General features: G+C 40.8%; 1 protein-coding gene across 1 annotated transcript; it reads right to left on the bottom strand.

Moving 5' to 3' along the window:
- Positions 1-18,660: 18,660 nt before the first annotated feature.
- Positions 18,661-50,139, bottom strand: LOC137648916 (bax inhibitor 1-like). The gene is made up of 5 exons (XM_068382108.1): positions 49,981-50,139; positions 36,140-36,422; positions 33,709-33,882; positions 27,714-27,884; positions 18,661-20,458 (listed from the first exon to the last, which is right to left on the bottom strand). Exons 1-5 carry the CDS (start codon positions 50,028-50,030, stop codon positions 20,405-20,407), a joined length of 732 nt encoding a protein of 243 aa, XP_068238209.1. The 5' UTR covers positions 50,031-50,139; the 3' UTR covers positions 18,661-20,404.
- Between the last annotated feature and the right edge of the window lie 21,950 nt (positions 50,140-72,089).

Below are 72,089 nucleotides of genomic sequence, written 5' to 3'. Positions count from 1 at the left end.
GTTCCCTTGAGGCAGAATGCAGCAACCAGTCGTCCAGGTACCCGAGTAGTCGAATGCCTTTCTCGTGTGCCCACGCCGAGATCGCGGCGAACACTCTCGTGAACACTTGCGGGGCCGTCAAGAGGCCGAAGCACAGGGTTTTGAACTGCAGGACACTGGACTCCCACTTGATCCTGAGCAACTTCCTGTTGGAGGGGTGCACGGGGATTTGAAAATAGGCATCCTTGAGGTCGAGAGACATGAGGAAATCCCCCTCCCTCAAGGCTGCGATCACCGTCTTGGGGGTATCCATCTTGAAATCCGTCTTTGAGACGAACTTGTTGAGGGCTGAGAGATCTATGACTGGCCTCCACCTTCCTCTTGTAGCGCCGACCACTTCAAGGGGTCCTTTAGAACCAGCCAATCGGCCCTCTGGGCTGGGATGAGAGGGGGAGGCTCTTCTAGGAACGGGAGTCTGTAGCCCTCCTTCAGGACCGTCACCGTCCAGGGATCCGCACAGAGATCCCGCCATGCTTGCCAAAAATGTCTGAGGCATCCCCCTACTAGGGGCTCCTGCGGAGTAGGGGGCCTCTCTTCCTACCTCTCCTAGCGTTACCATAGGAGGGTCTGTAGGCTGACTTGAGGGCCTGCCGTGGTACTACAGGTGGGCTGCTGCGAGGCTTGAAGCCAAGGGGCTGAAGGAGGTTCTCTTCGGGGCAGCAAGGGTGTGGCCTGTGAGGAGTGAGGGATGTCCGTTGGGGCTCTCCTAAACGTGGCCTTCCTCATAGGCGGGGGCCTAGGATCCGCTTCTCTCACTTTCCTCACCTTCTCCATAGTATCTTCCACCAAATTGATGGGGAAAATGTCATTCCCCCACATGGAGGAATTTCTCAAGTCTCCTTGCTTCCCTATCCGGCAACTTCCGCACTAGCTTGCTCAGTACTGTATCCCTTTTTCTCAGGACCCAGTTCGAAGCTACCGACAGAGACTGGGACAATAAGAATTTAAAAGCCTTACCCCCAGAGCTAACAAGATCCCTCAGCATGGCCTGATTTTCTGGGAGGGAGAGGTCGTGTGATGCCTGAGACCCCACCAAAGCGCTCGACCATCAATCCAACCAGGAGGACACATAGACCAGGTCCTGAGCCATGTCCTCCATCATAGATGCTTCCGACGGGGAAAAGCACACGTGGGCCGTGGATGCCCTGTCTTCCGAGGTTCCCTGGTTCAGCGCGGTCACCGCTGCTTCCACCGCACGGGGACCACCGCGATGCCCTTCGGGAACGTAAAAACGTTTCTGGGATTTCAGGCCCGGAAGAAGTTTGGAGGAACTCTGGCTTCTGGGGGCCTCTGCTAGTCCTGCCAAGTATCCATCAATCTGCTCCATCCCCAACTTCACGTCTTGAGCGAGAGGGAGAGACAGAGATGGCTTTTGTTATACCGGACTGTCGATCATCCTGGACAGTCCGGAAAGTACGGCCTTTGCAGCTGAGGGCTTAGGCTCATCCAACCGGTGGTGTCTTCGAATAAGGGCAAGAACCTTACGGTAGGAGGAGATGTCGTCCGTCGAGCACTCCCCTCCTTCCACCAGGTCTTCCGTCACCAGTTCCTCCGTATAGGCCCTCTTAATGAGAGAATGCCTTGATGAAGTCACTGATCTTCAGCACGGCATTCTATTCCCGTGCTGAAACTTGGTGACGGGCAAGAGGGCTCTCGAACTTGGGGAAATTGCTCCCCCAGTTCGAATCTAAATTTCTCTCTTAATTATCTTTTTCTTCCTCTTTATATTGCTTCAACCTTCTCCTAATATTATAAACTTTCCTCCATGTTGCTGTCCCAACCCTATGAGTAAAATTTCCCATATGTATGTGTATATATTTACATATAAGTGTGTTTATTATTTTTTTTTTCTCACTCTTTTTATGGCATGGATGTTTCTACATCTGTTATTGCCACTTGGGCGGATGTTTATACATCCGGTATTGCTGCCTGCTTTGATGAATGGGAAAGGTGTCGCGGTTGGGAGGTGTTTGTGCTCAAAGCTATATGTGAGAGTATTGGATGATCTCAGCCATCCCGAAGATGGTTTGGACCTTTTTGGCGGAACTATTCTCAAGTGTTGGGTCTTCGGAATCCAGGGGGATCCAACGCTTGGGGTAGGACTCTCGGCTTTTGGCCGGAAGCCCGTCATTACAGATATGGGGAGGATGATTCCATAGTTTCTTGGTCTCAGTCCTAACAGGCGGGTTCAGCTTACACCTGTGCCTCTATATCTGTTTTGATGCTATCCTTCGGGTAGGGTATGGAGTGGACCATCTGGGAAGTATACTCTCACTGTGCCGGTAGTGGAGAGTGTAAATTTCCTTCCCAACATGTGATGCCTTAATGTTCTCAAGCAGGTAAATCAAACTTCAAAAAATCACTCTTCTCTCTTCTTTTTTATGATGGATTCTTGTGAAAATGACCCCACCTCCCCTGGATATGCTGACTCGCCCCCGGCACTGTTGACGACCTCTGGCAATTCATTTAAAGAAAACTCCGTTGACGACGTAGGAACTAAAAAGGACTATTCTTTAAACACTCGGAAAAAGGGTAATTTGGGCAACACAGGAAAATTGAATGTCCTGCACATTACCCAAATCCCATTAGAAACTAATTATGATATGCTACTTAAAATATTTGAGTGTTATGGATTAATAAAAGAAATTAGAATGAAACTTCAAGATGATAATTGGGAATCTTGGTTATCATTTAATTGTCATGAGGAAGCATTTAATGCAACCCGTAATATTGTTGATATTAAAGTAGGTAATACGAGTGTTAAGGGTGCTCTGTGTGATGGGGCACCTAAAGATCTGGATGTCTACAGACCAGCAGACTGGGCTGATAAAGATATAGAGGCAGATATGCCATCCCAAAGAAAGCCAAAACCACCAATGTGGCTTCTTGCTCAATCTGTAGGAGGTACGGAAAATTATTTCAAGGTCTGCAAATTTCTTCAGAGGAAGGTAGGTACGATCGCACCTGGAGATATATCTCGATTCGGTAAGAAAAGTTACCTGATAAAGGCCAAGTCATATACACAGTCTGTTATACTGTCCAATTTGACGACAGTAAATGATGATATAAAATTGGACATCAAACCCCATCTAAACTTCAGCTATGGAAGGGGAGTGGTTTTTAATAGGGATCTGTATGAATTTACTGAAGAAGAGATATTGACTATGTGTCCTCTATCAGTGTGGAAAGTACATAAAGTACCTGGAACATCAATGATTGTTCTTACTTTCCAGGATGCCGATGTACCTTCCCACATAGACATAGAAAATGAAAGGATCAGAGTTCAACCTTTCAAGCAAAAGCCACTGCAATGTTATAATTGCTTTAAATTTGGACATCCTTCCAAAGTTTGCAATAGTGAAAGAATTTGTAATACTTGCTCCAATATTTACCATGGGGAATGTACATTTGAGGCAAGGTGCTTAAACTGCAACTCTAATCATAAATCTAATGATAGGAGCTGCCAGTTTTATAAGTTAGAAGAGGCTGCCCTCAATAAATCAATTATTGAACATGTAAGCGTGGGGCATGCCAAGAGATTATTAAATAAATCTAACACTTATGCAAAGACATTAAAAACAGGAGAAAAAGTTCCTCGGGAATCATCTCGCCCACCTACTACTGTAGGTAGTTCTCGAAAAAGGAATTCACCATCTATTGATAAAGTGCTGCATAAGACAAGAATATCTCCTCCTAAAGATTTATCATTGAGTATCAACCAAAAGACATTGCCCACCACTATCAAACCTTTGTCCCCCATTACAAAGGATAGTACTAACCTCTCCCAGGCCATATCCTTGCCTGATTTAATGGAGATTCCACCTGACACCAAGTTATCAGGTGTACCTGTAGTGGGGAAGGTACAAAAACCTGGTAACTCACAACCTACTAATCGTAAAAGAGAGAGACCTCCATCTCTCTCACCCCCTTCCATAAGAAATACTAGAATTATGACATCAAATAAATATGATGTTTTGTCTGTTGATGTTGCCGATCAACCAGAAGATAATTTGAATAAATCAGAAATTCAAGTTGAGGTCCACCATCCCCCTCAACAAATAGATAAAAAAGATACAAAGAAAAACACCAACGTAAAACCCAACATAACAAGACCACCTCTGAAGAAACCTACAGGTAATAATGTTAGATTAAAAACTGCTAATGGGAAGACCTCATCCAAGATGTCTTCCAGAAATAATCCATAGTTTTCTCCTCCATTTTGCAATGGAACTGTCAGGGTTTGAGGGCGAAATATGAAGAACTTAAGCTCCTAATTCATGAGCATTCCCCCATAATTGTATGTCTACAGGAAAGTATGCTTGATTCTAACACTCCTAGTCCTCGAGAGTATGTTAGCTATAGAACACCATATAATCAACAAGCAGGGAGCCATGGCGGAAGTCTCATGTACATTCGTCGAGATGTTCCCCAAATACCCATGTCTATACGTACAACCCTGCAGGCAGTTGTTGTACAAATTGATATAGGGAGAAAATATACAATATGCTCTCTGTACTTACCTCCAAATGATAATATTTTATATGATGATTTAGCAGAGGTCATTCAACAACTCCCTCAACCTTTTCTCTTACTGGGAGATATGAATGGTAGACATCCTTTATGGGGTGATGTTTTGGCCAACACAAGGGGCAATATTATCTCATCAATTGTGGAGAATGAGGATGTGGGACTCCTTAATACAGGAGAGCCCACACACTTCCATGTTCAGACAGGTACTTTGTCATGCATTGACCTTTCAATTGCAAGCTCTAACTGCCTTCTTGATTTTGATTGGAGGACATTAGATGATTGGCATACTAGTGATCATGCACCAATCATTATAAACACCAACAAGGGTCCGCCTTTGCAAAGATCGCCACGTTGGAATCTAGACAAGGCAGACTGGGTTAAATTTTCCGAGCTAAGTGAAATCGAAGGGAGAGCAGAACAGTTTGAAAGTGTTGATGATGCCATAGACCTACTGAATGGAACTCTTCATACAGCAGGAGTCAATTCAATTCCCAAAACAACAGGGTTATTCAAACGACGACCAGTCCCGTGGTGGTCTTCAGAACTAACTGCACTCCACAGAGCCACAAGAAGATCTCTAACACGATTGCGTAGACGCAGAACTGATGAGAATTTAACTATGTACAAGAAATGTAGAGCACAGTTCCGTCGTGCCATGAAAGAAGCAAGACGCCAGTCATGGATGTATTTTGTTTCCTCCATTAACAGTAGAACACCACCATCTTCTGTGTGGAGGAAAGTAAAAAAGATAGCTGGCAAATTCAACCCCAACCCACCACCAGTGTTGAAGGTGAATGGCCAGTATGTAACTGAAGCAAATGAAGTTAGCAATGCCCTGGCTAATCATTTTTCAAATGTATCCAGCAAGTGTGAAGGAGCCCCTGGTCACCAGTATAGGAGCACTGAAGAAAAGAAAATTTTAAATTTTGCAACAAGAAGGGAAGAGTCGTATAATTCTCCTTTCACTGAAAGAGAATTTGATTCCGCACTTGCTCATTGCAACGATACAGCCCCTGGACCCGATGGAATTCCATATGCAATGATTAAACATGTACATTTTAATACAAAGCTATTTATTTTAAGCATTATTAATAGAATATGGCATGATCATAGTTACCCAAGTGTTTGGGAACTAGCCATTATTTTAGCCTTTTTAAAACCCGGTAAAGACAAGTTTTTAGCAGCAAACTATCGTCCTATTGCATTGACATCTTGTTTATGTAAAATCATGGAGAAGATGGTCAATGCAAGGCTGATATGGTACCTTGAAAAGAAAGGTATTTTATCACCGATTCAATGTGGATTCCGAAAAATGCACTCAACGACTGATGTGTTGATACGACTTGTCTTCTATTTGTGAAGCCTTTGCTTCCAAACAGCACCATGTTACAGTATTTTTTGACCTTGAAAAGGCATATGATACCACATGGAGATATGGTATTCTTAAAACCATTCATGAATTGGGATTGAGAGGAGAGCTGCCACTATTTATTCAGGCATTTCTTTCACGTAGAGTTTTTCAAGTGAGAGTGGGGGAAACTCTATCAGAGAGTAAGTGCCAGGAAGAAGGAGTTCCTCAGGGTAGTGTGCTGAGTGTAACCCTTTTTGCACTAGCAATTAATGGGATATCCTCAGCCATTTCCCAGGATGTTCTCTCAACATTATTTGTGGATGATCTCTCAATATCATTTGCTGGCACTAGAATGGCAATGGTTGAGAAAAAAATCCAACTCTCTATTGATAAAATTATCCAGTGGGCTGACATGAATGGATTTAAGTTCTCGACAAGTAAAACTACCATTGTCCATTTTTGTCGTATCCGGGGAGTACATCCAGACCCGGATATATGCATTAAAGGTCAGATATACTGGGGGAAAACTGTAATACCCTGAACTTGAGAAAATTTATACAAAGTATTGGGTTATATTACGAGCTATAATTGATTTTATTAATTTATTTATTTATTTTACCCTTTTAATCCCTATTTATTTCACATCTAGATTTTATTGTATGAAAGTGTTACGTTTTGTATTAAAGGTTAAAATGATACTAAATGGTGTGAGTGTACAGATATGATTGAATGATTTTCGTTGTATAGCGCTGAATGGCCTTTGATGCCCCAGTGCTTGGCTTAATGCCTAAATCCCATATTCAATTCAATTCAACGGATACCATGTGTATCGGAAACCAAATTTTTAGGTTTGATATTTGACTGTAAACTTACATGGGTTTCTCACCTAAAAGCGCTAAAAGCTAAATGTGTTGAAGCTCTGAATATCTTAAAAGTATTGTCCCATACATCATGGGGGCAGACCGCAATACTATTTTAAAATTATACAAGGCCTTGATTTTTTCCAAAATTAGTTATGGTTGTGAGGTATATTCTTCAGCCACCCCAAGCCGGTTAAAAATATTAGATTCGATACATCATGCAGGTATTAGATTGTCTACTGGAGCTTTTAAAACCTCGCCTATCCCAAGTCTCCTTGTTGATGCTGGAGAGTTACCTCTAGACCTTTACCGAATGTCTTCCATTCTTCGGTATTGGTTTAGATTGCAAAGACTCCCTAACTCTCTAGCCTTTCAGACTGCAAGCCTTGTAAGACAAGCATCATACTTTGAGTTGCACCCAAAATCTCCTCAACCTTATGGCTTTCGGGTGAAACGATTATTAAATAGTCTGGATATAATTAGAAATAAGGTACTTCCATTCAAGGTATCATCAACGCCTCCATGGAAGTTACCAGAGATATCTTTTTGTAAATATTTTATTGGAGATAAGAAGAATATGTCAGACATAGAAGCCAGGTCTCTTTTTAATGAACATGTTAAAGAACATAGAGGATCAACTTTTATCTATACTGATGGCTCCAAATCCGATGCTGGCGTTGGATTTGGAGTACATAGTAATGGTTTTAATTGTAGAGGTGCACTTCCTCTGACCGCTTCCATATTTACTGCCGAACTGTATGGCATATTAACCGCTATTGAGAAAATAGCGTTGGAGAAGGAGGGTAATTTTACAATTTTTAGTGATGCAAGGAGTGTCCTTCAAGCTATGGAAGTTTTTAATTCTAATGACCCTCTAGTTTTAAAGATTTTTAGAATGGCTTTTCATTATTGGACGGAGAGGTATAACAGTTCAATTTTGTTGGGTTCCAGCACATGTAGGTGTGTCCGGGAATGAGAAGGCAGATTCACTGGCTAAGGAGGCTGCATCCGAGTTGCTGCCAAGAAGGTATCCCATTCCCTGTAATGATTTCTTACCTGACATCAAGAAATTGGTTTGCAATAAATGGCAACAGCAATGGGATAGTCAAGGAGGCAATAAAATGAGGGAAGTAACAAATGACATATCTCCTTGGAGGTATAATATGATGCCCCGAAAATGGGAGACGTCTCTTTGTCGTCTCCGTATTGGTCACACACGGTTGACCCATGAGTTTCTGTTGAAGGGCCAACACCAACCGTATTGTGACAACTGTTTAGTACCTCTAACAGTAAGGCATTTGTTGACCGAATGCCCCAATTACAACATCTTGCGGAATAGATATTTGTTTGAGGCTCGAGGTGAGGGTGGCAGGTTCATCCTTGCCAAGATTCTTGGAAATGATGTGTCCTACCATGCAAGTGGCATTTTTAGATTTCTTTCAGAGGCAGGTCTTCTGAAAAATATTTAACTTTTATGACATTCAATATTTATGATTTTAATTGAATACTCTTTAATTTTTTATTTTATTTAATTTTTTACTTTTGTATACATAAATTAAATGTTACCGGCGTCAATGACCTTAGATGTCAGGATGCCTGAAAACTTTAAATCATTCATTCATTCCTCCGTATAGGGGTACGCCGTGACGGTGGGAAAAACAATGCCCGACGGGCCTGCCAGTGGTATGGGCTGCCCCGTGGATACGAAGGCATCCGTCATGGGAGTACCTTGTTCCACGGGGGGCTCCGTGGATGGGGGATCCATGCAGACCGATGGGCGCCCTTGGTGCTTAAGGAAGGCCTCCAAGGTGCCCGTGGTCGACGCTAAGCCTTCCTTCATACTCCTTATATCTTTCCTAAGGGAAGAAGGGGCGGAGGCTACCGTCGGGTTAAACATTACACAGGGGTCCCGGTTCGAGCCCTCATGCCGGGCGGCTAGTCCGAAGGAGGAGCTAGGAGGGTGACACAACGAAGGCGAGGCTCTAGGGAGCCACACGGAAGCAGCCGCGGCAAACCTAAACAGCTCGCTCCGGGGCACTGTGACATTCACCCAGTCCTTTGACTTACTCCTCTTCGCTTTTTCTTAGAGGACTTCGACCGTTTCCTACCATGCCTCGAGCGGGAACGAGACTTTTTCTTCTTGCGGGATTTTTCCCTCTTCCTTTTGCTAAGGTTCCTGTCTTCGTCCTCTGATGACGAAGAAGACGAAGAGTCCGATGACGACGACGACAATGACGAGGATGGAGCTCTCCAACCGGCCGACATGTCCAAGACCGTGGGGGAAAATCACGTCGTTTCTCAGGTGTGGGCGGTTGCAGAAACACGGGGTAGCGTAGCAGAGGGAGCCGGAGGGGACCTCGCGAGCCCTTTACAGAGCCATTGATCTACATCCTCTCTAACGGGAGACCTGAAGGGAGTCTTAGGATTCACCCACGTGGCGAGGTCCGAAGACGACGAACTACCTTTCTCCGTGTCTTGAAGCACCCGCGGTTGAAGCACCCGAAACACGCCACGAGGCAGGGGAAGTATCGGCACTCGGCTTACCCCACATTGGATCTTCCGAGGCGACGGGACCTGCGGGCACCAGGCCCTCGCCTCCTACCCACACTTCCGCACTACACTCAGGCCCCACGCATGCCTGCCCCACACTGGACACATCCTCCACGGGAATATCAGACTCTTGGGGAAGGGCAATGGGCCTCTTCCCCGCAACGGACTTACATCGTCCCCTACGCTGGGTAGGGGAAGAAGGACGGGCGCTACGGTCTGCCGAGTCGTCTGGCAAACCTACAGGCGAAGAAATGCTGGAATCTTTAGGCATCTTCTTAGCTGCCTTCTTCTTCTTCGTCCCGAAGAGCACCCACTGGATCTCAGTCCAATTAGCACACTCCGGGCACGTAGAGGTAGGGGAACACGCTTTCCCCCTACACGTGGAGCACAGGGAGTGGGGATCAACCTCAAGCTTGGAGAGGAAAGCCCCGCAAGACTTCCCAGCCACAGGCCCAGGGCAACGACGAGGATGCTCCATAACACAAAGCTAACACACCAAGAGACACAAGGATGAAACGGGTAAGTGAAATTGAAAACACGTGGGCAACACGCGGTAAGCACAAGGGATCGGGGGACACAAGGGTCGCACAAGGTAAGAGAGAGCGCGGCGAGATGTTTATCGCGTCGCGACCAGAAACTTACTGGCGATTCGACCTGAGCTAGCACGCTGCCTGACCCCGGGGTCGCCTCGGGGCACGTACCACACTGCCAGAGGTTGACCCCGTAGAAAACGGGAAGAGGGAGATAAACTATACAAAAAGTTGGTCGGTTAGGTAGAGTTAACCAGTAACTCCTAAGAAGGTAGTTCTAGGTAAGTAACCGTGTTGGAACAAAGAAGGTTTGTATGGTTAGGAAAAACACAAATTATCTCCGAATTTGTCAATTGTTCCGTAACCGAAATACAAACCACGCTATTTACATAGGGTGACTTGCCCCTTAGGAAGGGTGGAAAGTCCCCAGCCATACTGGCTTTGGCTTTACCCGGGGACTCAGAATCCGAGTGAGCAGCACTTCAAGAAAGAGTCCCTGCACCTCGCAAGTTCCTTGCTCCGCAAGGAGTGTGCGGCCTACATAAGCTTGTGTGTGGAGGGAAGAAGCGTGACTTGTCCTAGGCAGTCGACCTGAAGACCTTTAGATGGAATTCTGGACTAGGACTTTCCCAATACCACCTCGTCAGGGTATGGGGGACGCGACAGTATCATTTTAATACTAGGAACACAAGGAAGCATGGTTTACCTGCAGAGGTTGGAGGTCAGCTATGCAGAGAACCTAGGATGCTGCTTTCCCCAAGAGAGGGGAGGATGAAGAAAGAAGTAAGGGCTAGACATAGCACCGGGTAACAATGCCCCAACCTTCTGTTACCTGTCCATTAAGGAGCCTGAGGTTAGACCAGCTGTTGTGTAGCCACCACAGGCCGATAGAAAACCGTATCGAGGCTCCTGTGGGTTACGTCCTGCAGGTAGTGAGCTGTGAAGGTCGTCCGACGCTTCCAGACTCCAGTTAGTAGCACCTGCGTCACAGAGTAGTCTTCTTAGAGACGTTTCGATGCCTCTGACATCGTGTGCTCTAAGGCTACATGACGGAGGAGGGTCTGGATTCAGGGCGAGATGGATGGTCCTAGAATCCAGGCTGCAAAGGTATTCTTGGTGACCCCCCTCTTCGTCCTTCCTGTGCTCCCAAACAGGGCTGCACGTGAGGACGAACTGCAGCTGTTCTTTAAGATAACACCTCCGACTCCTTGCTGGGCATAGTAGGAGAAGGCCTGGGTCATCTGTTACAGAACGGAGACTCGAAATCCTGGAGGACTCGAACCGAAGGTTTGGGACTCCCAAGATCCCGAGTCTAGAAACCGACTCGGGGACGAACCCGAACGTTACCTCTCCCTATCCTCTTGAATGGGCGAAGTCGTACGAGAGACCATGAAGTACGCTGATACGCTTGGCCGAAGCCAGAGCGAGCCGGAGCACCGTCTTCTAAGTCAGATGACTAGCGTAATGGTTCACAGGGAGAAGCCTTAAGATCCCTAAGAACCCGAGCCATGTACCATGGAGGAGGTCTCACTTCCGACTGGGTGCAGGTAAGTTCGTAGCTTTGTATGAGCGAAGAAGGATCCAGCGAGGAGGAATTGTCTAACCTTAGAGCCTGAAGGCCAGGCTTGAGGCTGAGCGATAGGCTTTACCGCCGAGAGCAAAAGGTGCAATTCCTCCCGCAGACGGACAATAACCCCGCTAACGCTGGAATAGTGGCATCGAGGGGAGAGATACAGTACCTCTCCCACGACACCAACCACAGAAGACTCTACACCTCGCCTGGTGGACCCTTGCGGATGACTTCGCAGGTGTCAAGACCTCCGTTCCGCGACCTGTCGCGGAACGCCTCTCTCAGTGAGGAGATGCTGGATGGACTCCAGGCATGGAGCCGAAGCGGAACTACGGCTTGTGGTAGATGTAGTGGTGTGGTTGCTATAGCTCTTGTCGTGGGGAAAACACTCGGGAGTTCCATCAAGGGATGCAGAAGGTTGGGAAACCACTCTGCCTGATGCCGTAGCGGAGCTATCAGGGTCATCGACAGGTTGACCGAAAGTCTGGTCTTGTTGAGCCCCCTTTCCCCACAGACCCAACGGTGGCAAGGCGTAGACGTTGATGTTGTCCCACCGATGTGGGAAGACATCTTGGCAGGGTGCCTTGGGGTCCGGGGCTGGGGAGAAGTACGGCGACAGCTTGAAATTCCAGGTCGTCGCGAACAGGACCACAAGGTCCGAGCTTGCTGGCTACTGGGGGTTCCAAAGACCACTCGGTACTCTCTATCTGCGATGCCCTGTTCCGACTGTCGGAGAGCACATTCCTTGTCCGGAATGAAGCGAGCCGATAGTGGTATTGAGTGGACTTCAGCTCATCTCAGTATCTCTACTGTAGGATGGGAAGACTTCTGAAAAAGTACCTCCCCGCTTGAAGAAAAGCAACTACCGTGGTGTTGTCGCTCACGGAGTGACTCGGCGGGGCCTGTTGGGACTGTTGACGGCCAGAATATGGCCTACATCCCCAGCCAATTGATGTGGAGGTACCCTTCTAGCTCTGGCCATAGGCTTGAGATCCTTTGGTTCAGAACGTGCCACCACCCCTTTTTTTGACACGTCCGAGGACAGCATCAAATGCGGAGGAGGGACGAGAAGATCCACTCTCTAGCAAAGGCTTCGTAGGTCAACCACCACTGCAGGATCCCTCGTTCGGCAGGTCCCATAGGACCAGAATGTCTGGGGAATCGTGGTTTTGATTCCACCGGGACTTGTCACCAAAGCAGGAGACTCATTCCGAGGCGAGTGTTAGGGACTAGAGGGGTCAAGGAGGAAGGTGACCTAGGAGGCGTAACCAGAAAAGGGCTGGAGAGACTCCTCGCCTGAGGAAAGGTTCTCCTACTCTCCTCCGCCTTGCTATCCTGTCATCTGAAGGGAAGGCTTAACGGAGATTGGAGACTAAAATTAAGCCTAGATATACCAGTTGTTGCGATGGAAACAGAGAAAACTTCTCGAGATTTACCATGTTCCTTAGATCTTGGCAAAGTCCCTGAGGCTTGTCTCGGCGTCGAAGAAGGGTCAATACCGAAACCGCCCGGGTAGCCAGTCATCCAGAAAGCGAAAGAGGCGGATGCCGCTCTTGTGTGGACATGAGGGTTCGGGATGAACTTCCTGGTGAATGCCTGCGGAGCTGAGGAAAGATCGAAGCACCGCACCTTGAACTGGTATACTGTATCTGTTGCCTTGGCTGAATTCAAAGTACTTCCTGTAAAGACGGATGGATTGGGATCTGGAAGTACCTGTCTCTCGGATCCAGTATGCACGTGAAGTCTTGTGGTTTCCCTACAAGTCCGATCAAAACTGTTGAATCATACTGACCGAAGTTTGTACGACAAACTTGTTCAGGGCTAAGAGGACGATGGCGGGTCGCCAGCCTTCAGGCGCTTCTTACAAGAAAGAGTCGTTTGAAGAACCTTATGGGGAGCCGCCGACAACCTTAGAGAGCATCCTTCTAGAGCATGGTCTCGCCCTCTGCCCGAGGGGCTAGCCCCTTTGCCGATCCCATGACATAGGGACTCAGCGACACCGGATTCGCTGACAGGGGAGGAAGAGATGCTACGAAACGGGACACGAAACCCCTGGCTGATCATGGAGATCGTTCAAGAATCGGCCCAGAGTTGCTGCCACTTTAAGGCGCAAATCCAGGCATACCCCCCCACTAGGGGATGCAGGTAGGGGTTGCCAATCCTAGCGTTTGCAGCCTAGGCCGCCCCCTCTAAGATTATTGCCCTCCCAGGAGGCCTCCTCGCCCTTCGTCCCCGACAGGAGGGGGGAAGCTGCATAGACACCTTGTCTAGCTGCCCGTGCCGGTTCTGATGTCCTAGGCTGAACGAGGCTGTAGAAGTTGAGGCGCTGGAGGCTTGTAGGGACTGGATTTAATCCCTGGAGGAGCGAATAGTGATACGTTCTCCCCACCTCTCAGTTGCTTGTTCCTTGTCTTTGGGCTGAAACAAGCCCCTTCCAAGGATGGAAGAGAGTCTGGGTTGCCGAAATCCACGGTAGGGACCAACGAGAGAAAACTTCTTGGTCACTGCATCTCAATGCTTCAACATCGAGTTTGTCCCCAAGTTCGACACTTGGTGTCGGGAAACGAAAGGTGCACGTGTCCGAGAGGAGGAAAGTTCCATAACCCACTGCATCTCAATGCTTCAACATCGAGTTTGTCCCCAAGTTCGACACTTGGTGTCAGGAAACGAAAGGTGCACGTGTCCGAGAGGAGGAAAGTTCCATAACCTTCCCGGAGCTTCCTTGTATAAAACCTCGGGTCGCGACCGGATGGCCAGACTCTCAAGCTCGACGATCAGCCACGAGGTGGCCTGCCTGGCACCCTTCGCGGCTTCCTCGGTTCAAGATTCCCGAAGATGAAAATGTCACCTGCCCGGCGGAGAGTTTCTCGAGGGGAAAAAACCCCGGAAGGTCCGTTGCACGGAATGGTGGAGAGGAAGAGCTAAATCAGGCTACCCCATGATCTCGAAGTATTCCCGCTGTTGACGACTGACAGAGGCAGTGTCAGCAGCCACCGTTGGAGGGAAGGGAATCGGGCGATCCTGAGGAGAGGGATGATGGGGCCTGCCTGAAGAGGGAGAAGAATGTTACCCAGACTCTTCTGAAGATTCTTCATGGTTTGTACATGTCATGTTCTGTGCTTACGAGGGAAAGATCGTGACTATGATGATCTGAAAGTACACGCTCCAGATGTACAAGACATTTCATATTTTCACATGGTGACAGGAAAGACTAGTAATTATTAAGAATTTGGTATTTCAATTGCCTACTCTTAGTACCATCAAACTGTCTTTCCTGCCGTCCAGTCTTTAAAGATGGGTAGTTTGCTAACTCCTCCTCCTTCCATATGCTTTACTCGAGCGAAAACGGCGACGAGGAGGGAGGCAGCCCGGCCATCCGACAGTGTCAGAGAGAGAGACACAGAGACCTCACTCACCTGGGAAGGTTTCCACAATTTTGACTTGTCCGACATGCCTGTCTTAGGCTAAAGGCTTTTATTGGGATCCCTGGTCTACGTCACCCTCTTGTGAACATCTGCCAAAATCCATCTGCAACGCCTTTGTGCATGGTTCGACAATGGTGAGTACCAAGAATATATAGGGCTTATTTTTAATGTTATCATTGCGAACTCTCATTACCTTGTGTTGCCTATTCAAGTTTTCCTGTCTGTCATTTTTATTCTTATGAAGATTCGTAATAGTTTTTTGTGGTCAATATGTTTTATACATCGTATTCTCTTGCCCTTTCAGGTGATTTAGCTCTCGGACTAGTAACTCTAGCTTATTCATAAATTCACGTTGTTAACACTTGGGTAAAAGAATCGTCTAATATATTAAATGTTTCGAGTGGTTATATTTATGACGGATTGTCTCCCATATTACGACCGAGCAAATTTATATAAGTTTACCGTTCATTTCAGGATGGTGTTTGGTTTCGGTGTAATGGCCCTTTTATTTCCTTCTTGATACTAATGTAAACCTCAGTTGCTCAATTGTAAGGTAATTTTAAGTGGGTTATTATTCCTATGGGTATATTCTTCTACATAAATGACCATGACTTTTAGATACTAATCTTCCTGAATATATCTTTACAGACAGCGAGCGAAGCAGAACGAAGGAAACGCCCTACGATCTACGTGAATTGCCTTGTTCTCCAACCAATTGTTTGTAACTACGTTACTACGTAATTTTAAAGGCTTATTTATGTAATAAATATCATATTTAATTACATTTTTCCTTCCAACCTTTATTTCAAATCACAGATTTTTATGGTGTTCTGCTTACCAGAAATACTTGCCAGGTTGCCCGTGTTGTGAAAACCCAACGGGAATTGCGGTCGAAATCGCCCTTGGCGCTCGTGCGATGGTACAATCGTTGGTTAGGCGGAGGCAAACACTTGTGCGCGTGAGGGCGCGTGGGCGCGGTCGGAAGACCGAAAAACGCGTAAGTGAGCGATGGCGCGATTGGCGAGCGATGGTTCATTGCGAGCGATGGTTCATTGCGAGCGATGGCGCGTCGGCGAGTGATGGCGCGTCGGCGAGCGATGGCGCGTAGCGACCGATCGCGTACAGGAGAGCCAACGCGTGGCCGCGTACGGCGATCTGAAGCGTGGGCGCATTGAAAACGCTAGCGGGCAGGCGAAGAATCACGCGCGATCGCTAGGAGATCGATGGAGCGCGGTTGCGCGGCCAGAAGATATCAGAGAAGGGCAGAATCAGATGGTGAGGTTGCGCATAATAGCGAACGCTCGTGGGCGAGTACAGAAGACTTCTCGTGGGCGCGCGGGCGCTCAGACTCGGTCAAATCTAGAGCACAGAAGATCGTCGGCGAGGAGGTGAAGGAATCAAGACTTTCGCCTCCACCCACATCTGGAAGCTCGTGGAGAACGCTGGTGCACCTTGCACACATCAGGAAAAGGGTGAGCAGATGTGCGCTGGCGAGAAGGTGAACGAGTGTAAAAAGAAGGAACAATCTCCTTGCCTGTGCCTAGATCCAAAGATCGTGGGCGCGAGGGCGAACGTTGGCGCGTATTGCGCACATTAAAAAAAGGAGCGCAGATGTGTGCTGGCGCGCAGGTGATCGTGGGCGTACAGGAGACCGTTGGCGCCCAAGGCGGGTAGCAGGAAAGGGCGTCAAGAAGTGCGCTGGCGAGCTGAAGAGGGCTGGCGCACAGAAGGACTCCAAGGCGCAAGTGAGCGCTGGCAATCAGGAGATCTACGGCGAGACTCGGTTACAGGAGATCGCAGGAGAGAAGTCTGAAACACAGCAGAAGAGCGCTACTGCGCGCAGGAAAACGTGGGCGCGCAGGTAAAATCTGGCACTTAAGGGACTTACCCACAATGTGGAGTAAGCCCCTAGCCCCGAAGGGACCGGTGCTCATAGGAGACTAGGTACGTTGGCGCCCACAGCACATCTGCGTCCAGGAGAAGGTCTGGCAGGAGGATCCTCTGCGGGGAGGGTGAAGATGAAGACAACCACAGGCAGGAGCACCATCATCAGACCTCCGAAGAGGAGTCTCTGTAGTGAACTCCCCCAAGGGGGAGAAGCACTCGCAGGAGAGACCGTGGCATCAGCTGCCCCCGAAGGGGACTGAGCCCTCAGCAACAACAGCAGGAGGAGACCTCCGAAGAGGAGTGTCTGTGGTGAACTTCCCCCCCAGGGGAGAAACACTCTGATTGACCGTAGGGCTCAATTGTCCCCCGAAGCTGAAGGGGACTGAGCTGGGACTGAGCCTTCAGCAACAACAGCAGTATGAGTCCTCCGAAGAGGAGTCTCTATGAGTGTCCTCTCTCGCAAACGAGAGAGGAAAACTTCGTAGAAGAGACTGAAGATGGAGCCGAAGGGTCAGCCAGTGACCTAAGAGCCAACCTCCGAAGAGGTGCTCCTGCAGCTGCTCAGCCCCTTGAGCATAGCTGCAGGTGAGACTGCTCAGCACTAAGAGCATAGTCGCACAAAAACTATGGTCCGAGAAGTAACCGCTCAGCCCCTTGAGCAAGGTTACAAAAGCGGTCGCTCAGCACCAAGAGCAAAACCGCCGGAGGACCAGGAACATATTATAATTATTAAAGGTTAGAGAAGTTTCCCCCGAAAGGGAAAGAAACTCAAACCTGGGCAGGTAACCTCCCTCGGAAGGGAAGTTGCCCACCCAAGGAGGCGAACTTCCTGAGAGTTCTAACATGAACTGAAGAGCTGTCGGGTGCCTCGGGAGAACTACCAGGAGGAGGAGACACGCCCTTGACGAAGTCCTATAGAGGAGGCAGCAACAGCCAACTTCCCGAGTCCCAACAAGATAGCTCTGCTTCGTTGTCACATTAGGCAAACGGAAAACAGATCGTTAACTGTGAAAATAAAAAGTTATTAGTTAACATTCATTCCCCCGGGAAGACTCCGAAGAGGAAACCCGAGGGAAAAGAACACAAGAATTACATATCAGGCAAGAGCCCCAACCCAACCTACACTCACGGGAAGGGGGAAGGGCGAGAACTGTAACCAAAACTGAATTATAAGTTATAAAAATGCAATTCATAAAGGAATGTTCACTAAAAGTAAGAACGAAACACCCCGAAGGGAAACGTTCTAAAAAGCTGAAAAGTTAACAAATACAATTAGCTTTAATAAAAAAATAATTCAGATTGACGACTCCCCACGGCGCCCGTGGAAGGAGGCGACCGAAGGACCAAGAGATTGCGGCCCATGAAAATACATCGTAGTGGCCTGACTGCCGGCGGCCACACGGTGATATCGTACACACACACACAGCACGAACACTGAAAAGGAAACTAACTATTTTCTTTACTCAAATATATAAACAAAAATATGTTTACATAATTACTTACTTTCTTTACTCATGTATATAAGTAAAGACAAAACAATAAATGGCTGCCATGCGAGGACGGGAACAGACATATCCGTTCATCGTCCAAGCCATAAGCGAAGTGAATCAGTTCACCAGTGTGAGGGGGGGGAGGGGTAGCTAGCTACCCCTCCCCTACCCCTGCTAACTAGCGCAGGGGTAGGTAACCCTCGTTAAAAATCTAATGGCTCGCCATTTCAGCTACGCTGAAAGTAATACCGTATGTAAATAGCGTGGTTTGTATTTCGGTTACGAACAAATGAACTTTATGGGAGCTCCAAAAAAGTGTGCATGTGTCCCACTCTTAACTACCTATGACTTATTCACATTTTTTATTGGTCCTGTAGATTTTTGCAAAAACAAGTTGAATCAAAGTAGGTAAAATTGATATAAAGAACTCCATATAAAACTTTATTAAATCAATTTACCATATCAACATTCATCTAGGCCCTTCTGTACAATCTCAAATTCAGCTTATACTTTTTTATACCTATAATGGATCTTGTGCCTTATATACATAAATGACTAAGTGATATAGAAATATAGCATTGACATGCACAATCAACTTTGTCAACGTAAATTAAAATCTCCATTCCATGTTACTGCTTTTTATCTGGATATGGAAAACTTGATGAAAGAGATGGAAACAAAATCTTATCATCCACCAAATTGCAAAATGCCAAAATGAATGTATTCATACTCAAAAGTTCAACACTCCCAGAGGATATTGAAAGGGTTCCTACTTCTAGAACCATCCAATTGCTTTAATGGATTTTCAGCTTTTTTACCATGGAACAGTTCTATAAAGAAGTTAAGCTTCAATGATTCTTCAGCAAAACAAAATTAGCTGAACTTATTGAGCATTTCTTCGAATTTGAACAATCTCAGACTTTTATGCTAAAATACAATTCAGGCAACATTAGTCTGAACATCAAGACAAGTTCAATTCTTACTAACAAAAATTTACTGCTAACTGAAGACTACAGTACTGTTATCACAGATCCATTTAAGGACTATCTCAAAACTGCTGGAATGAAAACTTTAAAGAGTATCTTCTAAAAGAAAAAACCAACACCAAAAATTTACATTCAATTATTTAACCATGAAAAAAGTTCTAGGATTGTAAGAACCCTGTCAACAAATAAAAAAAAAAAAAAAAAAACTAGCCACATGACATCAAAACCTATATTTGCAAAAGTGTATATTACTGACTTTTATTGGGATCTTAATAAAAGGAGACTGATTATGGATGTTGAATTACCATATGTAGAGCTTAAAATACAAAGTATCTCATTGTTGCCATTAAACGTTGAATAAATTTGATCAAAACTTTGATTTCATCAGAAAAATTAAAGAATGGATAACTAAAGCCATAATCAATCACCTTTACAGTTTGCCGTTAGCAGGTACACAAAAGACACCGTTATAAAATATACATAGAAAATTTCCCCTTGTTATGCTAAAGCTAGAGAAGTTAATAGTTCATCATATAAGTGGAAAAACCTTAATTCTCTTGAAAAAAAATCTTGAAAAAAAAAATTTAATTCCCTATCTATAAAACTTCTAATTCAATTCCCTTATCTTTCTCAGACTGGTGTAAGAAACTGAAACCAAAATTTTTTTACCAAATCAAAACCCTTATCCACATGAAAATTAATGCTTGTGACTACATCGATTCCGTATACACAATGGCCTTCCTCAATGACAGTATGACAATAGTGTATTCTAAATTACATTGCATATTTTCAAAGTGAGGAGGGACGTTTTAAGTAGAAACGGTTCTCTCTATCACATCCTATTGTAATTTCAAAAGTGGACCTCACTGTAAGACATAGTATAATAATATTATTCTGACCAAAAATCAATAACCATTTTTGCTTAATTAAAAGAAAATATGAAAAGAAAACAATCATTATCATTAACCTTGATATTGCTTTTTTGAAAACATAAACCATACTTCTTCAATTCTGGTAAATTATAATTCCTTTAGAGTAAACTTTTCCTTTCTAATACACATTTCAGGGATATCTCTAATAAAGACCCATGATATGATACAACTAAATTATAGGGGGCCCATAGTTAAACAAATCGTTTAATGGGCAACTTCAAAAAAGCAACATAAGAATCCTTTGAAACATATAACTAAGAGGAGAAGAAACCCCTTTCATCTCTCCTCTTCCTCTTGCTCTGAGCTTCCTGTAAGAAAAAATAAAATTATACAGTAATACAATAAATACACTTGGCCGTCTCATTTAGATTTTCCTAAAACCATTTGATTTTATACAATCAACATTCTCATTTATACATTTACCGGTATATATGAATAACAGAATTTTTAGACTAAATTCAAATATTTCAATACTTGCTTTTGAAAAGTAAAATCTTGTTAGTTCAGAAGAGTAAACTTCCCGACTTGAACAAAAATTTTTAGATTTCGACCGTTCCTCAGTTTGCCTCAATAGTCAATCCAGTGTTAAGAATAGAACAAAAGGACCTCCTTTGGGTGTGGAGAAAGATGGCTCGGGAAGGGTTTTGAGACAGTCGGGCTCAGTCGCCTATCAGTGCAAAAGAATTCTCAGGTAATGGTCGATGCAATTGCTTGACCAGGTCAGTTCCATTGGTCCCCAAAGGTTAAGGTGGGGAGATCATTCAAAGGAAACCTGTGCGTTCGGGAATGGTCCCCCAGATTGTTGCTTATAACGTAAATAAGTTGGGACTAATGGCGGTCCTCCTGATTTTGAAGAGAATTGGTCCATGACATAAATATCATATACAGTAAGATTTTCACAGACAACCAGGTGGTGGCCTGTTGCCTCAGAGAAAAGGGATCCTGCTTGAACTCAAAGAAGGGACTATTCCCTAAGGAGAATAACATGTTCTTTTAACCATTCCATCTTTCAGACCACTTAACGTACTAGACTATGCCCTATCCAAGCACACAGTCCTACATACAAAATTTATATTGCACCAAAATTCTCCTCACTATTCCATCTTCTGGGTTTACTCAACGTAGTTGAGGACACCCTATCCAGACACACACTCCTACATATGGAATGGAAATTGGACCCCAAGTTCTTTTTAGGAGTTGGAGATAGTTCCAGAGTTCCAAATAGACCTGTTCGCTGATGATCTGAGTTAGATTGGAATGCATGGTCGTTGGTCTACCTGTTACTGCAAAGTGTGATTTCATAGCTTTGTATATCCTTTAGGACTTTTCATTCACAGAACAGAACCACATAGGCCCAAAAAGCCTATAATATTCACTGCTTCAGCATCTGAGGCCAAGAATACACCTCCTCCTGTCTGCACAGCTGTATCAAAAAGTAGGAATGGACTACCTTTGCTTCCTTTCAGACCCAGAACTTTACGCTTGGGTTTTTTCACCCAACAATTTGACTTTTTAATCAGTAGCAAGGTGTCTTCATCCACAAGACAATACCATTGTGCTGGAATCAATCACCCTGTCAGGTAACCCCAGACTTCTTGGCTTCCTTTCTGGTCCACCTCTTTGAAGAGAGGAAGCTATCAGCTCTCAACTCGGACATGCTTCATATGATCACCCAGTCTTTTAGACTATCTACACCCACTCCTGTGGTTTCTTGGTCTCTAGAGCCAAATCACTAGGCCCCTTAGGTAGACAATATTTTTCAGGCACCCTTGTGAGGTAGAGTCAGAGTTGTCAGTTCTCTTCGTGATCTTGGGAACATGCAAAAGAGTTCTAGGTTGGGCTTGGTGTCAGACTGTTGTCCTGAAATGGGCACATGTCTATTTATTAATACTCTAATACTAAGTCCTTACAGACCATACACCACTAACACTCAAAAAAAGTTCTAACCAAGGAGAAACTTTATTTTTGGGGAAGCGCTGTGTGGTCTTCAATACCCTCTCTCTTCCCTAGCCTTGAGAAGGAGAGTAGAGCATTGTTATATACCTTCCATCTCGAATGGTAGTTGTGGATTTGTTGCGATGTAGGTACGATGGCAAGGACTGGAACCAAGATTCCTTTCTGGGATGCCGTGCATGACATCTTTCAGCTACTGAGGTGCTGTGGTAAGTTAACAAAAGTTCAATTGAGCCTGAACTTGTGAGGTCTCCCCTATACACACTGAATCCGTGCATTCATAATGATACACTGGCCCTAGAGCAGGGGAGAATCTTTTTTTTGGGGTATATACAACTTACTGAATTCCTTATCCCAGCCTTTAACAAGAAAGTCCTTAGAGACAACAGAGCACCTCCCCAAAATAACAAGTTTGGAAGTAATTTGGATGTTTTCTTGCAATACAAACCAGAGTACAGTGAACCCTCGCTACTTCGCGGTTCGACCATCGCGGATTCACCACTTCGCGGATTTTTTCCATAACCCATATATATACAGTAATTATATATATATATATGTATGCATGTATTTATGTATATATGTAGGTATGTATATGTGTATACATATAAATATATATATATATATATATATATATACACACACACACACACATATATATATATATATACATATATATATATATATATATATATATATATATATATATATATATATATATATATATATCTAAAGTAGGAAGATGTGATGTAGTTCTAAGGGAAAAGTATGGGAAATATGTCTGGGTAATAAGCAAAGCTCTACCTCCAGTTTGTTTCTACATTATGATCAGAGATAAATGTAAACAAAACATTGGTTGCCATTTTTTATCGTGCTTTTTAGCATGTTTAGGAAATGCATGATATAAAATCACCTTTAATATTTGTGCCTGTTTTAGTTTAGGGTACTGTAGTACATGCATTAAGTGTTCTGTACATTAAAGGGTAGTTTGTTAACAGTACTACGTACAAGGGAAGGTTTTAAAAGTCTGAATATACATGTTGAATAAATAGGTAAATATGGTGTCACTACTTCGCGGATTTTCACCTATCGCGGCCGCGACTGGAACCTATCTACCGCGATAAACGAGGGTTCACTGTACTTTACATACGAGAATGATAACATCGAAGGTAAAATACAGCATTTAAAATTATAGTGTTTCATTAACCAACTGGTAGCAAGGAAGCATTGCACACCACTGCTAGCTCACTGACAAACCACTTGGGTAGACGAGACTTTCTATGGGATTGGTGATGGCAGGAAAGTATGAGTAAGGGACACTGGTTTGAATAGTTATGAAAACTCAAAATTACTTCCAAATTTATCATTTGGTCTTACACAAATATAGACCCTAGTCCTTTACATAGGAGAGGCATCTTTAAGCATGAGGAAGTCATCATTCCAACTGTTCGAGTAGCTTGATAACACAAGCAGGTCTATGGCCCTGGCACCAAGGGTTTTTCCAAGCCGAATATCTGGAGTAGCTATGTGATGGGTTTACCTGAATTACTTTATATGGCATACATATATGAATATGGATTTACCTGGTTACATCACATACGCCTTCATAAGGAGTATGGGGGAAAAAACTCCTCTGTATCTGAGCACAGAATAGCTGCATGCCGAGTCCAGCATGCTAGGTTTTTGAAGATGTACCCTAAGAGTAGGGAAGACAAAAACAAGGCCAATTATTTCTACTTTCACCCGACAGTCACAGGAAACCTTTTCTATGTTCATGGGCGTGTGCGCGCCTACGAGGAATATATGCAGCTAGCGAAGCGATCAGCCCTTTGTCGGTAGTAGGCACATGCCTGCCCACCTCACGAGCGGGACTAGTGTACCTGTAAGTAAGCAAATACTTGTTTGCTATTGTTCGTAAGTGTAAGCATAAGCTGATTCCATCCCATCGAGATAAAGGTTTAAGGGAATAACTTCGAAGGATTATGGTTCAAGAGACCATTGTGCCCTGAGGGCATGACTGGGTGAGGCAGAGGTCACAATGGATCAAAGGCCAGCACCACGTTAAGAGTTCCGAAGAACTCTCTATCCCGTAGGGAGAAGTCGCAGATAACCCTGACGGATTGTCTCATGACTCGTTGTGCCCTGAAGGCACAATGGTGCGATGCAGCGGCTGGAAGCAGTTGGCAGGCATTCCCATCTGTGAGAGAGAAGAAGAAGGAAAAATAAAAAAGGGGGGGGATTGTTTTGACCCGGGTTTCCACCTTCCTGGTGAGATCTGGTGATAGTAAAGAGAGCATTGTCCCAACTGAAGTAGCTTGTGCCAGACCTCGTCAGGGAGAGGAGCTTGTCTGGGTACCTAGCTAACGCATAGTGTTTGGGGGGGGTTTTCTCTCATGAACAGGTGTTGCCAGTGCTCAGCATTTGAGGAGACCCTTGTCAGCGAGAGGAGCTCACCTGTGCACCTCGACAACGCCCTAGTGTCTGGGTGGGCTCTCTATCTAGAAAAAGGGTAGAGGTGTTGCCAGCACTCAGCGTTTGAACAGACCTTCGTATACTAGAGAAACTCAGCCGCAAGGGTTTTTTTGTTCATGCATGAGGGAACATTTGTCTGCAAGACGAGCTCTCCCGTGAGTTTGTTCATTCATGCACGAGACGATCACTCCCAGAGGACGTCGTCAATTGGTTCAATAAATTCCTACGTTAGGCGGCATGAGGAGGACTGAAAAAGGTTCTTGTGTGTTAACCCTCAACAGGAAAACCAAGCTTTCCTCCTTAAAGGTAGAGAAACCAGGTGGTGGTGGTCCCGAAGGGCCTGGTCTCACAAAAACTCCAAGAGCTTTGTTGTGCCCTATGAACACGATAAGGAAAGCCAGTGGCCGCAAACGATCAGCAGCCATCATTACCTGCGGCAGTAACCTCGAAGGATTAGAGATCAAAAGACTTTTGTACAAGATATGTGACCACAAGCATTCAGCAGGCATCATCATCTGCAGCAATACCAGGAAGGGTTATGGCTTACAAGATTCATTGTTTGGGTGCTCCAAAGAGCTAGACCAAGGCCCGGCCAATCAAGCACTTGTTCCGAACCCACAAGAAGGGAACTCCACAGGTGAGAAGGGTCTTGCTTGTGAATGAAGGGGCTGTCCGCATTGCTTCCATTACTATGGATCCTCAGCGCTCTGTCTGAGGGCGGTTCACGTAATCAGTGGTCTTAGAAGACTAGCGAACCACAATCGCCAAGCTTCGAAGACTAACCTAAATCAGATTCTAGGTTACCTTTGTATACCAACATTAGAAGCCAGGAGAGAGAAAACCTCAACTGGTAACAAAGACGAACACTGGTTGAAAATACTCTCGATCAAGCAGCTTCTGGGTTACCCTCGTACTCAAGCAATAGGAGGCACGAGAGAAAACCCTGACTGGTAACTCGGAGGAATACTGGTTTCGACTGCTCTCGTTTGTACACAGGAGCTGTAGGAACAAAGTGAGCTAATTCAGAGAGATCTGCAGCTAAGGGCGCGAGTAACTCTGTTGGTGCATTACCCCTCAGAAAGGACGACAGTGGTCAATCCTTAAGGAGTTCGATAAACACTCGCTTTGTGCCCTTTACTGTAGTACTCTTGAAAAAAAATTCCTTAGCAGGGAGACCTGAAAGCCCCAAGGAAGGCAGGAATTAAGATTCCCCCGAAGGTGGACTCCATTTCTCCGCTACACGTAAGGGTTTTCTAGGGGTCAAGCAGCCATCACTCTTACTCAACTGTCCTCCGGAGAACGAGTGAGCAGAATCATAGTGGAGGGCTCGAGCCGACTGAGAAAAAAGTAAGGACATCTTCACCTTCGAAGAAAACCCCAAAGGCGAAGAATCCCTTTAGACTTCTCCCTTCGTTGTCTACAGAACCTCACCCACTGGGAGGAGGGCTACTCAAGACACTTAGTATGAGGAACGTCTTGAAAGCAAAAGTGACTTCAACAAGCAGTAAAATTGGAATGGGGTTCAGTCTCAGTAGCTGATATGAAGGTGCCGCAATGGCGTCTTTCATGGCCTACCATGATCCCAAAACTGAGGAATTCCTTCAAAGAGTAAGAAGTCAGAGTGAGAGAGGGGTGGCCGGTCTAATCCCGCTAACTAGCATTTTGAGGGTGGTTACCCCTCGCTATGTCTTATGGCTGGTTTCCAACTTCCCCGAAAGTACAGTATATTCCCAATAGAGCGCGAAAGGGTTTGTATTGTAAGTGGTGGAACAAATGTGAAAAGATTTTTGTTCAAATTTGCACAAAAAAAAAAAATAGTGTGGAGGTCAACAGTACTGGTTTATGATGTAAACAATCTTTAAAATTTTTTACCAGCAAAACACTATTTTTGGTGCAACTTTGCAACGTCAAAGTCTATTTTTTCAGAGTTGATAAGAGTAAATGTCTTTGAAACTCATAAAAAATAACATTTAGAGGGATTTTTCATAGCTCCATTATTTCATAACCAGACTACACACTACAAATAATATCACCTGTAAACATAGCTATAGACCCCTATGCCTGAGTCTCACAACAGCAATCTAAGGCCACTTTCATCATAACAGTAGAGTTTGGCAATAAGTCGCCTTCAATCGCATGACTATGGTGAAAAAATAAAGAAGTCGGCTATCTACGACACCATGATGTCGGTCATCATGGTGGTGTAAGACATCATTGCTAAAATTGTACATAATCAAATGGGGTATTCACAGCAATGATTACTTTCCCTGTCAGCTGGAGCAGTTCTTTTATGTTCGAGAAGGTTGTATCGTTGTGTTGCCAAGTCTTGTTTCCATCACATAGTACAATATCATTGTAATGACTTTTATGGCAAAACAAAAAAACTGGCAACCACCTCCATTATTCTGCATGGGTTGTGGCTCTGTGAACGACACTTCGTGACTTCATGCAACTACAGGGCATCCTTACAACAACGGTCACCTTAAGATGGTGACAAATAACAGTTGGATTATGTCGCACACGTCATAATCTAGTGATGCGGAGGCAAAACATAGCAATTGTTGGCCATTTTTGTATTTAATACATTGTTCCACCGTAATGAGCTAAAATTTTTGTCATTACAACAATCACAACCTTAGATCGCATTTGTGTGACTGGCATTACACTAGCCTAGCCTTCCTATTTACTACTGTACAAATTTCACTTTTTGTGAACGATTATGACACTAACATCATTCCAGTGTCAACAAAGACAAATCAAAAAGATACTGACATACATAAAACAGGGAAAAGTCATTGGTAAAGAACAAGACTAAAATTAAGACAAAGCTAAGAGCTAACAACTGCGTATGTTTCAAATATACACAAGGTTAAGGAGTTTCCCCATATTAAAAGGTTTTTACACGTACTTTTTTTTATTCTACGTTACCATAAAAAATTTGTCATCATAGAGTACTTTATATCGGATAAAATCTTTGGTAGATTGTTAAGATAGATTGAAACAATACCCATTTTAATTTTGAAATGTTTTTACCTCATATACATTATGAAATTTTACGACAATATATTCTATTGTAAAAACTCATGTCATCTATTCATATTGCTGGCACAAAAATTGTAGACCAATTAATACAAAACATACCTTGTCTGTGAGGATGATGAGAAGTCGCTTGAACACAGCAACAAAATCAATGAAGAGATCTACACTGTGCATCACATAATCTTTGCTACCCTGCCTGGCCTTTTCCACAATAGCCTGTGTATCATAAACTATGAAACCACACATTACAGCCAGTCCAATATAGATGTTTGCCTGAAATAAAAACACACGTATAAAATCAAATGACAACTTAGACTTGGGTTCTTAAAATACTAATGCAAATATTTTAAGGTTTGTTTGGAAAGAACTACACAATAACACCAAACTTCGAAATAGATACAAACATTCTTGAGAGAGAGAGAGAGAGAGAGAGAGAGAGAGAGAGAGAGAGAGAGAGAGAGAGAGAGAGAGAGAGAGAGAGAGACGGCCATACATTCTCCACAATTATTGTGAATGTCGCAATCCCATTTGCTAATGTAGCCATAGAGCCGAGTGTCAGTGCCAATGCTTTTGATAGCATGTCTCACCCCCCCCCCCTCCCACCTCCTTGCCACCGGTAGAGTAAAATACACTTAAACTTTTTGGCATCAAATCATACTACCCTCACATTGCCATTTTACATTTTCTTTCTTCAAAAGCTTTCGACCATTGTCCTTTTACGAAATACTGACCTTTTGTCTATTCACTTCTCTTATAAGACTAAGATAAAAGAATAAGACGTTAACCCTTTTACCCCCAAAGGACGTACTGGTACGTTTCACAAAAGCCATCCCTTTACCCCCATGGACGCCACCGAGACGTCCTTGCAAAAAGATGCTAAACATTTTTTTTTTTTCATTTTTGATAATTTTTTGAGAAAATTCAGGTATTTTCCAAGAGAATAAGACCAACCTGACCCCTCTCTGACAAAAATTAAGGCTGTTAGAGCAATTTAAAAAAAATATACTGCCAAATGTGCTGGGAAAAAAATAACCCCCTGGGGGTTAAGGGTTGGAAATTTCCAAATAGCCTGGGGGTAAAAGGGTTATTACCAAAGACCTACGCTAAATTTTTTTTAACCTATCACTACAAGGCAGCGGATCCACGATACACAAGATTTATCACCATCTGATATACAGTACATGCTTACTTACTCTATAACAACTTACATTTCCATGTTCATTTGTTGTACTGCTGATTACAGAATTTTTTAAAATTTTTGCTTTATTTTCTATTTCATTTCACTCTAAACAACTGATATATTTTTTCATTCATTGTTAAGTGATTATAGGAAAATTTTTCAGAAATTTATTTTACCATTAATAAGGACTTATTCTATGCCCCCCCCCAAAAAAAAATATTCATTGAAATGACTTATTCCCAAGTAGTATTCTTTAATGTATAATTTATAAGGGATACAATAAACAAAAACTAATGACAAAAACATATTTCTGCTCCCGAGAGAGAAACTTTAATATAAATTTATTTCATTAAACATAAGGTCTGTTTCTTCTTCTGTCATTTCCCTTTGCGTGCGACTTATTGAGAACAGGGTAATTCCAGTTTTCGGTATTTCACAAGCTTGGAAATTGAGATTACACATGTAAGAACAAGGCAAATAATCGTCGTCGTCCAGATTGCCCGGCATATACATCCGAATGGAGGCCTCTTTGATACTGCGTAGGATGTCAATAAATGGAAACAATAACAGTAGGCTAACTTTAACACGTGAAAACTACGAACAATACTAATATGAAATATATAAGACGTAAAGATGATGATGTTTGGTAGAAATCGAGTTGAGAAAAAAGGAATAAAATAAGAAAAGATAAATCTCGTCGTATCAATTTGCATTGCGTATAAGACGTTTTGGTCACAGGCGGAGAATTGACGATGTTTGAAGAGTTACGTTACATGCTTTCTGTGTGATTCGAACACATATGCCAGTATAGAAATACACTACAACAGACTTTACAAAATCATGAATAAGGACTAGAATCGCAAGTATTTTGGTTGGTGGTGAGGAGAGATGTGAGGATCCCTACGTCTCTAAGCACGGGATGTTGGAGGGTTTGAGTAATGCATTAGGTAGGGAATGTTGCCATTGGCTAGAGAGAGTGGTGTAATATCATATAGTAACAAAAACAGACTAAAATAGCTCTTACACAATCAGAAATAAAGGATAGAATCCCAAAGACTTCATTGGTTGGCTGAAGGAGATAAGAGGGGCCGATATCAGGGAGATTTTTTTTTTTTAATTTCCCAAATGTGGTGAGTTATACGTCCATGTGCTATAGTCTTTTGCAAGATATACGAGTTAAGAGTAATTTTAACCTCCATATGGTTTATATTTGTAAATTACGTATCTGGACGTCACCGTCTATTTCACCCAGCATGTTTTTGACGTATAACGACGTCCCTGTAGCGAAGGGGCTAACAGATCCCAAGGGCCACATATTAAACTATGAGTCTCCTGTGAGGATCAAAGGAGAGACTCCCTTGCCATGAAGTTCTCTGGTGAGACACCCCACCATGCTTTCGAAGCCAAAGGCTTACCTAAAAAAAGGGCTAACTCTGGATTAGATTTGGGAGGTTTCAAGAATGAGGCATCATTTGCCAACTGGTAGAACCTCCCTTGGTGCTGGAGTGAAGAAAACTGCCTCTTCCCTTCCCCAATCACCTTAGACACTATCAGCGAAGCAAACCTTAAGACCAAGGAAAAGCGTAAAGACTCGCGCAACTGGGGAAGATAGCCTCTGTGGTGCATTTAGGAGGGGCTCTTATCTATTCCTTAAGCCTCACCTAAGGAAGAAAATCCAAGCTATATATAACAGCCTCTGAAATCAACATCCTGGTCTTCATTCAAGATATTGTTTGACCAATTACAAATCCCCCTTGTAGTCAAGCCTTGATGCTTATCTGAAATTGGCCAATCGCCAAGTCCAGACCCACCAGCATTCTGGCACTGTTACAGGTTCAAGAGAGGACTCAAAGGGCAAATTACCATCTTGCACCTGTCCGGTCCTGAGCACTTCTAGGCCAACGACATGTAGGGATTCACAAGCAGGGGGATCTGTCGCACCATACCCTAGGTACAGCTGACAGGTATCTGATGAAGAGTTATAAGAGAATCCATGAGTTTATTAGACAGCAAAGTAAATACAATCTCAAGATTTCCTGAAAATTTGCAAAACTTAACTGAAATATCTAAATTCTGTTTTCTGACCCCAACTAGCTTTAAGAGTAATAAGCCTAGATTCAAAACCAGAACCCACTGTACATAAAGAAAATTACCACACAATAAAGATTTAAAATCAGACTACTACTACCCCTTGAGCAGCAAAGATTTGCGATATTTCACACAAGTAGCCATTTTACTATCGGACCAAGCCACAATGGATAGTCAAATCACATACCTCTCCCCTACACTCAGTAGAACTGTTATGAGGATCATATTCCCTGCAACTCATACTGACACCAGATGGTCAGCTCCTGACTGGATTCAAAGGAGGGATGTCTGTCTTTGCTCTACAAATGCTATTTTTTCAAGTATACATATGTCTTTTAATTATGGCTTATATATTCAGCTTTCTAATACAATTCCCAGCATCTTTCTATCTTCCCTTTAGTTTGTTATGATATGAAAATTCAACGCATGTAGGTTAACACAAAGTCATTGCACAATATAAAATATTTAGCATTTTGTAATCAATCATGGCTCATTATCATTAGCCTTTTATCAAAATCATTGCTACAATGTTACAGATTTCTACATAACTTCTCAATAATTTCCACACAAGATAAAGCCTTCAACATTAATTTGTTTGTTTTTCATGAATTCTTAAAAACATTTTATTGTTTTTGAAGGGTTGGGGTGTAAACTCCAGTAGGTAATAGACAGTGAAGATTGTCTGTCAAACTGAACTCCTACCTTTAGGACTAGCAGCACTGGCAGGTCATTCCTGAAGGTTAGGTAGGTCCAATATCCCCGACTTCATGAGCTCAAACCCTTCTAGATTATCATGGATCACCACGTCTGAAGGTGTACGAGTAAGAAGCAATGAATACTTTCATCTTTACCGTTTCAGTGCAGGACAGTGTCTTTGGTACCCCGCAAAGTGACCCTGAGTTCTTTAAAAGGCATTGCCGTGTATTCACAGGACAAGAAGAGACTGATCCTTTACCCTGCTTGTAAAAAGATGGAAAAGGACAAGATATAGAGTTGTACCAGGCTACATTTTGACTAACACAAACTTTGGATCAAGGGAGAGGTAGACCTTGTTCTTCAAGAAAGACTCATGACACACAATGTACTACAGTACTCCTGTTATAACACCGAGGCAGAGGCTAGCGAGTAGTCTAGAAGCCAAATCTTATCTGTTGTCTGGTCAAGGGTACATCAGGGCCCACCTGAGACCTAAGGACTTGGGCCCAGGTTGATCCTCAGAAGGAAAAAGGGACAAAGTTCTTTCGTCTGAGGTCTGGCTAAAGGTCGAGCAACAGCCTATTATTGCATACAGAGTGTTTCCTCAACAACAAAAGAGGAGAACCATACTTCATTGCAAAAAGGCTCCAGCCGGTGAAGTATCCCTTCTACGATGTTACTGGCAGAAGATGGGTAGTTTTACCAGTACTTTGAAGAGGAGCACCAGCAAAGTCAGATATTACCCAGTGTGTGACACTTGGGAGCTGTCCACAGACTGTCGAGTAATCGGTGAACCAGATTAAGCAACAAAATCTATAAGTAACTGTATCTAAATGCTGCTCCTATCCCTGGAACTGGCGAGTAGCTTACCTAAAGATGTTCTAGAACTGGAGAGCAGTATATTAGAAGTTTTGGATCAACAAGGAGGCAAATGGGTCCTTCAATGGTGATACCCAAAGTGCAAAATAGCTTTACCGCAACGCACAAAGTGTGAGGAGCCTACTGATCCTATACCATGCCCCTAGTGATTGTACTTTATGCTGGAACATTACTCCTCCTTTGAATGGACCTTGTGTACAGCTCTATCACATTGTACGCTGCCCAGGTGCGTATCTATTTGCAAATCAAAAAGGGTCTGTGAAACCAAACCCCTTAGCTTATAGACATAAGTCACGAAAGTGGTGGGGTTCTTCAATGCTACCGGGTGACTTATTAAACACTGTTGGGTAGATAAAATATCAATAGCTTTTTAGGTTGCTAAACAGGTGTCTACTTCTGTGAACTCCATGTCAAGAGGTGTTTATCAGCTCCTATAGGTGTGTCCGGATCTTGCGGCCTTTCCCGACCTCAATGACGAAACCAAGGGAGAACAAACCGCTTGGATCTCCTCTTCCTCCTCCTCCTCTGAAATCTCACCCACTAGGAGGATGACCAGTCCCTGCACACATCACAAGGGGAGTTTGAAGTGATGCGGTGTCCTCTACAAGTCAGACATAAAAGGTGAGGATCAACCTTAACATTGCTTATAAAAACACCACAGTGTCAATCAGACATCACTGGACATATTTGTATCCTACTAAGTTCCCTCACACATACTGAATTGGGAAAAATAAGAGAAAATTAGAAAAAACTTAAAGCAGGTTGGAGAGCATCAAGAACATGTCTGTGTAGCTTGACGTCCAGAATCAGAATCAAGGTTTTGCGCGCTGTCAGACACGGACCACCAAGGGATACTAGGCACTGATTGCCAAAACCTCAATAATTCTTCATGGGCTGTTACCAGCTTTCACCAGCATCTTCCCCCTACTAAAGGACAAAGGTTTGTTTTCACGTATGAACAATTACTATCTTATCCTTAGTCTTGTTAAACTAAATTATAATAAGGATAGCTTATATAAAATAAAGTCAACCATAAGTGTGTGTGTTCTAAATGGAGATTAAAGATGTTTCCACATTGTTATACAATAATACACAACGTACATTTTACACTAGTGAAATTGTTAATTTTTCAAAATGTCACAAATCTTACATGCACGAGGCATCAAAATCAAACCTTTTAGTGGTTTCATCTCATCTGAGGAATGGAACCCTGCATAAGAAATCTTAAAATTCTGGACTGAAAAATAGACTTACCTGGAAAATTAGCCGTGAGCCAAAGAAGAGATTCATCATAGAAAGCCAGAATAATGTAGACAGTGCAGATGTGAGTATCCCGCCCAGGAACAGATAATATCCTCTGGGGGCAAACAATGCAGACAAGGAGAAGCAGGCAAAGACAACACTTGTGCCAAGAAGAGCTTGCATGATCTGAAACAGTTTTCAAGAATTAAATGAGGGGTAAAGTATATTTTTATCTTACATTGTAAGAACCTATCAAGCTAGTTTTGTAATACTATGTTAACCCTTTTACCACCAAAGGACGTACTGGTACGTTTCACAAAACACATCCCTTTACCCCCATGGACGTACCGGTACGTCCTTGCAAAAAAATGCTATAAATTTTTTTTTTCATATTTTTAACAATTTTTTGAGAAAATTCAGGCATTTTCCAAGAGAATGAGACCAACCTGACCTCTCTATGACAAAAATTAAGGCTGTTAGAGCAATTTGAAAAAAATATACTGCAAAATGTGCTGGGAAAAAAAATAACCCCCTGCGGGTTAAGGGTTGGAAATTTCCAAATACCCCGGTGGTAAAAGGGATACTATGTTAATTCAATAAATAAGTCCTGTCCTGTGTACAAAGACCAATGGAGCACCATGATTTGCATTGTCAATGATCAACTAAATATAATTATACTATTTCAAGGCCAAATTATTAAATAATGAAACAGTGCATCTGAATACAGAAACTGCATGGTCAACTAAAAGTTCATAAACAACCGTTCTCACTAATAATTAGCTCTTCCATCCTCGTGTACACACAAGAAGGAAAACCTGGCTACTATGAGACCACAGTAAACAAAGGTAAATTCTAGTTTCTCAAGTTTCCTTATTACTATACACAGTTTTATAAACATTACACATTTGGTTATCATTCCCATTGAAATAGTAGCCCAATACATATTCAACTTACACTTAGAATGGCTTAAATTACAATAAGTGGAATATCAAAATAACTGCGCTGGACCGGTAAGAGAAATGAATAATCTTTAAACCATGACAACAAGATGACAAAAACTATAAATACCTAGTTAATTCACACATACAGACTTAAGCATTGTTCACAAAAAAGGGAATTTGATTAAAAATGAAAAAAAATAAACGGTACTGCATACACTCAAGATAAGGGCTCAAAATAACTATGCACGAAAATCAATAGGAAATAAATCTAACTAGAGGAGCACAGTAGAGCCCAGACCCTCCACGGCATCTTATTTCTCGACATTGACCTTAACCCTTTTACCCCCAGGCTCTTTGGAAATTTCCAACCCTTAACCAACAAGGGGTAATTTTTTCCCCAGCACATTTGGCAGCATATTTTTTTTAAATTGCTCTAACAGCCTTAATTTTTGTCATAGAGAGGTCAGATTGGTCTCATTCTCTTGGAAAATGCCTGAATTTTCTCAAAAAATTATCAAAAATATGAAAAAAAAAAATTTTTATAGCATTATTTTTCAAGGACGTACCGGTACGTCTATGGGGGTAAAGGGATGAGTTTTGTGAAACGTACCAGTACGTCCTTTGGGGGTAAAAGGGTTAACACATTAATTGACATAGATTTTCATAAGCTTAAATATGAACAAAGTTTGAAGTCTGTGACAACGATGTAAAAAACTTATGACTGATTACGTGAATTGGACATATGTTTGAAAGTGACCTTGACCTAACAAAATCTAATCAATTCCAGATTTTTACATGACGTTTAATACTTGAAAGTTTAATTACTCTACGATTAAATTTGTGGCCAGGAAGGGGTTCACAAACACACAGTCACAATTAACCTCCTTCCCACTTCCTTGGTGGAGGTAAAAATGAACCTAACTTAAAATAAAAATGAACCTAACTTAAAATAAAAATGAACCTAACTTAAAAATGAACCTAACTTTAACCAAAATCCATGGTTATTTTCAATGTTGGCCTAACTGCCTGGTTGGTAATAGAACAAATCAACATTACTATATCACATTAGTTCTCTTTTCTGGGTATAAAAATTCACTGATGCTGCAGAGTCTGATTCTGTTAAGAGCAAATCAAAGTCCTAAACCAACAGTTATGTTATATGATCTAGTATTAACCCTTTTACCCCCAAAGGACGTACTGGTACGTTTCACAAAAGCCATCCCTTTACCCCCATGGACGTACCGGTACGTCCTTGCAAAAAAATGCTATAAAAATTTGTTTTTCACATTTTTTGATAATTTTTTGAGAAAATTCAGGCATTTTCCAAGAGAATGAGACCAACCTGACCTCTCTATGACAAAAATTAAGGCTGTTAGAGCAATTCAAAAAATATATACTGCAAAATGTGCTGGGAAAAAATTAACCCCTTGGGGGTTAAGGGTTGGAAATTTCCAAATACCCCGGGGGTAAAAGGGTTAATGGGAAAACATGTGAATACTTACAAGAGCAGGGTTCACAACCATAGCCATACTAAGAAGAGGGCCTAAATTGACACCAGTGAAGAAGGCAAATGAGCCGAATAGCGACAGCCGAGCAAGCTGGTTCTGGCCATTGTATGGGGTCATCAACAACCAAATCAATGTACCAATGGCACCAATGCCCGTCAGCAACCCTGCTCCAACAATACTACTGAAAAGGTGAACATATCCTCCAGCTGCAGCAGCCAAGGTAGCCAATGTGAAGGTTGCATAGACATTCTTCAGATGCCTTCGAACGGGAGGTTCTCTGCAAAAAAAAAAGACAAAACATGAAAACTCAATTTGATCTAATATATATTTTATATTTTCCCATCTAAAAATTCAATGCCACTTCTCCACAAGAATATTTACAGGCGATTCTAAAATTGGGCTAATTTTTAGGTTACCTTTCATTAACCCTTTTACCCCCAAAGGACGTACTGGTACATTTCACAAAACCCATCCCTTTACCCCCATGGACGTACCAGTACGTCCTTGCAAAAAAAAATGCTATACAAATTTTTTTTTTTCATATTTTTGATAATTTTTTGAAAAAATTCAGGCATTTTCCAAGAGAATGAGACCAACCTGACCTCTCTATGACAAAAATTAAGGCTGTTAGAGCAATTTAAAAAAAATATACTGCAAAATGAACTGGGAAAAAAATAACCCCTTGGAGGTTAAGGGTTGGAAATTTCCAAAGAGCCTGGGGGTAAAAGGGTTAATATACAACATAATCTTCGTGACATGTAGTTTTCAGCAATTTCGAATGACTTTAGTTTACAGTAATTTTGTGATTATACATTTTAATATTTATTTTTATCTGTTACTCAAAGGTGATATGCTTGGGACAGCCATGTAAACTCTGGAAAACCAGGTAGTTACACTATAGACTAAAAGTTTTGTGACTGGGAAGAAAGATGAGAAGGGGAAATGGGAAAGGATGAAAAGAACAACAGATGCAGCTAGGTGCCAAAGGGATGCTGGAAAGACTTGAATAATGCCTACAGTGCATAATGCAAGATGCACTGATGGCACCATACCCAGCGAGGGATGGGGTGCGAGGGATGGGGTTCGTGGGATGAAGCGAGACAATTCTGCTATAAGACTTTTAGATAGTACTATAAAAGTTATTAGTTTTATCACTAATGATGAATACTGGATACGGTAAATTTGGCGGAGAGACAATTTACCAAGAGGTATCTCAAATCTGACAATGAAGAAAATTGGTTTGACTTAAAATTGATGATGTGGTCGTGATTAAAAAAATTGACAAGTTCGGTTGAGGAGGGAAATACATGACTAGATACCGAAAAACTTACGTCAAATGAAATCTTAAAAATTCAAGGCAACATTAAAAATTGAAAGGTGAAAATTATGATGTGAAAACATCAATACTTTAAATTAATTCATATTTTGCCTAGCAATACAAACTACTGTAGTTCTTTAAATAGGAGTACTGTACAATATACCTTCAGATTAAGGTGGAACTGGCATAAAATCAACAATGAGGTAGATATAACTACCAACAGGTGGTTAGGAGAAGTCTCCCCACTTGTCAGTTAGCTAGACTAGACCTTTGGCCAGACACAGAAAGGTGGTTAAGGTGGAAATTTCAACTTAAAGGACTCATGTCTGTACAGCTAGGAAAATTAACTTCAAGTAATCTTCATTTTCCTTAAGTATACAAAACTTGAGTCCTCTACTAGGAGCATGATTTCAGCAAAGCTGGAACTCATTGTTAAACTTTATATCAAGGGGGTGATAGTTACTGCCGGGTGGAGGGTAAGCCCGCCTAACCAACAGGCTGGCAAGCCATCACTTTGACCTTAACCTATGACTAGCGGGATGGTTGAGGTGGGAAGTTTAGCTTAGAAGACTCAGGATTTTATAGTTGAGAAAAATAATAAATTTTTCAATTCATTTGTATTTTTGCTAACAATACAAATCCCAGACCTTTTAAAGGAGTATGACTTCAGCAAAGATGATACAGCCATTAAGCTTTTAGAGGTAAAAAGATGGATGCTGGATGATAAATTCACTTTGACTTTTGAAGTGAACTTTCTCTTTGAAAGGAAGACTCCGCTCCGGAGAGCATTTTAAGTTCGTCTAAGATATCACCTGTCTCCTCTCATCACACCTACTTAAAAGAGAGACCTACCTGGAAGAAACTCCTCCATGCCTAGAGGTGTCATGAAAGAGTGACCAATATAGTCTCAAAGACATATATCCTGTGAATGAGACCAGTTTCGAGCCATAGCGTCAGGTTTAGCCATGGGTTTTGTCGATCTGAGGAGACAGGAGATGAGGCTGCATTTATTTTTATCCACCAAAGACAATTGCTTTGGTGTTCTCACTATGTTAGGTCTTCCCTAGAGCATCGCTCAGGGAAAAGGAATTGTCCGTCTAATGTTTCGACTTGGCAAGTGAGGAGCGACAATGTAAAGACCAAATGCGAGCTGCCTTAGTTCTAGGGGGTTGCGATTCTGACAATTTTTGGACCGTATGCTCACGAGACTATGAGCATAAACATTTACAATGTTTCTTGGTTTCAGCCTTGGGAGGCTGCACATCCAAGCCAATGATCGTGTGCATGTACAGTAACACAATTGGGTCCTAACCCGAGACCTTGACCTTTCCTTGGACCAGGAGTGTGACAGTATTCAATGGCTCATGACAGGGATCGAGCTCATGCCTTTGAGTGTGGCGAGACTTTTGAGACTTGCCACTTGAGGTACCTTAACACTTCCGCAGGATGGAAGGTTTCACAACGCTGCTCTTCCCAAAAATTCATGCAGAATAACCTGAAGACGACTCAAGAGACTTTTCCATATCAGTCGTCCTGTACCTTGGAGAACTCCTCTTTTTCTAGAGGCAGGCAGCTCCTCAGCAAGGGAAGAAAGCACAGGAAAGTTACAGATTGCGGTACTGTAGTAGGGAGCATACACACCTCTCCATCCTCAAGGTCAAGGATTTGGCAGCAGTCAGATTCTCAGCAAATGACAGCGGCTCACCTGCAACAACAATGAAGGACATGTCCAGGGTTATCACCTCATAGCTCTCCACACGCTGGACGGAAGCAGAAACATGACGGGAAGACTTGAGATCAAACGGTTGCTAGAATCTCCAGGAGTTTCTCTACAGAGTGGGTGCCATCAACTCCAAGGGCAGGCCACATCACACACAGGTCTAGATCCTTGCAAGGGAGAGCTTTGGGCAAGGAGAGGGGGTATTATCTTTACAAATGGAGCAGGATAGATTTACACTATTGCTAAAGTGCTTCAACTTCAATGACAATCTGGATGATAAATCAAATAAGTTGTACAAAATTCAATCTCTCCTTGACAAACAACCAAAGTTTCAAATCAGTATATTCACCTGGAGACAGAGTCGTCATTGATGAGTTAATGATTCCGTTTCGTGGCAGAGTGAGCTTTCTACAGTACAACCCAGGTAAATCCCATAAATATAGATTGAAAATTTACAAGCTGTGTGCACCCAATGCCTACACATGGAATTTACGAGTTTATTCCGGAAAGTCTGCACCCTTGCCATCGTTCAGCCACTCGGAATCAGTTGTTTTGAAGCTCTGTGATTCTTTGTTGCATCAAGGTTTGACAGTTTTTGCTGATAATTTTTATAAATCTCTTTCTCTGGCTGAAAAGCTTCTCAAAGAACAAACCTATTACTGTGGTACATTAAGAAAGCGCCGAAAATTCATACCAACAAGCCTTCTAAACGCCAAGCTATAGAAAGGAGAGGTGGTGTCACAGCAGAATAAGAATGGAGTAAAGGTTTATAATTGGAAAGACAAGAGAAATGTGCTGACTCTTTTAACTACTCCTGAACACTCGGGTGAACTTATACCATCAGGCAAAAAGAAACGAACTGGTGAGGACATTATGAAATCAGAGAGCGTTCTAGATTATAATAAAGCTAAGAAGGGTGTGGACATGTCAGATCAGATGTCCTCCTATGCTACAGCTCTCAGACGGACCTTGAAATGGTATCGTAAAATAGCAATACAGTAGAATTGTTGACTGGAACATGCATTGTGAATGCATGGGTTTTGTACAACAAATACTTTTCTCCTGGCAAACCCATTTCAATAACTGATTTCAAAGGAGAGTATAATAATGTCACTTCTTACAGGAACACAAGAAGAAAATGTAAAGCCAGGTTCAAGGCATTCACAAATTGAAGGAACACGATCTGAACATTCCCTAACTGAAGCACCTGGCCCCAAAGCCAAGACAAGAAGGCGTTGTCGTTCCTGTTAACACATTGTGAGAACTGTGAGGATAAACCTTTCCTTTGTCTCAGTTGTTTCAACTTGAAACATTCAGTTTGAAGAAAGAGAAATTTGTGTATTTTAGAAAGAGAAATTTGTGTATTTTAGAAAGAGAAATTTGTGTATTTTGTTTTTCTTATGTAGAAGCAAAACAAAAAGAATGTTAATTTTATACTTGTACTCTAAATACTACAAGATTTCCTTCATCATATATAAATGGGTATTTTTTCACCAAGAAAAGGACACATTTTTTCTTTAAAAGTAAAATGTTTACCAAACTGATTTATTTTTCTATTGAATTTACATAAATATAATCTAGGGTTAAAAGGATAGCATTTACATTGATCTGATGATAATGTTTTCTATTTTTATACTGAAAGAAAATTTTTTGAAAAATTATGCCGCTTTTGCCAGCATATGAAGATTATTTTCAGTAATAAATAAAGTGTTTAGTTAATGTTCTAGTTTATTTTAATTAATTTCCAATATATTTCAATATTATTTTGGTAAAAAAAAACCATTTTGAGTAAATTTTGGATACTTGAAAGAAATATATAATTCTTAGCATGTGTACCACATAGGGTACACATCGCTCATTCAGTCCCCTGTGAACAATAAATGGAATACTGTACATTGCAGTTAACGTGTTAAGGTCATAATGCAATCATTAGGCTAAGCTGAATATGGTATAAAATAAAAACTAATCAAATAGCCTAAAGTTCATAATACAATCAATAGCCTAAACTGAAAATGGGCAAAAAACTAATCAAATAACCTAAGGTTATAATGCAATCATAAGCCTCAGCTGAAAATGGTCTAAAACAAACCAAATATAGAAGCTTGGGTTATCATGCAAGCATTAGCTTAGCTAAGCTAAAAATTTGTCTAAAACAAAAAACAGGAGCCATTGTATATCTGCAGCCAGTTCCTACTACGTAGACGAAAAATGGACATTAACTAACCTAAACTTCTCTCCTAATATAACCTACAAGCCATGTTCTTACCTAATTAACTAACAGGGGGACTAACACCCCCAGCGACCCATGTACCACTACCGTATTCTAAGTCGGCCGTAATCATAAATAAAGGTGGCCGCTATCATACATACACCCCCAAAAACAACCTTAATATTTTCAAACTTGAGGTCATCAAGCAATCGTTAGCGTAAGATGAAAATTTTCTAAATTAAAAGCTAACCACTATGTAATCTTGAGGTCATCATGCAATTATTACCCTAAGCTGAAAATGGTCTAAATCAAAATCTAGCCACTACATAATACTGAGGTCGTCGTGCAACATTAGCCTAAGCCGAAAGTGGTCTAAATCAACACCTAGCCACTACATAATATCGAGGTCGTCGTGCAACATTAGCCTAAGCCGAAAGTGGTCTAAATCAACACCTAGCCACTACTTAATACCGAGGTCGTCGTGCAACATTAGCCTAAGCCGAAAGTGGTCTAAATCAACACCTAACCACTACTTAATACCGAGGTCGTCGTGCAACATTAGCCTAAGCCGAAAGTGGTCTAAATCAACACCTAACCACTACTTAATACCGAGGTCGTCGTGCAACATTAGCCTAAGCCGAAAGTGGTCTAAATCAACACCTAACCACTACTTAATACCGAGGTCGTCGTGCAACATTAGCCTAAGCCGAAAGTGGTCTAAATCAACACCTAACCACTACATAATACCGAGGTCGTCGTGCAACATTAGCCTAAGCCGAAAGTGGTCTAAATCAACACCTAACCACTACTTAATACCGAGGTCGTCGTGCAACATTAGCCTAAGCCGAAAGTGGTCTAAATCAACACCTAACCACTACTTAATACCGAGGTCGTCGTGCAACATTAGCCTAAGCCGAAAGTGGTCTAAATCAACACCTAACCACTACTTAATACCGAGGTCGTCGTGCAACATTAGCCTAAGCCGAAAGTGGTCTAAATCAACACCTAACCACTACTTAATACCGAGGTCGTCGTGCAACATTAGCCTAAGCCGAAAGTGGTCTAAATCAACACCTAACCACTACTTAATACCGAGGTCGTCGTGCAACATTAGCCTAAGCCGAAAGTGGTCTAAATCAACACCTAACCACTACTTAATACCGAGGTCGTCGTGCAACATTAGCCTAAGCCGAAAGTGGTCTAAATCAACACCTAACCACTACTTAATACCGAGGTCATCGTGCAACATTAGCCTAAGCCGAAAGTGGTCTAAATCAACACCTAACCACTACATAATACCGAGGTCATCGTGCAACATTAGGTCTAAATCAAAACCTAACCACTACATAATACCGAGGTCATCGTGCAACATTAGCCTAAGTCGAAAATGGTCTAAATTAATAACTAACCACCATAATAACCTTGAGGTCATCGTGCAATCATTAGCCTAAGCCGAAAGTGGTATGAATCAACACCTAGCCAATACATAATCTCGAGGTCATCGGGCAACATTAGCCTAAGTCGAAAATGGTCTAAATTAATAACTAACCACCATAACAACCTTGAGGTCATCGTGCAATCATTAGCCTAAGCCGAAAATGGTCTAAATCAACACCTAACCACTACGTAATCTCGAGGTCATCGTGCAACGTTAGCCTAAGTCGAAAATGGTCTAAATTAATAACTAACCACCATAACAACCTTGAGGTCATCGTGCAATCATTAGCCTAAGCCGAAAATGGTCTAAATCAACACCTAACCACTACGTAATCTCGAGGTCATCGTGCAACATTAGCCTAAGTCGAAAATGGTCTAAATTAATAACTAACCACCATAACAACCTTGAGGTCATCGTGCAATCATTAGCCTAAGCCGAAAGTGGTCTAAATCAACACCTAACCACTACTTAATACCGAGGTCATCGTGCAACATTAGCCTAAGCCGAAAGTGGTCTAAATCAACACCTAACCACTACTTAATACCGAGGTCATCGTGCAACATTAGCCTAAGCCGAAAGTGGTCTAAATCAACACCTAACCACTACATAATACCGAGGTCATCGTGCAACATTAGGTCTAAATCAAAACCTAACCACTACATAATACCGAGGTCATCGTGCAACATTAGCCTAAGTCGAAAATGGTCTAAATTAATAACTAACCACCATAATAACCTTGAGGTCATCGTGCAATCATTAGCCTAAGCCGAAAGTGGTATGAATCAACACCTAGCCAATACATAATCTCGAGGTCATCGGGCAACATTAGCCTAAGTCGAAAATGGTCTAAATTAATAACTAACCACCATAACAACCTTGAGGTCATCGTGCAATCATTAGCCTAAGCCGAAAATGGTCTAAATCAACACCTAACCACTACGTAATCTCGAGGTCATCGGGCAACATTAGCCGAAGTCGAAAATGGTCTAAATTAATAACTAACCACCATAACAACCTTGAGGTCATCGTGCAATCATTAGCCTAAGCCGAAAATGGTCTAAATCAACACCTAACCACTACGTAATCTCGAGGTCATCGTGCAACATTAGCCGAAGTCGAAAATGGTCTAAATTAATAACTAACCACCATAATAACCTTGAGGTCATCGTGCAATCATTAGCCTAAGCCGAAAGTGGTATGAATCAACACCTAGCCAATACATAATCTCGAGGTCATCGGGCAACATTAGCCTAAGTCGAAAATGGTCTAAATTAATAACTAACCACCATAACAACCTTGAGGTCATCGTGCAATCATTAGCCTAAGCCGAAAATGGTCTAAATCAACACCTAACCACTACGTAATCTCGAGGTCATCGGGCAACATTAGCCGAAGTCGAAAATGGTCTAAATTAATAACTAACCACCATAACAACCTTGAGGTCATCGTGCAATCATTAGCCTAAGCCGAAAATGGTCTAAATCAACACCTAACCACTACGTAATCTCGAGGTCATCGTGCAACATTAGCCGAAGTCGAAAATGGTCTAAATTAATAACTAACCACCATAACAACCTTGAGGTCATCGTGCAATCATTAGCCTAAGCCGAAAATGGTCTAAATCAACACCTAACCACTACGTAATCTCGAGGTCATCGTGCAACATTAGCCGAAGTCGAAAATGGTCTAAATTAATAACTAACCACCATAACAACCTTGAGGTCATCGTGTAATCATTAGCCTAAGCCGAAAATGGTCTAAATCAACACCTAACCACTACGTAATCTCGAGGTCATCGTGCAACATTAGCCGAAGTCGAAAATGGTCTAAATTAATAACTAACCACCATAACAACCTTGAGGTCATCGTGCAATCATTAGCCTAAGCCGAAAATGGTCTAAATCAACACCTAACCACTACATAATATCAAGGTCATCGTGCAACATTAGCCGAAGTCGAAAATGGTCTAAATTAATAACTAACCACCATAATAACCTTGAGGTCATCGTGCAATCATTAGCCTAAGCCGAAAATGGTCTAAATCAACACCTAACCACTACATAATATCAAGGTCATCGTGCAACATTAGCCGAAGTCGAAAATGGTCTAAATTAATAACTAACCACCATAATAACCTTGAGGTCATCATGCAATCATTAGCCTAAGCCGAAAATGGTCTAAATCAACACCTAACCACTACATAATATCAAGGTCATCGTGCAACATTAGCCTAAGTCGAAAATGGTCTAAATTAATAACTAACCACCATAATAACCTTGAGGTCATCATGCAATCATTAGCCTAAGCCGAAAATGGTCTAAATCAACACCTAACCACTACATAATATCAAGGTCATCGTGCAACATTAGCCTAAGTCGAAAATGGTCTAAATTAATAACTAACCACCATAATAACCTTGAGGTCATCATGCAATCATTAGCCTAAGCCGAAAATGGTCTAAATCAACACCTAACCACTACATAATATCAAGGTCATCGTGCAACATTAGCCTAAGTCGAAAATGGTCTAAATTAATAACTAACCACCATAATAACCTTGAGGTCATCGTGCAACATTGGCCTAAGCCGAAAATGGTCTAAATCAACACCTAGCCACTACATAATCTCGAGGTCATCGGGCAACATTGGCCTAAGCCGAAAATGGTCTAAATCAACACCTAGCCACTACATAATCTCGAGGTCATCGGGCAACATTGGCCTAAGCCGAAAATGGTCTAAATCAACACCTAGCCACTACATAATCTCGAGGTCATCGGGCAACATTGGCCTAAGCCGAAAATGGTCTAAATCAACACCTAGCCACTACATAATCTCAAGGTCATCGGGCAACATTGGCCTAAGCCGAAAATGGTCTATCAATATCTAACCACTACATAATCTCGAGGTCATCGGGCAACATTGGCCTAAGCCAAAAATGGTCTAAATCAACACCTAGCCACTACATAATCTCGAGGTCATCGGGCAACAGTGGCCTAAGCCGAAAATGGTCTATCAATATCTAACCACTACATAATCTCGAGGTCATCGGGCAACATTGGCCTAAGCCGAAAATGGTCTATCAATATCTAACCACCATATAATCTTGAGGTCATCATGCAATCATTAGCCTAAGCCGAAAGTGGTCTAAATCAAAACCTAACCACTACATAATATCGAGGTCATCGGGCAACATTGGCCTAAGCCGAAAATGGTCTATCAATATCTAACCACCATATAATCTTGAGGTCATCATGCAAACATTAGCCTAAGCCGAAAGTGGTCTAAATCTAAACCTAACCACTACATAATATCGAGGTCATCGGGCAACATTGGCCTAAGCCGAAAATGGTCTAAATTAAAACCTAACCACCATATAGTCTTGAGGTCATCGCACAACATTAGCCTAGTCTGAAAATGGTCTAAATTAAAACTTAACCACTATATAATATCGAGGTCATCGGGCAACATTGGCCTAAGCCGAAAATGGTCTATCAATATCTAACCACCATACAATCTTGATGTCATCATGCAATCATTAGCCTAAGCCAAAAGTGGTCTAAATCTAAACCTAACCACTACATAATATCGAGGTCATCGGGCAACATTGGCCTAAGCCGAAAATGGTCTAAATTAAAACCTAACCACCATATAGTCTTGAGGTCATCGCACAACATTAGCCTAGTCTGAAAATGGTCTAAATTAAAACTTAACCACTATATAATATCGAGGTCATCGGGCAACATTGGCCTAAGCCGAAAATGGTCTATCAATATCTAACCACCATATAATCTTGATGTCATCATGCAATCATTAGCCTAAGCCGAAAGTGGTCTAAATCTAAACCTAACCACTACATAATATCGAGGTCATCGGGCAACATTGGCCTAAGCCAAAAATGGTCTAAATTAAAACCTAACCACCATATAGTCTTGAGGTCATCGCACAACATTAGCCTAGTCTGAAAATGGTCTAAATTAAAACCTAACCACTATATAATATCGAGGTCATCGGTCAACATTGGCCTAAGCCGAAAATGGTCTATCAATATCTAACCACCATATAATCTTGAGGTCATCGGGCAACATTGGCCTAAGCCAAAAATGGTCTAAATTAAAACCTAACCACCATATAGTCTTGAGGTCATCGCACAACATTAGCCTAGTCTGAAAATGGTCTAAATTAAAACCTAACCACTATATAATATCGAGGTCATCGGGCAACATTGGCCTAAGCCGAAAATGGTCTATCAATATCTAACCACCATATAATCTTGAGGTCATCATGCGGGTAGTTTGTAGCGTGCCGGCCACCCCCCCATATTTTGTTTATTATCGCCCCTACTGTTATCTTGTATAGAATAAGATCGTTTGGAAATGGTCTACGGATCTTAAATATGTGCTTAATCGCACACTTTTATGTTTTTTGCCGAAAACCCTAAATTACCTGATAATTTATATGTGGCTCGAGTTCTTACTCCGGCCACGAATCTTCTCGCTCCCGTAGTTCAAAAAACTAGCTGTAGTTGGCGTTACGATAGCGATAGCACCGCTGTAGTGGCAAATTACCGAACTAATCGCGGCCGCGGTACTTTTGAAACGACCCAATGAGACCCCACTTGACCTGCGGATTAGCCTAAGGGCATTTTTTTGCCCAATCAGAATTCAAGAATTCAAATATCTCGATCATACCATACCTCACACGAAGCACGCTCGTTCTTTCTAGTGCAGAGTCTGCAGACACCATGTCGTCCGGTGCTACATCTCGTGATATAATTAAGTTTGACCAAATTAACGACCCTACTTTTTTTCAAGTGTTTAGTTTCATGGCCACTAACAATTTCAGTGATTACAGTACTTGTATTTCAAAGGCCTGTTAGGTGATTTTTCCGGTGTGTGTTCTAAGTGCAATATCGGCGAAGTCACTAAGAAGTACGACGGCAAATCAAGAAACGGTGAAAACACGTACTTTTGGCGGTGTAATTATCACAAGTGCCGGAAAAAGATTAGTTTGAAACGTGGCAGTTTTTTTGAAAGATCCCAGTTGTCGTGCCAGGATGTTTTTATCCTCGTCTGTGGTTTCGTTTATAAATTTCCCCAATACACCATTCGCCAGACGTATAAAAAGTTTGCCTCTCATACTCTCGTGGATTGGTACAACTTTTGCCGGGACGTGTGTTCCGATATTCTTTAGATAGACAATAAGAAGATTGGCGGTCCTGGTCACGTAGTGGAGATAGATGAGAGCAAGTTTGGCAAACAGAAGTACGGCCGGGGGGGATCCGGTCGACGGTGCTTGGGTGTTTGGAGGGATTGATCGGCAAACACGTGAGTCGTTTTTCAAGGTTGTCAAGAAGCGTTCAGCTGAGACGATTCCTATATTAGTAGAATTCGTCCATCCCGAAACTACTATTATTTCGGATTGTTGGAAGGCTTATAAGAATATAAAGAATCAATTTTTTCAGCATCTCACAGTTAATCATAGCATTCACTATGTGAACGCGGACGATCGCAGTGTACACACTAACTCTATAGAATCGCAGTGGCACGTTTTGAAAAGGACTGTCATACCTGCTTTCGGCACACGGAAACACATGTATGACAGTTATTTTTCAAATTACTGTGTTCGCAAGCGATATCTAGAGGGATCAGAGTGTCAACTGAAGGCATTCTTGAAATTAATCAATCGTGTTTACCCTCTCAAAACTTGCCCAACCCCATCAACAACGGCCGCTACACACACTTCTCCTGGACCATCCATATCTCCTGGTCCATCCCGCCCATCGAAAGTCAGAAAGTAGATCGTCAGCACGTACCCCGAAGATTCGGAATTCAGCGATTACGAATTATAATCATGTAAGTACTCATGGATTTCAGTATATAACTACTTAGTTAATATTATTGTTGTGTAAGGGGGGGGGGGTCCGGGTAAGGACACGGCTTTTAGCATAGGTTAGGTGGGTTTTTTAAGTTAGCTTCTCCCGTCGTACTCGTAGGTAAGGACACGGCTTGTAGCATAGGTTAGGTGGGTTTTTTAAGTTAGCTTCTCCCGTCGTACTCGTAGGTAAGGACACGGCTTGTAGCATAGGTTAGGTGGGTTTTTTAAGTTAGCTTCTCCCGTCGTACTCGTAGGTAAGGACACGGCTTGTAGCATAGGTTAGGTGGGTTTTTTAAGTTAGCTTCTCCCGTCGTACTCGTAGGTAAGGACACGGCTTGTAGCATAGGTTAGGTGGGTTTTTTAAGTTAGCTTCTCCCGTCGTACTCGTAGGTAAGGACACGGCTTGTAGCATAGGTTAGGTGGGTTTTTCAAGTTAGCTTCTCCCGTCGTACTCGTAGGTAAGGACACGGCTTGTAGCATAGGTTAGGTGGGTTTTTCAAGTTAGCTTCTCCCGTCGTAGTCGTAGGCAAGGAAACTGTTGTGTAAGGGTGGGGGGGTCCAGGGGGGCGAAGCCCCCCTGGGTAAGGATACGGCTTTTAGCATAGGTTAGGTAGAACGACGGCCACAGTTCTGGATATTCCCGTTTTCTACGAACTCGATTTTAGAACGGCGGCCACAGTCCACCCCACTTTATAATATTCCCATTTTCTATGGTTGAAAACGGACCTGGCCGGCACCCTACAATGGCTCCCATCATGCAATCATTAGCCTAAGCCGAAAGTGGTCTAAATCTAAACCTAGCCACTACATAATATCGAGGTCATCGGGCAACATTGGCCCAAGCCGAAAATGGTCTAAATCAAAACCTAACCCCCATATAACCTTGAGGTCGTCGTGCAACATTAGCCTAAGCAGAAAATGGTCTAAATCAAAACCTAACCAAATCATATTGGTGAAATGTTATACATATTTCAGGTTGTCATGCAAGCATTAGTCTGTAAGGGCGAAACCCTACGATAAGAATTCTCACAGACAAGGTCGCAAAGCCTTTAAAAACATCGATACGATTATTGTTAAAGTAGTATTTAATGATCAAATGGCATTTTACACTAGGAAGTTACTTAGAGCAGCCTTCATAGACGGGAATTAGACAATATAGCCATTATCTACTTGGTCTATTCTACATAAGGGCAAGCGAGTAAAGTAGTCTACGGCAAACCTAAACATAACTTAAGCTTTAGACAACAGTGAAATAACAGTAGATTTATTATACTTACAGATCTGCAGTAAGCCCTTGGGCAAATCCTTTTAGGTTTATCCCCTCCATGGCGTTAATTACAACTGGTCAAAAGAAAGTAGAGCTCAATGTCTACAGACTTTCCTCACAAATGGCGACGTCAAGACAGGTTTGCCAGATTATTTCGACTGGAATATCGTACGTGAGCCTTAAAATTGTCGTTTTTCAACCAAAATTATCGTACACAGTTTCAATATAATTATTAAGGAGTTACATGATCGACTTAATTCAAAATATTTTAGTATAATTGTTTAATTAAACACATATGTATATACCTAAGGTATGTATCGTACATCGTACCGGACCTAAAATAATCGTACATGTACGATAATTATCGTACGAATGGCACCCCTGCGTCAAGTCGAAGAAGAATGTACCAGTGTATTCCAAAATAAATAAATGTTATGATTTAATTTCTCTCCAATCAGAAATTACGAGGATTACGGTAAATTAACCACTATATTACTCTGAGGGTTATCAAAGGATGATACTGATGTGAAATGAACTTAAGTTTTGGGAAAATTGCATCAGTAATCTTGTCAATGGTGTTCGGAACTGGTTTTACTAAAATATTTTGGGAAAATAATTTCAAAATACTTCATCATTGAAAGAAGTTTTATAGAAATTTTACAAATAAATTCCTTATCTTCAAAATTTAAACTGAGATATTAAGTTATATTTGCAATTATCAAAGGAAATTACATAAGTTAAGTCAAAGATGAAGCTATACGAACACGGCTATTTGCGAAATACTTCATCATTGAAAGAGGTTTTATAGAAATTTTACAAATAAATTCGTTATCTTCACAATTTAAACTGAGATATTAAGTTATATTTGTAATTATCAAAGTAAATTATATAAATTAAGTCATAGATAAAGCTATACGAACAAGGCTATTTACGTCATTTTACGTCACACCCACAAGTTTGACGTGGCGTTGTAGGCGCGGTTCACTTAAAAACCTCTATTATTATTATTTTTATTATTATTATTACTATCCAAGCTACAACCCTAGTTGGAAAAGCAAGATGCTATAAGCCCAGGGGCTCCAACAGGGAAAAATAGCACAGTGAGGAAAGGAAATAAGGAGTTCTTGGAATTAGCCATTTTTCATCATATTGTTTTTCCCTTAAATGTATTTAAATAGACTATGCAGAATATACATAACCCTATTGATTTTGCAATACATATGATAAATTTTCTTTATTTCAACATTATTTAGTGGGAAGAGATTTCCAGATAGTAAGAGAAACGAAAGAAAAAATACTTTTCATATTTTAAAGTTTTTTTTTCTTTGTAATTCTGACCCAGAATATACATAACCCGATTGATTTTGAAATACATATGATAAATTTTCTTTATTTCGACATTATTTAGTGGGAAGAGATTTCCAGATAGTAAGAGAACTCGAAAGAAAGAATACTTTACATATTTTAAAGACTTTTTTTCTATAAAATTCTGACCCTACACTACAAGGGAACCTACTCTCTACAGGAAATTCACATTCAGTTTAATCGTGTCACCTATATTCCCAGACATTTCGCATTTCGCATATTGCACGTTTATAGGCAAATCAACATTATCAAAGCACTTGGAATACAAGAAAGTCTTCAGTTGTTTTTCATTGAAAGCGTTAATATTTTCAGTTCTTCGGATGTCTAGTGGGGGCTTATTGTATATTTCAAGCTCTGGGACCTACTGTAGACATATAGGGCTACTTTGGTTCCAATTATTCGAAACCATCTGTAACTATTCTCGTGTTAACACGATTTTATTGTCTACAAGATATATATGAATTCTCTTAGATATTTTGGACGTCCGGTTCTGATAACTTGATGGATTATTGTACATATTTAAACTCAAGGCTTGCTTTGATGGGCTTCTATAGTGTATTTCAATTAGTATAGAAGTGATTCTTTCTCCAGGTGGGACACATTTTATCAATATTGCTCCTATGTTTATCATGGTTTGTAATTTCTCAAGCTGTACTTTGGTAGATTGTAACGGGTCGAATTGGAGTAATCAATCCTGGTAATAACTTATTTTATCACAAGCTTCTTTACAGAACGTTCACCCAGACAATTCTTTATAAAAGCAATATATGATATCCACCCGTTTTTGCTGCATTATTTGTTTGAGCAGAGACAAGTTACTAGAGGTAGCCTACTCCCAGATCACGAAATTTACTAGATATGCTGATAGAATGGTTATTTATATTCATTTGAATAGTGCTATAAGATATGAAACAAATTAAGATAGATAACAAAACTGAATAGATAAATGGATGAACTATAACATGAGACCCCGCCAGCTCTGTAAAAAAAGAAGAAAAAAAAAAGCTTTTGCTCCAATTTTTAAATATTGAAGTTCGACGGATTCTGCTATTTGGCCAAATGAAAATAAAACTACATCATGAGGGAAAATTGTCCCTCGTAGAGATCTGCATAGGGAAAAAGCAAAGATTGGATATGCGAGTTACTATTACAAACGTGCGGCAAATGTTTCTCTCTCTCTCTCTCTCTCTCTCTCTCTCTCTCTCTCTCTCTCTCTCTCTCTCTCTCTCTCTCTCTCTCTCTCTCTCTCTCTCTCTCTCTCTCTCTCTCTGTTGAACAGGCTGACATAAGTCTCTTCGTTGTTTATATAAGACAGATCTATTTCAACCTTGTTATCGATCTTAAAATGTTTTTTTTTATTGTTTTTTATTACTTTTAGTGTAGTTTATTTATTTCTTTAGGGGTAGTTTTTTTTCCATTTGGAGACCTTGGTCATCTTGCTTTTGCAATCAGTATTGTAGCTTAGCTAATAATAATAATAATAATAATAATAATAATAATAATAATAATAATAATAAGCGTAATTGTTTACAACACCACGCTCTCCATTTACTCCAAAATAATGCAATCCTGCAGTTCTCATGTTCTTGCACAGTAATTTGGTGGTTATTTAAATTCTGGGAAAGCAATAATTAGCAAGATATGTTGAGAAAGGGGGAAGGTTCCGATATAATAACTAATCAGGAGGAAGAAAAAACCTGAATATGTTGAGAAAGGGGGAAGGTTCCGATATAATAACTAATCAGGAGGAAGAAAAAACCTGAATATGTTGAGAAAGGGGGAAGGTTCCGATATAATAACTAATCAGGAGGAAGAAAAAACCTGAATATGTTGAGAAAGGGGGAAGGTACCGATATAATAACTAATCAGGAGGAAGAAAAAACCTGAATATGTTGAGAAAGGGGGAAGGTTCCGATATAATAACTAATCAGGAGGAAGAAAAAACCTGAATATGTTGAGAAAGAGGGAAGGTTCCGATATAATAACTAATCAGGAGGAAGAAAAAACCTGAATATGTTGAGAAAGGGGGAAGGTTCCGATGTAATAACTAATCAGGAGGTAGAAAAAACCTGAATATGTTGAGAAAGGGGGAAGGTTCCGATATAATAACTAATCAGGAGGAAGAAAAAACCTGAATACCATAGGAAAAAAATCCAGTAAGTGGCAATAGACATGAATGAGCTATATCGTCTACTATATGATGTAAATAAGAAAGGTTACCAGATGGTTATAGCAACTAAGAACTGGTTAATAAATTTATAGAATTCTTTTAAACAAAATATGAAATAGAATGAGGTCATTTACAGATATTCCATATCAGATTGGTGCTGTCAAACACACAGATAAGATTAACGAGATTTAATGATATAAGAAAAGATGAAGTCATCAGGATCATTAAAGGGGCACAGAAAACAAATTATGCGATTATTATCATTACTATTATTATTATTATTATTATCAGCTAAGTCATAATCCTAGTGCAGAATGTTATAAGCCCAAGGGCTACAACAGGGAAAATAGCCCGGTGAGGAAAGTAAACAACGAAATAAACAAACTACAAGAGAAGTAATAAACAATCGAAATAAAACTTTTTAAGAACAGTAACAACATTAACTTAGATCTTTCAAATATAAACTATATAATTTTCAAAACAACAAAAGGAAGAGAAATAAGATCGAACAACGAGCCCGAGTGTACCCTCAAGCAAGAGAACTCTAATTCTAAACAGTGGAAGGTCATGACACAATGGCTATGGCACTACCCAAGACTAGAGAACAACAGTTTGATTTTGGAGTATCCTTAATGTTTGGTAATCTCAGTGTTATCAGGTGTGTTAGGGCAGAGGAAACTGTGGAAAGAATAGGCCAGACTATTCGGTGTATGTGAAAGCAAAGACAAAATGAGCCGTAACCAGAGAGAGAGAGAGAGAGAGAGAGAGAGAGAGAGAGAGAGAGAGAGAGAGAGAGAGAGAGAGAGAGAGATCTAATGTAGTACTGTCTCCCAACTCTTCTAGTGCATTGTAGAATTAATCTCTTAGGGAGTGCGAATAGCATACCTAAATCATTTTCATCCGCCCTTCACAATGTATATATATATATATATATATATATATATATATATATATATATATATATATATATATATATATATATATATATATATATATATATATATATATATATGTGTGTGTGTGTGTGTGTGTGTGAGAGAGAGAGAGAGAGAGAGAGAGAGAGAGAGAGAGAGAGAGAGAGAGAGAATGTGTATTCACAAGGTTAAAAGACAGTTATTTATTAATGAATAAGTTGGTAAAACAATAGACTACGTGGGAAGTCAAATATTATATCTGTATATGGAAGTCAGCTGCGCACCATACGAATTCTGTATGGGATACGACAAGCATAAAAAAAAATAACAACGAATTGTTCACAGTAAAGAAACAATGGACTTATTATAATGCTGTGAGGCAGATAAGAGTCCAAGTATACAGCCGATGTTTTAATTTCTTTATAAATCATAAATCAAACAAAATTGACATCTTCTCTAGAGGAGGGGGACATTGTTGTAACCAAGGTTTAAATTGTGACGATTATTGTAAAACAGCCAGAGGTCACTGAGAGCATGCCTTTTCGAAAGGCAAGAAAGATGTCATATATAGTTGGCCATCACAAGACTTAGAGGTGCTGTATATACTATACATATACTAAAATCTTCTCTAGAGGATGGGGACATTGTTGTAACCAAGATTTTAATTGTGACGTTGATTGTAAAACAGCCAGAGGTAACAGAGAGCATTCCTTTTCGAAAGGCGAGAAGGATGTCATATAGATACAGTTGGCCATCACAAGACTTAGAGGTGCTGTATAGCCTATACTATACATATACAAGAGGTCGAATTTGACCACCACGTGAGGTAAGAGTCATCCAATAGAACCACTTATGCAGAGACGCTGTTGGACTGAATTAATAACAAGATGTGACGACGTAACTTTTAACCCTGGTAACGCCAAGGCCGTCATGATCGTGATGGCGTTTTAAAAGTGTCATGAATCGCTGCCTTAAAATGTCTGAACTTGAGTCCTCACTACTGTTCGTGTATGGGTGTGTTTAATCCAGCTATTATTTTTACTTTATGATTATTTCATCTTGGTTTTTGTTCTTTGCATTTGAATATTCTTTTCTGAGAAAGTTGACTTAGTATTTTTGCAGGTGGGGGAATCTTAAAAACTGCAGATTCAATTGTCAGTTTTGTAATGTTTTCCTTATTGCATTATAAAAGCAATAGCAATCATAAATAGATCTGGTATTAAAATTCTGTATCAGCTACATTGTATCTCTAGTCTAAGCAATCATTTCAATGGTTTCTTGGGCCCGAACACATTGATCCTGTTTGGAAGAGTGTGAAAATTATACGAGAAAATATGACATACTGTGCACTAAATCACTGAATATACAGCTAGAGTGAAAGCAGAGGAATGATATTAATGAAGAATTATATATATATATATATATATATATATATATATATATATATATATATATATATATATATATATATATATATATATAATCATATTGACATATAAGTTGGGAAGTTTGGCCTTGAGCACAGGAAAGCATTAACTATCGTTGTTGGGAAGACTGCTGATAAAATGATACGGATATCTAACTCTGTCATATCAACTTTCATTGCTTATGCAATCTTTAATCGCCTAAAGCTGCTTCTTTGGTGAAGTGTTTACACTTCTTGCCACATGTTTACTGTTAAGACGTATCGGTACGTCCTTGCAAAAAACTGCTATTTAAAATTTTTTTTTTGCATACTTTTGATAATATTTTGAGAAACTTCAGGCATTTTCCAAGAGAATGAGACCAACCTGACCTCTCTATGACGAAAATTAAGGCTGTTAGAGCAACTTAAAAAAAATATACTGCAAAATGTGCTTGAAAAAAAATAACCACTGGGGGTTAAGGGTTGGAAATTTCCAAATAGCCTGGGGGTAAAAGGGTTAAAGTAGGCTACGAGGAATGGGGATACGTGGATAGAAAGATAATTTACAAATAGGCGTCTTCACACACACACACACACACACACACACACACACACACACACACACACACACATTAAAAACATTGGAAATGTTTAAAACTGATTAATTTATGATCGATATGTACTGTAAGCTAAGGAATTTTCCACTAAGCAAGACCGTAAAAATACTACCAGTCATCTTTGTCCTCCAAAACCACGTCGCTTTCTCTTGGTCTCACAATACGTGTTTATGAATTGATAAGGAAGGAACTTTCTGGAGCGTGCAGCTGTTTCTTTGGGAGTTCTAGACTTTTCTGGCAATCTCTCTAGTATAATCTCTCTGGTATAATGGGTGGATGGATAGCTTGGTGTTAGTGGTATATCAGTAATTCATTGTTTGTAAATAACTTATGAGCTCATAGTTATCTGACATAATTTATCAATTTTATCGAGGTTTTCATATGTTAATTTATGATTTAAGCACAATCACACACACACACACACACACACACACACACACACACACACACACACACACACACATATATATATATATATATATATATATATATATATATATATATATATATATATATATATATATATATATATATATATATATAGTCTTGCTAACAGTAGGGCATTTTAGAAACCTTGATTTTTTTTATGATCGATGTAGTATTATCAAGTCTATGGAGTACTTCTTTGTTTGTGATATTTTCATCTTCATACCTAATCACCATACTTTAAAACCAAAGACAAATAACATGAATATCAATAAAAACATTAGATCATGAAATTAAAGATATAAAAACCGTGAAAATTTAAAAGATTAAATTGGAACCAAATCGTAAGTAAAAATATATTAGGCTTTGAGTTTATAGCAAATAAGCAACATCATTAGTATGTTTTTTGGTAAATTCACCAAGACACAAAGAAAGTCTCTTGGATAATGTGACATGCATGTTGGAAAGGAAGGGACCACGTTCCCAGGAAGGTGGCCGATGATGTAACGTCCCTAACTGGTGAACACCAGACTGGGGTTCGAGTCCCGCTCAAACTCGTTAGTTCTTTTGGTCGCTGTAACCTCACCATCCTTGTGAGCTAAGGATGGGGCGTTTGGGTGAGCCTATAAGTTTATCTTTTGAATCATTAGCAGCCATTGCCTGGCCCTCCTTGGTCCTAGCTTAGATGGAAAGGGGGCTTGGGCGCTGTTATATATGGTCAGTCTTTAGGTCATTGTCCTGTTTGATAGGGCAATGCCAATGTCCCTTGCCTCTGCCATTCATGAGCGGCCTTTAAACCTTTAAGAGAAATAAGATAGAATAGTTTGCCCGAGTGTACCCTCAAGCAAGAGAACTCTAACCCAAGACAGTGAAAGACCATGGTACAGAGGCTATGGCACTACCCAAGACTAGAGAACCATGGTTTGATTTTGGAGTGTCCTTCTCCTAGAAGAGCTGCTTACCACAGCTAAAGAGTCTCTTCTACCCTTACCAAGAGGAAAGTAGCCACTGAATAATTGCATTGAGCAAAGAAGAATTGTTTTGTGTAATCTCAGTGGTGTCAGGTGTATGAGGACAGAGGAGAACATGTAAAGAATAAGCCAGACTATTCGGTGTGTAGGTAAAAGGAAAATGAGCTGTAACCAGAGAGAAGGATCCAATTTAGTACTGTCTGGCCAGTTAAAGGACCTAATAACTCCCTAGCGGTAGTATCTGAACGGGTGGCTGGCACCCTGGCAAACCTATTGTTGTTGGTCGTCAGTTGACTGTAACACGAGAGAGAGAGAGAGAGAGAGAGAGAGAGAGAGAGAGAGAGAGAGAGAGAGAGAGAGAGAGAGAGAGAGAGAGAGAGAGCATACACAAAACATTGATGTTCAGTATGCTCTCTGTTAAAAGGTGAACGAAAAAACGGGAGGGTTTGCACCAGGTAATTCTAACACCACTTACTTCGATTCTCTCACGAGTGAGCATTTTACGCAGAAATGTTATACCAATATTCTATCGTGTAAAATCATAGACTCCATGGAAATGTGACAGTATATTTTAAGTTTATATGAATATAATTTTTCATTGGATCAGGCTAACCAATATAAGTAAAGTCTGAGGAATTTCGTCTGGGACGCACAAAACTTTAGCGCTGCCAAATTCCTTGGCAGTCGTTTCATGTGAAAATTATCTTGGCTTCCTCTAACCCTTTCCTCTGTTTGTTTATTTTGAATTTACTCGTTAGTATGATTATACAGCATGAGAAGGTTGCCTCGTTTTATCAATCATTTTTTTGTAATGGCTGGAACTATTTGTGTGCAGTATTCAGTGGTTATCTTTAATCACCTTTGTATGAAATATTGTTTTGCTCCCGATCAATAGTCCTTGTCTATACAATAGCCTGCTCGCATGCATACTGTCATACACACTTGCCCATGTTAATTTTAGACATTTTCATGGAGAATTCATCCTTTATATTTTCCCTAGATATCATAAAACTTTACCAAAGCATAAAAAAAAACCTGAGATATGAAAACAATAGATTTACCGGAAAGTCCTTTCATTTTAGTGCTAACGCACAAATATTTGTTAACTCCAGATTCAGTGACTGTAGGCATATATATATATATATATATATATATATATATATATATATATATATATATATATATATATATACATCTATATATCTATCTATCTATCTATCTATCTATCTATCTATATATATATATATATCTATATATATATATATATATATATATATATATATATATATATATATATATATATATATATATATATATATATCATTATGGATTAAAACAAAATCTGATACAATTATACGTTGGAGAAGAATGCAAGCAGAAAATATGTGAACTTTCGGTTGGGCTAAGATTATATGGGAAGTTGTAAAACTCTTGGAGTCATGAGGACAGCAGAAATGTTTATTTTTTTTTAATGGTAGGGGGAAGGAGAGGAGGGATGCAAAGTAGTAAGCGGTGAGATGAGAAAATTGAGGGTCAAGCGGTTACATGACATAGTAGAAAAGAGGAAGTGTAACTAAACCAATACTAAAATTTTAAAAGTAATTTATATTTTCCTTGCTATACAAAGCTGAGTCCTTTGGAATAGGAGATACTTGATTAAGTGAAAGCTGCGGTGGGTGTTAAATCATTAACAAGGTTGTTTTCAGGCAGCCTATTCACCCTAAGTAAGGATAGCCTGTGAGGAGGGTGCTTACCACCCTGCCTGCCTGACCTAAGTCAATCAGGCAGCCTATTTACCCTAAGTAAGGATAGCCTGCGAGGAGGGTGCTTACCTCCCTGCCTGCCTGACCTAAGTCAGCCAGGCAGCCTATTTACCCTAAGTAAGGATAGCCTGCGAGGAGGGTGCTTACCTCCCTGCCTGCCTGACCTAAGTCAGCCAGGCAGCCTATTTACCCTAAGTAAGGATAGCCTGCGAGGAGGGTGCTTACCTCCCTGCCTGCCTGACCTAAGTCAGCCAGGCAGCCTATTTACCCTAAGTAAGGATAGACTGTGAGGAGGGTGCTCAATCCTTGGTTGGAGGCAGTCCCTATGAGCAAAACTGGAAGATTCTTTTTCTTCCTTGAAAGTCTCACTCTCCATGGACGCGTGCAGGATTGAGGAAACATAATGGGAGTTATAAGCAAAATGTGGCAGAGCTTTGGAACTGAAAGAATCAACGAGGAGAACGATTTCCATGAATGACAGCTCGTTGGTATATCAAAGTTAATGACCAAATTGAAGATGTAAAACTGAAGATGGTGGATGGAACTGAACTATATGTTGTGTTTAGAGCATGCAGGTCTGAAGAACACATGGACAATGTGGCTACAATACAGGATACTAATTTAATTGCAGAAGTGAAGTTGTATGAAGGAATTAGGTAACTGAGGACCATATATAAGATAAGTAAGAAATGGGTCTGATTAATAAAAGTATCCGTATATTTTCAGTTTCCAAAATAAGTGTAGGCTACAGAGGAGGACTGTGTTTATGTTACCAGATAACTGAATTTATATCGTTTTCGAAAATGTTCCTGGTGGCTGAATCAAAAGAAATATTGCAAAGGAGGAACTTTGAGATCCAATAGGCACAAGATTGTAGCCTATTCGATGGCCAGAAGGGCGCATATGTGTAGGTTGTTCGATGTGGGGCTCATAAGCCTCCTGCTAGAATATGAACTGAGTAATCATTCAGTAGTAAAGTGATGAATAAGCCAGTGACTGCTGTTAGTCTTTTCTCCGGAGCCAGCCTTTATAAAGGCCATATGCATGTGTATGTGTGCGTGTGTATGTAAGTGTGCATTTATTTAGGAAAGTTAAGTTTACACAGTATTCTAGAAGTTTTATTCCACCTGTGACCAGATTGTGGAATGATCTTCCTAACCAGACGGTCGAATCGGTGGAACTTTAGAAGTTCAAACTAGGAGCGAATGTTTTTATGTTGAACAGGTTGACGCAAGTCCCTCTTCATAGTTTAAATACTGATTTTACGACATTTTATGCTCTTTATTCATTACTTCTCATATACAGTAGTTTATTTTCTTATTTCCTTTCCTCACTGGGATATTTTTCTCTATGGGGCCCTTGGAGATAATATTATAGCATCCTGCTGTTCTAACTGATGTAGCTACTAATATAAGTTTACACATACACACACACACACACACACACACACACACACACACACACACACATATATATATATATATATATATATATATATATATATATATAAATATATCTATACATCTATATACTGTATATATATATATATATATATATATATATATATATATATATATATATATATATATATATATATATATATATATATATATACATATATAATGGTGTGAAGAAAGCTCTGGGTGATAGGAGGATAGATGTGAGAGAGGCAAGAGAGCGTGCTAGAAATAGGAATGAATGGCGAGCAATTGTGACGCAGTTCCGGTAGGCCCTGCTGCTTCCTCCGATGCCTTAGATGACCGCGGAGGTAGCAGCAATAGGGGATTCAGCCTTATGAAGCTTCATCTGTGGTGGATAATGTGGGAGGGTGGGCTGTGGCACCCTAGCAGTACCAGCTGAACTCGGTTGAGTCCCTTGTTAGGCTGGGAGGAACATAGAGAGTAGAGGTCCTCTTTTTTGTTTTGTTTCATTTGTTGATGTCGGCTACCTCCCAAAATTGGGGGAAGTGCCTTGGTATATGTATGTATGTATTTGTAAGATGGCCTGGCAACGATAATAGTCCCACGTAGATGAATATATGACTTCATGAAATCCTTATATACTGAAGCAGATTTTTTTCTATTTTATAATAGCCATACCTGGCAATCTATGGACCTCGCCCTTTCACTTTTTAAATCTCTTAATTTTACAATTAATATTATGCATTGTATTGGTTACTTTATCACCATTATCATATCTGTATTATGATGGTGATAAAGCTTATATAATTGCTATTACTGTTACGGCTATTATCATTATCACTGAACTATGATCGCGTCACCGGAAAATCTAGAGTGAATGCTTTATAAAACTGAAGTAAGTACTCATCGTAAATGAGTTTTTGTGGGCCATTTTCTCGCAGATTAGAATATATATATATATATATATATATATATATATATATATATATATATATATATATATATATATAGAGAGAGAGAGAGAGAGAGAGAGAGAGAGAGAGAGAGAGAGAGAGAGAGAGAGAGAGAGAGAGAGAGAGTACATACATTTATATACATAAAGTATATATATACATATATAAATATATATACACACACACACACATATATATATATATATATATATATATATATGTATATATATAACTGTATATATACAGAGAGAGAGAGAGAGAGAGAGAGAGAGAGAGAGAGAGAGAGAGAGAGAGAGAGAGAGAGAGAGAGAGAGAGAGGATATATATATATATATATATATATATATATATATATATATATATATATATATATATGTTTATATATATATGTGTATATATATATATATATATATATAGATATATATATATATGTGTATATATATATATATATATATATATATATATATATATATATATATATATATATATATATATATATATATATATATATATATATCATCATCATCATCATTACAAGCTAAGCTAGGACCATGGTTGGAAAAGCAAGGTGCTGGAAGCCCAACATCTTCAAGGGGAAAAAATGGCCCAATGAGGAAAGGAAACAGGAAATGAATAAACAACAAGAGAAGAATAAATAATCAGGATAAAAAATTTCAAGAACAGTAACATCATTAAATTACATCCTTCACATATAAACTACAAAAACTTCAAAAAGATAACAAGAGGAAGAGAAATAAGATAGAACAGCTTATCCGAGTGTACCTCCAAGCAAAGGGAACTCTAATCCAAGACAGTGGAAGGCCATGGTACAGAGGCTATGGCAGTACCCAAGACTAGAAAACAATGGTTTGATTTTGGAGTCAAGTATACAGAGTGAGGTGCACTGATATGGAGGGGGGAGGGGGAGGACATGCAACCTTGAAAAGTATGCCTGCCCAGGGTTGCCAGGTTTTCCAGTTGAAAAAAGGCCAACGTCTGATCAACTGCAGCTTTAAAAGGCCAACCTAATAGTAGAAAAAGGCCAAAAATATAGGGCTAACCAATTTCAAAAAGGCCAAATTTAGTTATCTAGCATGAAAAAGGGCCAAATTTGGAGTTTTATGGGCCAGAAAAGGCCAATCTGGCAACCCTGTGCCTGCCAAGTATCCGGAACAGTAGGAAATGATCAAAGGAAATGTACATGACGTATCTGGAGGTCACAGTAATCTTCTCATACGTATATCTTTTACCTTGTCTCACAACATGTATATTCAGACTACTTAATTGATAGACTGGGTCTCAGAATGTAAGGCTACTATAGATAACTGTGGCGAAATGTCACCGGTTTATACAAAATAGCCCGATGTACTGGGCTGAATCACAAAGTCTTATGGACAAACTTCACAAAACCCTCGGGGAAGTAAATAGAATATGGTTATATTTTAACAAGTTTTATTATAAAAATAATAATCTAATACGAAAGAAACATGAAAATTAACCTTTACTTAACATACAAGAACATGTGTGACCGAAAAAAAAAACTATGTCCACTTCGGACTCAAGATAAACAAAATTAATTGAACATTTATAAATTTATCTCGATCGAAGATTGATCAGATCGAAATTTTTTCATATAGAAAGGGACAGGGAGTAACCAATCTGTTAAAGCACTGAAGTATTGAACAAGAGTTGTCTTACGCAAGAAAAGTGTTAGCGTGCACAATTTGAGCACTTCCACAATCTTTCAAAATGCTATCAGCTGCGATAAATTTGATATCTTGTTTTTTTATGATTGAGCGTAAAAAAATGCTCTCATAATCATATCTTATAACACTTATAAACTGATATAAAGAATATTAATAAAGAAGTTGTCAGGACAAATGAAGGTGAAAATATGTTTTCATAGAATACATTTAATCAGAAAATATCTTATAATGATATTTTTATTATTTTCACGAATCCATAAGACCAGAAATAAAAATAAAATCATAATAAAACCTGTATTAACTTATGACTCAGGATGCTTTGTACATTTGCAAATCAAACTGAATCGGTATCCAACTTGGGGTCAGGATGTATTTCCAGTTAAAGAAATGTTAGTAATATGATCTTATCTTCAATTAACAAACGTTTATTATTAACGTTTTCTGTTTTTTATGTTTCATTAACTATGTTAACTCATGTATTTACATTCAGATGATTTATTTTAACTATGAATTCCTGTTACATTTTCCATTTTAAAAGTTTTGACACACGCACTCAAACAGATGAAGATGGATGTTGGTACAATTTATCAAAAGCCATCGTATTATTATTATTATTATTATTATTATTATTATTATTATTATTATTATTATTATTATTATTATTATTGGCCTTGTGTGAGACGAAGATAAAAGGAAAGGGTGAAGTGATGTTTGGTGAAATGTCTGGTAGAGTGTCTGGGATTGAAAGGGGAAGAGCGAGAGAGGGTGTGGCTTTATTGCTGAGTGAATGGATGACAGGTAAAGTAGTGGAATGGAAGGAGATATCATCTGGGTTAATGTGGGTAAGGGTTAGGTTGGGTAGGGAATGTTGGGCGTTTGTCAGTGCGTATGGGGCAGGTAGTGAGAAAGGTGAAGAGCGGAATGAGTTCTGGAATGATTTAACTAGGTGTGTAGAAGGACTGGGTAGAAGGAATTATGTAGTTGTCATGGGTGACTTAAATGCTAGAGTGGGCGCTGGAGAGGTAGAAGGTGTCATTGGGAAGTATGGCGTACCAGGTGAAAATGAGTGGTGAGAGACTGGTAGATATGTGTGTTGAGCAAGAGATGGTGATAAGTAATAGCTTTTTCAAAAAGAAAGATAAAAATAAGTATACATGGGTAAGAGTGGCAAATGGAAGAGTAGTAGAAAGGGCATTAATGGATTATGTGTTGATAACTAAAAGAATGTTTCGAAGATTGAAAGACGTGCACGTGTTTAGGGGTATGGCTAACGGTATGTCTGATCATTTTTTGGTGGAAGGAAAATTAGTTGTAGCAAAAGAATGGGGGAATAGAGTAGGTGGATGTAAAAGGGAGGTAGTGAGGGTTGAAGAGCTAATAAAACCGGGGTAAAAAGTAAATATCAGGAAAGGTTGAAAATGATATGTGACGAAGTGAAAGTAAGAGAAACTGGCAATTTAGAGGAGGAGTGGAAGTTAGTAAAAGAAAATTTTGTTGGGATTGCAAGTGGTGTGTGTGGAAAGAGGGTTGTTGGAGGCAGCATGGGGAAGGGCAGTGAATGGTGGAATGAAGGAGTGAAGGTAAAAGTGGAAGAGAAAAAGAGGGCTTTTGAAGAATGGCTGCAGAGTAATAGTATAGAGAAGTATGAAAAATATAAAGAGAAAAATGTGGAAGTAAAGCGCAAGGTACGTGAGGCAAAGAGGGCAGCTGACCTGATGTGGGGTCAGGGATTGGGTCATTCATATGAAGAGAATAAGAAGAAGTTTTGGAAAGAAGTGAAGAGAGTAAGGAAGGCTGGCTCAAGAATTGAAGAGACAGTGAAAGATGGAAATGGAAGGTTGTTAAAAGGAGAGGAGGCAAGGAAAAGATGGGCGGAATATTTTGAAAGTTTACTGAATGTTGAGGATAATATGGAGGCAGATATAATTGCTGTTGCAGGTGTTGAGGTGCCAGTGATGGGAGATGAGAATGAGAGAGAGATTACAATAGATGAAGTGAGGAGAGCATTACATGAAACGAGAGTAGGAAAAGCATCTGGTATGAATGGTGTGAGAGCTGAGATGTTGAAGGAGGGGGGTGTGACTGTACTTGAATGGTTGGTGAGATTGTTTAATATGTGTTTTGTGTTGTCAATGGTACCAGTAGATTGGGTTTGTGCATGTATTGTACCACTATATAAGGGTAAGGGAGATGTGCATGAGTGTTGTAATTCAAGGGGTATTAGTTTGTTGAGTGTAGTTGGAAAAGTGTATGGTAGAGTACTGATTAATAGGATCAAGGATAAAACAGAGAATGCAATCTTAGAAATACAGGGTGGTTTTAGAAGAGGTAGGAGTTGTATGAATCAGATTTTTACAGTTAGGCAGATATGCGAGAAATATTTAGCAAAAGGTAAGGAGGTGTATGTTGCGTTGATGGATCTGGAGAAAGCGTATGATAGAGTTGATAGGGAAGCAATGTGGAATGTGATGAGGTTATATGGAGTTGGTGGAAGGTTGTTGCAAGCAGTGAAAAGTTTCTACAAAGGTAGTAAAGCATGTGTAAGGATAGGAAATGAAGTGAGTGATTGGTTTACGGTGAGAGTGGGGCTGAGACAGGGATGTGTGATGTCGCCGTGGTTGTTTAACTTATATGTTGATGGAGTGGTGAGAGAGGTGAATGCTCGAGTGCTTGGACGAGGATTAAAACTGGTAGACGAGAATGACCATGAATGGGAGGTAAATCCGTTGTTGCTTGCGGATGATACTGTACTGGTTGCAGACACAGAAGAGAAGCTTGGACGATTAGTGACAGAATTTGGAAGAGTGTGTGAGAGAAGGAAGTTGAGAGTTAATGTGGGTAAGAGTAAGGTTATGAGATGTACGAGAAGGGAAGGTGGTGCAAGGTTGAATGCCATGTTGAATGGAGAGTTACTTGAGGAGGTGGATCAGTTTAAGTACTTGGGGTCTGTTGTTGCAGCAAATGGTGGAGTGGAAGCAGATGTACGTCAGAGAGTGAATGAAGGTTGCAAAGTGTTGGGGGCAGTTAAGGGAGTAGTAAAAAATAGAGGGTTGGGCATGAATGTAAAGAGAGTTCTATATGAGAAAGTGATTGTACCAACTGTGATGTATGGATCGGAGTTGTGGGGAATGATAGTGATGGAGAGACAGAAATTAAATGTGTTTGAGATGAAGTGTCTAAGGAGTATGGCTGGTGTATCTCGAGTAGATAAGGTTAGGAACGAAGTGGTGAGGGTGAGAACGGGTGTAAGAAATGAGTTAGCAGCTAGAGTGAATATGAATGTGTTGAGGTGGTTTGGCCATGTTGAGAGAATGGAAAATGGCTGTCTGCTAAAGAAGGTGATGAATGCAAGAGTTGATGGGAGAAGTACAAGAGGAAGGTCAAGGTTTGGGTGGATGGATGGAGTGAAGGAAGCTCTGGGTGATAGGAGGATAGATGTGAGAGAGGCAAGAGAGCGTGCTAGAAATAGGAATGAATGGCGAGCGATTGTGACGCAGTTCCGGTAGGCCCTGCTGCTTCCTCCGATGTCTTAGATGACCGTGGAGGTAGCAGCAGTAAGGGATTCAGCATTATGAAGCTTCATCTGTGGTGGATAATGTGGGAGGGTGGGTTGTGACACCCTAGCAGTACCAGCTGAACTCGGTTGAGTTCCTTGTTAGGCTGGGAGGAACGTAGAGTAGAGGTCCCCTTTTTGTTTTTGTTTCTTTGTTGATGTCGGCTAACCCCCAAAATTGGGGGAAGTGCCTTGGTATATGTATGTATGTATGTATGTATTATTATTATTATTATTAGCTAAGCTATAACCCTAGTTGGAAAAGCAGGATGCTCTAAGCCCAAGGGCTCCAACAGGGAAAAATAGCCCAGTGAGGAAAGGGAGTAAGGAAGAAAATAAACTATATGAGAAGTAATGAACAATTAAAATAATATAGTTTAAAAACAATAACAACATTAAACAAGAGCTTTCATATATAAACTATAAAAGAGACTTATGTCAGCCTGTTCAACATAAAAACATTTGCTGCAAGTTTGAACTTTTAAAGTTCTACCGATTCAACTACCCGATTAGGAAGATCGTTCCACAACTTGGTCACTGCTGGAATAAAACTTCTTGAATACTGTGCAGTATTGAGCAACAAGATGTAGAAGGCCTGACTATCAGAATGAACTGCATACCTAGTATTACAAACAAGGTTGAACTGTCCAGGAAGATTTGAATGTAAAGGCTGGTCAGAACTATGAAAAAGCTGGTGCAACATGCATAACGAACTAATTGAACGACGGTGCCAGAGATTAATATCTATATCAGGAATAAGAAATTTAATAGATAGTAGGTTACTGTCCAACAAATTAGGATGAGAATCAGCAGCTTAAGACCAGACAGGAGAGCAATACTCGAAACAAGGTAGAATGAAAGAATTAAACTCTTCTACACAATAGATTGATCACCGAAAATCCTACAAGACTTACTCAATAAGCCAAGTTTTTTGTGCAATTAAAGAAGACACAGACCTAATGTGCTTCTCAAAAGTAAATTTACTGTTGAGAATTACACTTAAAACTTTAAGAGTCATACAGAGTTAAAGAAACAATATCAATGCTGAGATCTGGATGTTGAGAAGCAACTGTTCTTAACCTACTTACAATCATACTTGAGTTTTGTTAGGATTCAACTTTATGCCCCTTGATTTACACCATGAACTAATTCTAGTTAGATCCCTATTAAGAGACTCAGAAACCCCAGCTATACACACACACACACACACACACACACACACATATATATATATATATATATATATATATATATATATATATATATATATATATATATATATATATATATATATATATATTATGACGGGACTTTGGTGAACCTTACCTGGTGGCTAGGTGTGGGGATGTTACTGGTCTATAATCACTCAAGTTATCCCTCATAAATTTAAAATATCACCACCAACAAAAGTATTCTTTTTGTCTGCTTCACTTATTGTTTATTTTCACCTCTATTTTAACCACTTTTAGTTACCTCTTTTAAGTACCTCTCCAATCCAGCAGGATCTTAATTAAACACTAAAGACTAACGTTAATTTAATACTTAAATAAATAAACTTAAATTCCAATATAATTACTTTCACACGTAATATCACAAAACACAAAAACATAATTATAATAAGCAAAAGAAAAAGATGTTTTCAACACTGCACTGAATAGTTCTCTAAAGGAAAATACAAATTAAAAGTGCAAAGAAGGCTAAAGAATGCAAATATCTGTATGACTAAGTTAAGGAAAAGAAACCAAGGATAATGTAGAATAGTTAACATAACTGATAATAGATGGCGTTGAACATTAAACACCCGATAATTTCATATTTACACTAATAATTTTCTACAGTTTTTTCTAATAATTATGACGCTCCGTATATATATATATATATATATATATATATATATATATATATATATATATATATATATATATATATTGATGATATACCGCTGAAATGTAGGTCACGAGGAAGAAAAGAAGTCTAAGAGGGATCCTTCATCTTGGGGTCATCCTCGAGGTCTAAAAATTCCCGATCTTTTCCTTTACTCTCGACAAGCCCCGAGGCAAGGAGACCTTCCCATTTCCCCCAGCAAAACAAGGCGGTGGCTCCTCCTTTGAATGAGTCTCTTGTTTCTTCTTCTATAAAGTTTGATGATGCCTTGCATTTGTTGTGACCCCTTTTGGGACTTCAATGATCCTCCTCTAAGGAGCGGATGGTAGAGGTGATCTTGTCAATGGTCCTGCAAGAACAGAGTGCAGTCCATGTGAGAGGTCATCAGCTCTCCTTTCCCATAGACCACCAAGGGAGATACATCTCACAGGCACTCTTCCCTTGGAAAGCACCCTTCGTCAGAGGACTCACTGGAGGGTCATGTGCCTTCTGCTGATCATCAGTCCCCTGAAATTAAATCCTATGGGAGAAGGACTCCTCCAGAGCACACTAGCTCCCGGAGTGTGCACATATGGTTGCTAGGCAGCCTTTACCAGACCCTACCTCTTCAGAGTTAAAGATCTTCAATGCGCCTCGCACAGGCATGCCTCAATCTCATCAATAGACTCAACCAGATGTGACTCACTCATATAAATCTTACTCATGCCATTCACCTTGATGCACTTCTAGACGCGCTTCACCCAAATGCTCTTTGCCTAGATGCACCTCGTTTAGATGAACACCCCCTAGGAGCCCATTGCTCAGATGCACCTACGAGGGTGTTGGAATACTGACACAGTGGGAAGGAGCCTGCCATCGTGGTTCCCTCTCCTATATCAACTACGACAAACATTCTTCAACGGCTTATCCCAAAGTCCCGTCCCAGGAGGAAGGCAGCAATAGAGCCACTTTGTTAGGCCCCTCAAGCCCCCAGATTTCATCTAGAGCTACCGTGGTCAATCCTGGCTTAGGAAGCCTTAGACAAGGTGGCTAGGCAGGCCTCTGCAAAGAAAGATTCCTTAAGGGCAGGGAGATCCTCCCACATAATACCTCCAGCTTTTATGCAGCAAAGGAAGTGCTGTACTACCACACAGATGCTTCTCCTTTGCCCTTACCCCTTAATCCTGCCATGACTGCATTAGCCCCTGGTACCACTGCTAGCTGCCTAGCTGAACAGAGTATCTCCTTTTCTGCATCAGAGTTCAAGTATGGAGGTCACAGCTATAGTGACCCTTCAGGCAGCCTCCTGTATTGACCACTGGTCAAGCACGGTCAGCTAACTGACAGATACCAAGGACTGTGGCTCTCAAGGACATTGTATTGACAAGAGCAAGAGCAGTGGAGTACCTGAATCACCAAGAAGCCAACCAGTGAATGAACTGGGCCCTGAAGAGGCACAATGCCGTTGCCTCAAGACTCCTTAAGCAGATCAGCAAGAGGGAGATAATGAACTAGACAAATGTAACCTTCAAAGGTTCAGCTCTTTTGCCTTTGCAAGAAATAGAAGCTACATCCAAGAAGCGGAGGAAGTCAAGTCAGGACTCACTTCTACACAGTACAGACTCCTTCCGGCAGCCCCAGTCCACCTCCACATCTGGACAACCTAGGTCATTAATGCACACTACTCAGAAACCAGTTCAAAGAAGTGATTCATGCCCAGCTCCTTCCATCCTGAAGCAGGGAACGAACCAACCCTTTTTGATTACACAAGGACAAAGGCGAGTCAAAAGAAGTTGGAAAGAACGAAGACGACAACTCCATTAAGGCGGGTAATCCTCCCATGATGCCACCCGTGAGAAAAGGCCTACAAACCAAATGAAGGAGGTGGTGATACCTCGGGGCAGAAAGTTAGAAAATAGACGTGCATCAGTCCGGATAACTCCTCCCATTCATTAGCTCTTTCCCACCCCTAATTCCGCCACTAATGACGACATTGTCCTATCGCCAGGGATTGGCAAAGGACTTAGCCCTATGGGCAAATGTTTGACAATGGCTTCAGGCTTCTTCAATCGACTCTTTATTGTCAAAAAGGCAACTGGAGGCTACAGACCAGTCATAGTTCTGTCAGCCTTGAATGGGTTTATGCATTAAACGATGTTCAAATTGGAGACCTCAACCATGGTTAGGCAAGTGATCAGGCCTCTGGACTTCATGATAACAATCGACCTGAAGGATGCGTACTTCCAGATTCCAATACAACCTGGCTTCAAGGAAGTATCTCTGCTTTGTCGTAGCCAGCAAGGTGTACCAGTTCAAGGTACTTTGCATAAGGCTTTCGACAGCACCAGAATCTTTATGCTAATGTCAGCATGAGCACATGCCAACAGCATTTGTCTCTTGCGATACCTAGAGGATTTGCTGATATCGGCAGATTCTGAGAAAGCCCCTCTGTTTTACTGACAGGCTCCTTGTCACAGTCTAGGGATCATGGTGAATTGGAAGAAATTTGTGTTAGTACCAATGAGGAGACTCATTTAACTTGGAATGGACATCAACATGGTCGTTGAGAAAATCTTCCCATAGCAGGACAGGGGAACAGGCCTGAGGGAAATAGCACTCCCCTTCCTTTGACAGCCCCAGCTGTCAGCCCATCAGTGGCAGACTACTAGGTCACTTATTGTCCCTCGAATGTCTCATTCAAGAAGCCCGCCTTCAATTATGGTCACTCCAATAGGAATTGAAAGTTTGCTGGTAGCAACCTCTTGACCACCTGCTTTCATTGATCCCAATAGAGGAAGGGTCCAGACTGGACTTAGAATGGTGGCTGGATGAGAAGAACCTTCTAAGGGGTCTTCCTGGCATCAGTGCAGTGGTCCACACAAGTGTCTATGTCATTTAAATGTACTAAGAGCTGCGAGCAGCCCTTCTGGTATTCCAACAATTTTGCCCTTTTCAAACCAGTCATTCAGTGGTGTTGATAAGCAACAACACC

Source organism: Palaemon carinicauda, chromosome 1, assembly GCF_036898095.1.
Source record: "Palaemon carinicauda isolate YSFRI2023 chromosome 1, ASM3689809v2, whole genome shotgun sequence".
Classification (NCBI taxonomy): Eukaryota; Metazoa; Arthropoda; class Malacostraca; order Decapoda; family Palaemonidae; genus Palaemon; species Palaemon carinicauda.
Note: the sequence above shows the minus strand (reverse complement) of the source record. Positions and strands in the feature narration are given on the sequence as shown.

Coding starts and splice junctions, on each gene's coding strand:
- LOC137648916 (XM_068382108.1), bottom strand. CDS start 50,030: ATGGAGGGGATAAACCTAAAAGGATTTGCCCAAGGGCTTACTGCAGAT. Junction 33,883..36,139: donor TGGTTGTGAACCCTGCTCTT/GTAAGTATTCAC, acceptor AAACTGTTTCAG/ATCATGCAAGCTCTTCTTGG. Junction 27,885..33,708: donor GCTCACGGCTAATTTTCCAG/GTAAGTCTATTT, acceptor TTTTTATTTCAG/GCAAACATCTATATTGGACT.